At 43.1% G+C, this 71,833-nt stretch overlaps 3 protein-coding genes and 1 long non-coding RNA gene across 32 annotated transcripts; 2 read left to right on the top strand and 2 right to left on the bottom strand.

The window, feature by feature from the left end:
• Positions 1-17,038: 17,038 nt before the first annotated feature.
• On the top strand, positions 17,039-20,131 carry LOC136517973 (dehydration-responsive element-binding protein 2B-like). 3 transcript variants are annotated; one of them, XM_066511630.1, is made up of 4 exons: positions 17,039-17,232; positions 18,110-18,162; positions 18,276-18,360; positions 18,934-20,131. In XM_066511630.1, the coding sequence occupies exons 1-4, from the start codon at positions 17,174-17,176 to the stop codon at positions 19,859-19,861; spliced, it is 1,125 nt and encodes a 374-aa protein (XP_066367727.1). In that variant the 5' UTR covers positions 17,039-17,173; the 3' UTR covers positions 19,862-20,131. The 3 variants fall into 3 exon arrangements, with proteins under 3 accessions (XP_066367727.1, XP_066367725.1, XP_066367726.1); XM_066511629.1 differs by lacking the exon at positions 18,276-18,360 and having other exon boundaries at positions 17,153-17,232; positions 18,937-20,131; XM_066511628.1 differs by lacking the exons at positions 18,110-18,162; positions 18,276-18,360.
• A 164-nt stretch (positions 20,132-20,295) lies between these two features.
• LOC136517972 (sorting nexin 2B-like) lies at positions 20,296-33,597 on the bottom strand. Its single transcript, XM_066511627.1, has 5 exons — positions 32,510-33,597; positions 22,064-22,273; positions 21,704-21,964; positions 20,797-20,883; positions 20,296-20,625 (listed from the first exon to the last, which is right to left on the bottom strand). The coding sequence occupies exons 1-5, from the start codon at positions 33,491-33,493 to the stop codon at positions 20,527-20,529; spliced, it is 1,641 nt and encodes a 546-aa protein (XP_066367724.1). The 5' UTR covers positions 33,494-33,597; the 3' UTR covers positions 20,296-20,526.
• On the bottom strand, positions 23,338-25,465 carry LOC136518230 (uncharacterized). The gene is made up of 2 exons (XM_066511875.1): positions 23,862-25,465; positions 23,338-23,343 (listed from the first exon to the last, which is right to left on the bottom strand). The coding sequence occupies exons 1-2, from the start codon at positions 25,224-25,226 to the stop codon at positions 23,338-23,340; spliced, it is 1,371 nt and encodes a 456-aa protein (XP_066367972.1). The 5' UTR covers positions 25,227-25,465.
• A 423-nt stretch (positions 33,598-34,020) lies between the features above and the next one.
• LOC136517974 (uncharacterized) lies at positions 34,021-40,762 on the top strand. 27 transcript variants are annotated; one of them, XR_010774405.1, is made up of 5 exons: positions 34,024-34,156; positions 35,068-35,235; positions 35,474-35,639; positions 35,983-36,092; positions 36,633-40,762. It is a non-coding gene; the product is annotated as an uncharacterized lncRNA (long non-coding RNA). The 27 variants fall into 27 exon arrangements; XR_010774408.1 differs by having other exon boundaries at positions 35,474-36,092; positions 36,678-36,736; positions 36,824-40,762; XR_010774406.1 differs by having other exon boundaries at positions 35,474-36,092; positions 36,633-36,736; positions 36,824-40,762.
• The last annotated feature ends 31,071 nt before the right edge of the window (positions 40,763-71,833 follow it).

Genomic DNA, 71,833 nt, shown 5'->3' with positions numbered 1-71,833 from the left:
CGTTAAGCAAGAGTGGATCCAGGTTCTGAGCTTGGCCTTATGCGGCATGGTGCCGGTTAGCCACCTGATCACCTATGATTCTGTCGTGCGGCGGTGGGTGATTCTATTGCTCGTGCACATCCGGGTGTGTCATGCTCCGCTCGTGATGGAAATGCTGCTTGGGGTGGAGTTTTACTACTGGATCCAGGCTTCCCACGTGGTTGGCCTAGACAGGGTAGAAGCTGACGATGGGTGTTGACCCATTAGTGTGGAACACCACGTGGTTCCCCAAGAGGATGTAGCCAGTTGAGGCCATTCCTTTGGTAAGTTCGTCATGAGCCATAGGATTCCGGCCTCCCGGTGGAGGATTTGGCCATGTTTGGTGATGAGAGAGGGCACCGTCCCCCCTATGTAGGTGAACTCTAGGATGCTACCGCTAGGGTGTAACACCCCTAGTGTTATGAGCTTGTTTAGCACCACGATTTAGGCCTAAGAAAAAATTCCAAAACGATTTTCTCATATTTTTGAATTAAAACATACTTGATGTGATGAGTGAATCCTATGTGGACTCAAATAAACACCCAAGTTAAATTATTCAGTGCGTAAATATATTTAGCAATGTTGAACGATGATTCTAGCGAACGGTTTGTTCTATTAGATTAAGCAAGAAAAGCAACTTTTATAAATAAAATAAAATCCATTAATAAATAGAATGATATATATATATCCTTGGTCTAGTGACATGTTACGTATAGACTCATTTTAGTCCCTACAATAATTTGGTAACGTACCCTCGACAGCTGTCTGTCTGGCCACTTCATAAATTCAAGTGATGGAGTGAAAGCACGAATTGATGAGAGAGAGAGAGCGCATCAGTTCATTTATTTTCTTGGCGTGCAGCGTACTCACCTGGCATTGCAACTATGCATTGTCTTGTCTATGCCACTGTTGTCCTATGTCCGATGCCTTGTGAGAGCATCCTTGCTACTGCTACATAGCCGCTGTCTTTTGCCTATAAAGAAAGATGGCCGGCCTGCTGCTCGCATCGTCCCATCGATCTGCAAAGCTGCCGGAGCACACCACGCAGTCCTAGTGTTAGTGAAGTTGGTCGGGTCACTCATGTTGTTTTCTTCCTTCTTTTCTATTTCTGCTGCCTTGGTCTTGTCCTGCCTGGCTCTGCGGTCTATCCTTGCTTGTCCTTGTCGCCTCTGCTTCGCCAAGTCGTCCAGCTCCACTGCTCACTTCCTCTCTGCTGTCTGACCTTGCTTGTCTTGCCAGGCTTAGCTTGTCTCTACCTGTTGTGGCTTGTCTCAGTCTGTCCTTGCTTGTTTGGACTACCTCTGTGCTGAGCCAAGCACCCAATTTGATAGTGCCCCCATCACCATGGCCTACTCCCTGTACCCCTTCTTTTTCCTCTCCACTGTCTCTCCTGGGCCGTAGTAATCGCAGCGCTCGCCATGGCCAACCGCCGACGCTGCTACCCAGTGCCGCACGTGTAGGCACGCCCAAGCCCATGCACGGCTCCTCACCTACCTCTTGCGCACCCATGTTGCTTTCCCTCCCAACTCGCCTGGCTGTGCCATCGTGCTGCTCGCCCTCCTCACTTGCTCTCTCTCGCTCGGCTCCTCTCCGCTGCTTGCCTCGCGCCGCCGGTACCGGCCTTCCCCGCACACAAGCCCTAGTCTATTCTGGCCTACTACTTCATGGCACGCCGTGCCACAGTGCTGTTCCCCCTTCCCCGCTCTAGACTGCTGCCCTACAGCACCAACCAAGGCTGTGCCACCATCGCCCCTCCCTGTCTTCCCTGTCACGCTATCCTAGTCCATGCTGGACCACGCCCCTCAGTGTTTCTCCTCCCGTGCACCCATGCCACAGTCACCGCTGCTCCTCCCGTAGCGCCTTTTTTGTGGCCATGTGTCGCCCCATCCCTATTGTTGATGCCACTGTGAGGCTCACGCAGGGCCTAGCTAGGGTTGCGTCGGGTCTGCTCGGTGTTGTGGAACCCATCCTCACCTGCCGCCGCCTGCTGCCTGGTGTCGGCGAGGTAGCCACCACCATCATCCCATGACCATCTGTGTGTGCATGTGGCGGGTGCTCCTCAAGTCCCACCCGGCCACGCTGTTTCCATCCTCGGGTGCGACTAGAACCGCTAGCACATCCCCGCGCCGCCTCACTTCACTTCCGCCGCCGACGAGCCACCGATTAGGACGGTGGATTGTTCCCTGTCCGTGCTCTGCTCTAAGGGTTATAAAAAGATAGAAAAGGACTTAAGCATAAATAGCACCTTTTATCGTGTTCTTTTTACAAAAGCGCTAGACTCATAGGTTTATAAATAGGGTCTTAGTGGATTTAGAGTAAGTATAGGGGTCTTTTCACAATTTGGTGCCGCCGTCGCTAGGCTCTCCCCATCATGGGCCGGCCTAGTCACACCGGCTTTGGTCCGTTGCCGCCTGGGCCACGCATGCACCTGAGGACCGTGTCGCGATGGGATGGCCTATCACCACTCGCGCCCGCGCGCGTGCCCCACCAGCAACTGGGCCGACTGGTGGCCACCAACCACGCGCTGGGCCAGCTTGTGTCACCCATGTCTAGGCCGGTTGCCTATGCATCTGGGCCACCCTCATGGTTATCGCCGCTGCTAGAACAGTTTTGTTGCTGCCGGGCTTTTTGAATTGTAGAGCACTTTCTAATTTAGCTTGCAAGGTAAACTTGTAAAATTCGTAGTAAATCATAGAAAAAACATAAAAATGTCAAATCAATTTTGTTAGTCTCCTAAAATCATGTTCTACCAGTTAGTATATTTTGTTCACATATTTTGATGATATTCTTGGAAGCTATATAATTAATTTAAGGTACTCAATATTGTAAAAATATAAACTTGTAGGAATTTCCATGATAAATTGGTAATAGTGTTGGATCTAAAATTTCTACAGTAGGTTCCTAGCAGCATTAGGTACTCATTGTAATTGTTGTAGCTCCAGAATAATGAGTTTGCTAGATAGATAATGATGCCCTATTTCGAATAGGATTAAATTGATAGAATGGGATAAAGAAACAACTTGGGTTTATATAACTAAAATAATTGTTAGAAAATAACGCCTTTTTTGACAACATGGATATGTAGCCTAGGTACGGTTGTTGTTAGAACTAGCTTGTTAACTTGAGAGGTGTAAATCATATTTTACGAATCACGATTGTAGTTGATTAATTACATCTTCGCATTGCATCGCATTGCATATCATAATAGGGACATCGATGGATCATGGAGTCATCGGGAGTTGCCGAAGAATGGTGCCTTTGGAGATCGTGTCGCCATGATGGAATGCTAACTTTTGATTAAATCTGACCCATGCAAGCCCCGGTACATAACCCCTACTTTTCTGCAGTTTAAATTATATTTGTGCATTAAGTTTTAAGGAGTTGAATGAAACCCACTTGCATATATAAATCTTTATCCTATGAGTCTTACTAGTATTACAAGATCATGTAGAATGTTATGCTATAGGACTCTGGTAGAAGTCAAGTAATTGCATGTCACTCGCGAGAGATAGGAAATATATTACTGTATTATTATCACATGGAAAATATAAATGATGGAAAGGAAAAATGGTGATCAGGTAGGGATATGGTTTGGGTATTGGTGGGTGTAAGAGGTTGTGTCACCGTGGACGCGAGCCATAGCTTGGTTACACTACTTTCCCTATCCATATCGGTTAAGGATCAGTCGTTGTATAAGACTCTAGGTAAGTCACAGACTTATTATCCTAAGCACATACTTGGGTATGGGCGCTTGGAAGACTTGTTGCTCTCTTATCATGGATCTGGCTCTTTCTGGACCGACTGTTAGGGTGGTTTTTGGGTTAGGAAGTCCTTGCACCGCACTGAGTCCAGGACTCAGGGGTGGGGGCTTGGAGTCCTAGTTTGGATGGGGACCTAGACACCTAGGATAGGAGGGTGATGGGTTGATCCTGCTTGTGCCTTGGGTACAAGCAGGGCGTGTGTTTTTGGGGTACCCAGCTAGGGGCGTTGATTCGTGAATCGCTGGGCAATTCAATATGGCTTGTCTGCGGTCTAGCACCGTAGTAAGAACTGAAAGAGGAAAGATAGAATGGAAAAAGGAAATCTGATTGCTTACCACCTACTTGAAAGTAGCACAGGGGCTTACATAGAATGGTTGGTTAATGATCTAATGCGGCTGTTAATGAAAATCGAATATAAGGACACACTTTTAGTAATGCTCATACAGATATAATAAACCCACTAGCCAGATAGCCTTGTATATCCTTGGAGTCTTTTCTTTCCTTCTATCGGGTAAGTCTTGCTAAGTACAATTGAGTACTCAGGGTTTTATTCCCCATATTGCAGATGACAGGTGGAGGCTAGAGCTGACCTTTGTGTATGGATTCCTCCTAGTGGGCACAGAGAGGATTTTCTTTACACTGTGATCATAGTTTTTATTGATAACTCTCACTAAATGTTTTTATAAATGAAAGTTTTATAATATGTTGTCATAGTTTATATAACAATGCTTCATCATGACATGAATAGATATTTATTCCCTCTGTAATTCTGATAACATGTTTATATTCCGTTGTAACTTAAATTGTTCATAACTCTGATAATATGATTGCATTCCGCTATTATAACAATAAATATTATTACTCTGATGTTGTATTAAAAGTGATGTAAGAAATGGTTAAGAATGATGTAAGCTTTATTCTCTCATTTGTGATCCTGATGGAAAAATGTGGATTTTTTGGGTTCTCCCCTAGGGTGTGCCCGATGGAACCGAGTAATTTGGTGTTCTCCATTGAGTGCTTAGTGTCTAATGGAAGACAAGCACTCCTGAGAGGCATTAGATTAGGTGGTTCTACCACATAGGGGCAGTTCTGAGAGTGTGTCCATGGTGGGCCACGTATCCTAGATCTCCATGGCAGAGGTTTGGGCCATGGCCATAGGCAGATGCGAGCACTGACCCTTTAACACTGGTGTACTTGTAGTTTTCATGACAGATGTGGCCACTATGGGCCATTCCATGTGCGAGTCCACCAACGGTGTGAGGAGCCATCACTTCCTTCTCAACAAACAAGAGTGCACGACTGTCCCCTATATGGCGCGTCAACTGTCGGTGTTTCATAAATTGTACTAATAAACTTATACAATTGTCGTGCTACTCTAAGAAGATGATGGTAGTATCCAAAAGACATGAGGATTTATGCTGGTTTAGGCCGGAGCCCTATGCCTAGTCTCACAGATGATCGAGTGCGTGTTCCTCGCTTGAATGCTCTGAAGTTCTTACAATGGGGGGTGCAAGATTGGTGGAAGAGGTAGAAGAACCTAAGCAAGGATACGAGCAGCCCAAAGGGAAGCTTCTAGAGCCCTGCTATGATGGAGAATGAGTGAATGAATAGGGGACTCAGAATGTCTTGAAATGGTACCATTTCTGCCCTTATATAGAGTTCAGGGCTAGGGCGCATACAAAGCAGGAGGTTCTCTAGACCGAAGGGTCATGAACCTAAGGATAGGTCTAGCTAACTTGGCTTGCAAGCTATGTCATCTTGTGGATCACGCCCGGGCATGGCTGCCATCATTGTCTTGTGGCCACGTCGTGGCATGGTGGGGCGTGGTGCTTCTGCACTGGTCATGGTGGCACTATAGGCACGATGGTGATGCGCTAGCCATCCTATGCGACATGGTCCCCATCGTGGTCTTCATCATCATCTCCTGGTTTCCTAGGGCGTTGTATGAGAGTTGGCAGCCACCCTCATGTCATCGATCGCCTGGTTGTTTTGAGGAACTAAGGGCCATGATCCCGATCACTAGGATCGTGGTTCCCCACCGGTCTTGGACGGCCTTCAAGTCAAAGCCTTTGTCGTAGATCCCATCCCATAGTGGGTGACATCATACATGCGTCTTGTTGGCCCGTATCTAGCTAGTGGTCATCATACCTATTGTCATCGCTTTAGGGCAGTATCGTCTTGTCTGTGTGGTGTGGCACAGGAGTGGCGTCTGACCAGACCAAGGTGACTGATGTCCCCTTAGCCCTTGCAAGGTCAGTGCGACGTGCCTACCCATGTTAGAATAGGCATACTTGGCGGGGCTCAATCTCTCCCCATCCCTTCTAGGGGTCATGATGGGGGTGAGGTCGTGCGCCTCTTGAGCACCATGTGGCTAAGGCAGGAGGAAGAGGTCATGGCCGACCCTAGCCTTAATGTTCTACCTGGTCTGCTCAGCTCAACTAGGCCTTGGTCATTTGGGCCTTTGCTAGCTAATGTATTGTGGGCCGCATGGCCTGTTGGCTAGTCGATGCCTTGAGACACCCTAGGGTTATAACCCAAATAGATGGTTTCATCGTTCACAAGAAATAGGTTTACCTCATCTCTGCTTTTAGGTCATGTGAATACCATGATAATGATAATGCTAAATTGAGACTGAACAGGGCTTGTTGTTATGGGTTCTTGGGCAAACAGGTTCGCCTGGTCGTGCTCGTCCTGTCTGTGTTGATTGAGGACAGTTCATTGTAGGCTTGCTTGTTTGAGATCTTGTAGTGTTGGCCACATACTTCGGTAAGCCTGATATCTCGGCTATTCCATTATGTGAAAATACAACTACATACTGGGCATGGGAGATGGTGAGAGTAGTGTGTAGCCATCCTGTGAATCCACCAGGAGTGGCACAAGGAGGTGGAGTACCGTGCTCTGGGGTAGCGCAAACTGGTTCACGTTTTGGAGGATCTGAGAGAAGGTTGATATATGTAAGTCCGAAACCGGGATCTACATATGTCGTGTGGTAAGAAAACCCTAGCTAGACCTAATCAATTCGAATTGTCATGCTCCTCAGTTATGGAGACTCGATCAACTACCCTGCATTGTAGTTAATCAACGAAACATGGTACCGATGGTTACAAGATGAGGCAAAATGAGATGAGATGATTAATGAAGTGATTGAGATAGATTAGGTGCAAACTGGATACTACTAATGACTTAATACCTAGCTAAAACATTGAAAGTAAGGATCCACTCATAGTAAGCTTTTCTGCAAAAGTTACTTCTTGCTTCTATCTTGCCTTTAAGCCTGCATACCCTTGGAGTCTTTTCTTTTAGTCGGGTAAGACTTGTTGAATACCCTCAAGTACTTAGGGTTTGTTAACCCCTATTGTAGGTGCTGACTAGTGTTGTTAATCAAGGTCATGTCGGTGGGCTCGACATGGTCTGGCTGTCTCTTCTACCTTAGATGTTTCACCTAAGTCGCTTCCACAATTCTACTCACCTTTGGAAACTTAAGTTAAGTTTCACTTTAACATGTTTGTAACCTAATGTTATAAGTCTTCCGCACTCTAATGTAACTTATTTTTGTACCAAGTGTTGTAATATTATGGTAACTCCATGTTGATCATGTATGAGTTATAAAATTTGGATGATTTGGGGTTCCCCGAGGATACCCGACAGACTACCAGAGTTATCTGGCTCTCATGTGCAGCAGTTAGAGGTCTTTTAGGACAATGACAGGTGCACGTGGGCCATATAATTTAGGTGGTTTTGCCATAGCAGTGGTTAGTGATGGCTTGAGTCAGCTCTCGGATGGGTGCCTTTGGGCGGCGTGGGCCCTGTAACACCCTAGGTGTTTGTCACCAGTTAAGCAATGGGTTTGAGCTCAAACATGACATGTTAAGTGGTGATGAAGGTGTCAAGATCAAATCTACAAGAGTGAGCTCCAACTTAAACTTGGACAACACACCCTTACTTACATGTGTACCCTTGTTAAGATTATGCAAGAGTAATGTTAAACATGCTTATTTCATGTACATTACATCAACATGCATCCATCTTGACCAGTGGAAAAGTTTCATAAAGTTTGGAATCAAGAAGTCACATGAAATGATAAGTTATAATCTTTCTTGGATTGCTTTATTAAGTAAGTGGGAATATGAGATGTCGACCAAACCTTGCTACTATTCCCAAATGACTCTAATTAAACTCTACAACAAAAGTCATAAAGGGTTCATGTTGAGCAAAAGTAAAGAAAATGCCCCAATCGGTCTAAAACTGTAATTTAAGCTTTACCTGATGCTATTTTGAACTATGTTGACCAATCGCTTACAGTGCTTGCATGGAGTTGCACCTTAAATAAAAGTTGAAGTTTGAGTGGAGTACAACAAACTTTATTTTTGGACCATGACCTGATTCAACTTCTAAGTGTCTCATATAGTGGTCTCAAGTTTGAATGCAGTGCTGTTTTGACTCCTCTAAAATTTTTCGAAGTCCTCGATCAGTAGCAGCGTGATGGCAAGTTTGTGACATTTTATATTCCTATTGGCATGAAAACATGTCAATCGTGCCGGGCACATGAGCAAGCCAGAAGGGTCTACTCGATGGAGCTAGAGATCCGCCTGGCTTCAATGTAGGGATGATCAATCCTGTGTACTCCTCCCGAGACATGCCAGTCAATTTGACCCTACAATTAACAAGGAAAGAAAGTTTATTAGTAATTTAAGGTGGAATGTGCCGGTCTGTGCCCAAATAGTTCCAAGTGTGCCGCTTTGGGAGCAACCATACATGAAAAAGCGACTGAATAGCTGATCCGCACAGAAATCAGCTGTTACAGACTGTAAAGCTCGTGAGTAGCGATTGAATTTATGTTGATAGGTACAGTACACGTATATGTAAATAAGATCATTAGTTAGGTGGATGTTATCAATATGAATTATTGAGCCGATGAATCTGACAATAAAGGATATAGCACGCGAACAAATCGACTATCTAATATGAACGGATCTACAGATGCTCTGAATTCAATCTGTTACCATCAATAGTGAGATTCAACCAGATCGATGGTAGCTATGATGATAATAACAAACTAAAACTGAAGAATCCATAAAACCATCTACACTTCGATAGACTTTTCGAAAGACATGCTATACATGAAGGCTCGGCCAATTCAGGTGAAGAGAACTACAGCGTGTGAACAATCGACTGTTTCACGTAAACAAACCTATGGACTCCTCAGACTCAACCCGCTATCTCTAATAGTGGGGGTTCAACTGGATCGATGCAGCCATGAAAAAGATAACGAATCAAACCCTTAAAGTACATAGATCTACTCATGCTTAACAGAATCATGTAAATATGCTGTAGGCATTAACGCATAGGCGATCGGCTATTTAGCCGATGCAGACATAGCAAACAGCTAAGGTCACGCCTAACCAGGAACAAATCTACTAACTAGCATCCTCCAATCTGCAGTGCCATTAGTGGGGATCGACTGGATCGTTATAGCCATAATGGTGAACCATAAACTAGATTCAACTAGCTAGCAGACCTCTTCAAGATTATGCATGCCTTAACCATGTACTATACACGATCAAGATCAAAGTAAAACAGCCAATGAAATATAAACCATCGCTCAAGGTAGATAATATCGTGTTGTAACAAATGAACGGCAGATCTAAAGGATATGATGCTAATCTAATTCTATCTCGACCGGGCGAATTGATATTGCTATAAACTAATAACAATAAAAACATCAGCAAGATCAGTAACTTAATGAATCTATCCGAAGGATGCCACCCTTAAATAGAGCCGATAACTTAACCTTAATCTAGTTCGAGCAGTGGAGGTCGATCGGATCGATACAGCCATACTTGAACTAGACAAGAGTCGAAACTAGCTTATACCAGAGTCACAGTGGAGGTCGACCGGATCGATGCAACCGTATAAATAGAAGTATAAGCCATGACGGTACTTATAGACAAGCCGAAGGTCGATCGGACCGATGTAGCCCTGCTCGCCGAAGAACTCACCGAGATCTACTCTACTCCTACTCCTAAGAGGTGGCCGGAGCTGAAAAAGTAAGTAACTTATATTTGATTGATTGTGTGTTCTTTACAATAGCTAGGGTTCAATATTTATACCCAGAACCTATGCATGAATCCTACTTAAGCATGACTCATTACAATCTTTGGCATAAGAGAAAACATTCCTAATTTAAGATAACTTGGACCCTAACCTTTCCCTTTTTGTAGAGTCCAACATATTTTTCCTGACGCTAATGGCAGTTTTCATCGTTATCTGCTGGCGCTATCTGAAGAGAGCTAATTTTGATATTGTATTCGAATCAGCTGAAACCAACCTTTACGCGATCGATTCCTCGATGACACGATCTTAGGAGCTTTTGAGTTCCTGCAATTCTTCTTCCAAATTTTGGTGTAAACACTTCCAAATTTGTATGGCAGCTCAAGTGGGTTTCTTACTATGAGTTGAAGTACACTTTGTGAAGAAAACAACAAAATAAGTCTCATCACTTTTGGAGCACATTTGGACTTTCAAAAGTTATTGCAAGAACAGCAAAAAGTTTCTTGAATTCAGCCCTTAACAAAATTCAGTTTTTAGTTTCGTATATCTTACTTTGGAGGCTTGTTTCTTCGTAGCCATGTCAAACTAGCCCAAGATCCTTTAAGTAAAGTTAGAGATCTCGCATAGCTCCACAACTTTGGTTACTACAGCTTGTGCCAAAACTAAATGGTTTAGGAGTTGGAAGAGGGAGAAGAATGCCGTTTTAGTCGGCCTGAAACCAAAATTCAGAGTTCTGTTTTCGTGTATCCTCCTTTGAAGATCCGTATCTCCAAATCTAGGCTGAGTTAGCTCTAGATCCTTAAATCAATGTTGTTCACCTCATAAAGATCTACAACTTTGCCTCTTGCGCCGTGATCACAGGACAACCGGATCGGGAGATAGAGGATGGGAAAGTTGAAGTTTCAATCATATTTTCGTGGTGGTATTGGCTTGATCGTGTTTGAAGCACCTCATGTTCATGGCTGACCGCACGTAGGAGAAATGCATTGCGTGGCCTCGCGCTCACACACATGCATGCCATGGCGCCGCGCTCGCTCGTTTTGGACGCCCGAGTGCCCTCCTTTCTCTCTCGCTCTCTCATTCTCTCGCTCTAGCCCTGCTACACTTGCTCTGCCCGCTCCAGAGCGTGCGTCCGCCATGGACGGCCGGTAGAGCGCTATCACCGCTATTCTCGCTTCCCCGAGCACTCTCGCTCCTAGCCAGCACCACCACCACCTCCTCGTTGTTCCCTCGAACCCGTACCACCCATCCCTGCCCTCGCATGCCACCACCATGCAACTACCCGCTGTAGCTGCTGTGCGTGTGGTCGGGCCACCTCGGGCTAAGCCAAGCTGTTCCCTAGGTGCAAACGACTCCCCTAGTGCTTCCCTACCACTTCTTCTCCGCCGTCGTCGACCATCGCGTCGGAAATTGGCCGTTTCCCGGCGTCCTCTGCTCCAAATTCACGTCAAGGGCTTCGCGTAGGAATTCAAAGAAAGGAAAGGGTCGATCTGAAATCATAGACTCATATAAATAGTGCCTATAAGGACCTGTTCGTTGGAATCAGTATTAAAGCAAAGTCTAGGGTCCTCGATGCAGGTTTGCTTTTCTTTTATGGCTAAAACTTTGGAAATTCATAGTAAATTGTAGAAAAATTATAAAATAGCAAATGAGGACTTTTTGGAATACTCTGTAGACTCATATAAATAGTGCCTATAAGGACCTGTTTGTTGGAATCGATATTAAAGCAAAGTCTAGGGTCCTCGGTGCAAGTTTGCTTTTCTTTTATGGCTAAAACTTTGGAAATTCATAGTAAATTGTAGAAAAATCGTAAAATAGCAAATGAGGACTTTTTGGAATACTTGTGAGTATACACAGTAGATTCATAATATGATATGTGTTAGAAGAAAATTTCTTATGTTTCTATTTATTCTTATAAAGTGCGTTTAAAATGCTTTTAAGTTGGTTAGATGCATATCTTAAATTATGGAAGTCCAAAAATTGTGATTCTAGTTGTGTTAGTCTTGTGATGACACTCTCTAGCTAAGAAAAATATTAAACATGCTAGTTATGTATTATTTTTATCATGTTTTGATTTAATCTTGTTAAATAGGCAATTTTAGCTTGTTTTGCTTGTCATTTTCATATCCAAAGTTGTGGTACTCCAATTTCTGTGAATTTTTGATGGTAGGCTACTAATGCTATGTGTGTGTTGTAGTAAAACTTTCATGGTCATTAGATGTAGTATGAGTGAGTTATTGATTTATCTTTTTTTAGGGTTGGATAAATAGCTTTACATGGTTTTAAATAAGTTATAATTTTTATGATGAGGTAAAAATGGAAAATATTGTTCCATTACCTTGGTATGATGTTGTTGTGTCATGTTGATACATAATATGACCATGCATTTGTAGAAAATATTGAATTTCATATTTATTTTGCTCTCACATGATTTCTTGCAATTGCAATTTGTCCTTTTTGTAGTAATTAAATTACAAAACCTGAGCATGTGAAATTTGTACCGTTATCATGTTTGGTCATCATCTTCCTTTGATAAAAATATCAACCCCAAACTAGTTGTTCTCATATGGCACTAAAAATAATATATATATATGTCATATATATATATATATATATATATATATATATATATATATATATATATATATATATATATATATATATATATATATATATATATATGTCATTCTATGGAAGTTAATGAAAGTTAATAACAAATAGGCATATGCCTAAGCCATGAGATGCTACTTTAATTACACTAACTTTGTGAAATGTAGTTGATCTATATGGATGTTTGTTTGAGCCTTTGAATGATATATGTATGAAATCTCTGTTGGGGGAAACAAGTGAAAACACCAACATGCTACCTTCTAAAATTAGGTTGCATGTGTACTTTTTATGGTGCAATCATTTTTGAGATGATAATGATGTTTTCTATAAATGTGATGAATACAAAAGTCGTAGGTAACTTCATAATCTAGCTTGCGTTAAATTTTCATGGCTATAAGCCTAATGGTTTAGGAGCTATAGATTTTTTAATTTCATTGTCAGGTTTTGCATGCTCTCTGTGCAGATATCAATGATTGTGTTGTTTGACTTAGCTAAGCTTTGAATCATGTCTTTGTGATACTAGAAGAAGTGTAGTGCTTTTCATGATATTTCTAAATTGTTAAAGATCACACCTTTTGGTGGTCTAAATCTCCAGTTATGAGCTTGTGAATTGGAATGGCAGAATCTGTCCTAATCTAGACAGAGGTCTCTTCTTTGTGATGTTTGACCTAGTTAAATTTGGAATTAGCATGTGGTGTTTATAACAAAGTTGTGCATGGTTTTCTATGATTTCTAAAAAGTCTAGAACCACCTTGTTGTGAAAGCTAGAACTCAACTTATTGATGTCTGATGTTGCATGCCAAATTCAGTCCATATTTTGGACAGAATTGTTGCTTTGTGTGTTTAAGGCTAAATAACTATTGAATCACCTAAAGATGATAATAATAAAGTTGTATATAACTTAATAAGCTTTCTATAAAGTTAAGTATCATGCTTGTTGGATGATTAGAACTCTAGTTATATATTTCTGAAGTTTATGTCAGTTTTCTGTCCTTATCAGTACATACCTGAGATATTGGCATATTTGATTATGTTAACCTATGAATTAGCTTTTGTAAGGAATAACAAAGTTTTAGATAATTTTATTAGCTTTATAGAAAGTGTAGGGTCAACATTGTTGGATGCTTACATCTTAAGTTATGGTTAAAACAAGTGACTGTTGTGCTGTTGTCCAGATTTCTATACATGTGCTAGGTGATTGCTTTAGCTTGCTCTTGTTTTGGCTAAACATGTTGGTTAGTTCTTGATCGATGCATATGTGCAATATCTGAACTTAAGTTCACTTGTGTGCCATGCCTAATATGCTTGCTATCCCTCCATAATAGGTTGTGTGATATTTAGTTAAATAACTCTATGTGCCTATGTCTTGCATGATCTTATGTTTGCTTTTGCTATTATGTGATGCATCTAATATTACCATTCTTCATATTCATGCACTTGCATCTTGCATCTTATCTAGGTACGCTAGATGAACCAAGTGAAGGACGTGATGTTGGAGCCGAACCCGAAGACGGTGTATGGTGGACCTATCCCAAGGATAGAAGGACTAAGCAAGTGTCGAGATGGAAGATGCTCGCCAAGTGAGTGTCATCTAACAAACACTGACCTAGTGTTGGATCACAGGCAAACCCCGGAGCATTCTAAGCCTTCTATGTTTTTACAAATATCACTAGAGTCCTTTATGTTTGATGCTTTAGGTTATAAGAGTTGATTGGAACCACTTGATGCATAAAACTACCTTATCCAGAAATATACCTTGAACCCTATGTAGGTCTAGGATAGAATGTATGCTTAGCAATGCTTAGATCGGTAGAAGTCGAGTGATTTTCTGTCACCTGCGAGATATAGGTGGATACCAAAGCACGGTTGGCTATATTTGCTATCGTAGAAATAACCATGTGTTGATAAATAAAAATAGACTAGGCGGGATCGTGATAGAGAAGCAACAAGGCATAGAGGTCTTGGGTGCCTATCTATCCCTATCTGTGTCGATTAAAGACCGATTTATTGTACGCCCTCATGTCATGTTGAACGCATGCCTAGCACTTAGCTGGCCGGATCCAATGATACGACCGCGAAGCCGAGTAGCTCAATTCAGGCTAGGCCCCGATAAGTGAAAGTGCGCACACCGAAGGTAGTAAGGATGTGTGGAGAGCCAATGACGTAAGTCCAAGGGTGGGACCGGGTCCCGATCTTCCTAGCAGATTGGTAGAATCTATGAGGGTACGACGCCGATTAAACCCGCGAGTTAGTCCTGAATTATACCAAAGGTGACTTGAGGCTACCTTCACAGGGTGTGCCTCAGTTTGTGTTAGGAATAAATTCCCTAACTCGGTAGGAATCAATTTGAATCGCCGTCTCTCCCGGATAGTGAGAACTTGACTGAGCAGCGACAACGTAGAGTAACTTAATAGAAACTTGATGGTTATGATGATGATACTCATATTACTACACCGGCTATGGTTACTATTGCCTATTACTAAATGATATTCTACGTGTTTGGCACAGGTTAGTTGCTAATCTAGAGATGAATAGCTATAATTAACTTGGTTATCGAATTATAAAATGTATAGCTCAACTAGTGACTTTTATGCAAAATTTTGTCAAGCTAGCTCCACCTATAAAGCCTTGCATACTCCTTGGTGTCACTTTATTTTTGGTTTATAATGAATAAGTCTAGCTGAGCACATTCAAGTACTCAGGGTTTATTCCACCATGTTGCAGGTGAAGTTCGCGGTCTGCTAAAGATGGTGGCTAACCACCGGTGGGCTCGATGACTCTATATTTATTTCTCATCTATATGCTTTTATCAGAGGATGTCACTTATGCTAGCAATGTATTTGAAATTTATATTAATGTAATCATGGAAAGCTATGTTGTTTTCCCTTAATCGGTTTTGAAACCCAAACTTGTACTATTATTTATGAACCCATTTGTAATATTATTTCCGCTGCAACTCTGTATATGTGATGTGTATTTGCTTAATCACGCGATCTTGCTTGTGATGTTGATTTACCGAGGTTATTCGTGATACTCGGCGGACTACTGGGTTTATATAAGTGAAAGTATGCGCGTGTCAACGTGTTAGCGGGGACAACCGTACTTGATCTTATATAAATTGAGCGGTTCTGTCATAAGCCCGCGTGAGCATGGCACAGGAAGTGGACTGCAGGCGCGGACGTCCGAGCGCTAGCAGTGCCGTATTTTGATGTGGCCAAGCGTAGCCGGGTCGGCATGAGTCAAGTCCATGGTATTTTGTTGTTGTATGGATAAAACTTGATCTGGTTTGCTAGGATTTTAAGAACAAAAGGCTGGTCAATCTTAGCCGCAGGTAGCCAGAGGTTCTGTTTGGATGACTAGGGATTTTAGAAATCTAGATTATCTAGTGTGAAAGGGATTTTGAGATTTTGGGACTTTGAGTGATAAGACTATGAAAATCTGTCTTACTATCCTCCCGTTTGATGGTGTACAGATTTCATTTTTATCATAATAATTCTATAAAATCTTTAGCCTATTTAAACGGGTCTAAGCTAGGCTTCGGGTGTAAGGATGGCTTAACTAAGCCAGGCTCCAAAGATTCTCAATAGGGGTGGATTAGATAGGGATGGATATTGTTGTTCTTATATTTATTATATATTTTTTCGGATTCAGAGTCAAACACGGATAGTATTCGGTACAAATATGAATATGGATTATCTCAGTTACAAATACAAATAAGTGCGTATGTATGAGTTGGATATGAAAAATAATGTCAATCATAAATAACGTCTATATGATCGTAAGATTATTCTAGGAGCATATACCGCAACAATAAAATGTACATGATTTGTTGATGGGAATTGAGAACACAACACCTAACAATACAACCATTGAATCGAAGATATGCTCATTCCTATGTTTGCATAACAATATAAAATTGATGGTCCCGCGTCGCCCGAAAAGGCCTAGCGACCTATGCTCCACACTCCTCACGACAAGCAGAGGGCGGCATTGGGCGATGCAAGTGGGGAAGTGAAATGATAGGGTTCATCGTAGAGGCATTTATATCTTTTCATTCTCGAGTTGCTTTTAACTCAAATTAGCTTTTTTTTGCTAACTAGTGTTGTTAGTTAGGGTACCCCCAGATGCTTTACAATTAATTTTAGTTAATTTTTAGGTGGCTCACAATTAGTTATTGTTATAAAAAAATTAAATATAGATAGGATTTTTTAATACAAAATATAGATAGAGTTCAACGAGACTGGAAGCTTCAAAATTTTAGTACTAACATCAAAAGGACCACTATCGAAGGTAAGTGCAGCGAGGGGGCGACTGGCCTCCCCGAGCTTGCTTCGGCGCCAAGTCTCCAGATCCTTCGTCGCAAAGCCGCACCTGCGGTCCAGCGCACACCTTACGTCACCTCGCTCCCCCTCTGCTCAATGCACCACGTCCACGTGAACCTGTGCCAATGACACAAGGGACCCACGCGGCCGAACCCCGTGGACCTGCTGCGAGCCACCTAGAATCCGAGATATTTTCCCACGGAGTGGGGTCCACGGAGCACGTCCAGGCCAGCCTATAAATAGCCGGCGCACCGTCCCTCATCGGGCTTTGGTTTTCTCTCCTCCTTTCTCCCCCTCGCGACTTTTCTTCTCGAGAGTCGAGATCTCGCGATTCTTAACGACTCGAACAAGCACACTCCAGCCAGCGAGATAGCGTTCCCTAGGAACCCAGTGGCGATCTTTGGAGCGACCATGACGCTGGATCAGAACCAGGCCATGCCGATGCAGCCCCCGGCCCTGCAGCCCGGAAGGTGAGATCAACCTTCCAAAGACTTATTTCGATTTACTTGTGTGTTGGGGGAATAGGGTTTGGGGATGGTCAGTCTGGTGGGGAACGGGTATCTGTACAAAAAAAAAGGGGGGGCTTTTAGGATGGAAAATTTTGATGGGAACTAGTCGATTCGCTGTCGGAATTTCTAATTAGGGTTCTGGAAAGTCAAATTCCGTGGGTGCGTAAGCTGTTTTCGGTGCCTTGGTGAGGGTTGTGGGATTTCCTGGTCGGATTGTGGCATAGCAATTTCGGAATCAGGTTTCTGGTGGTGGTCCGTGTAATTGGGATTGGCCGGTGTGGGTATGGAATTTTGGTGGGTGGAGCGATGATTAAGGGATTTGTTATTGTTGTGGAATTGGGGTAAAAAGCTGTAATTGGGGATCATGGACCTCTTGGTAATTCTAATTGTTCACTGCAGTGGATGATTGCTAGTTCGGGTATGGTGGAAAGTTCATGCTATTGCTTGCTCGTCATGTTGAAATCTGGGTTTGTTTGTTGAACCTGGTGAAAACTTTGTTCTGGGTGTATCAACTATTGTAAGATGAGATTTTAGGAACGTATTTTGGGTATTTATTAGGTGTGTAGATATAAGCTTGAGCTTCAGAGCTGTGGGCATTGTTCATATTTTTTGGTATTTGGGAGCGTAGATGTTGGGTTATGAGCATTGTTCACATTGTGCTGAGTGACAGTATAGTGTGCATCATCCCCACAGAAACGTGTATACTATGAAGCCTGTAGAGCCTGTTCCCACTTGCTGCTGTATTTTGTCAAATTCTGTTGTTGTTAGCTTTCCTTATCTTAAACCAGTCTCTGATACGTATTATGTCTATTTGTCTTGTCTTGTCTGTAATTTATAGAACATATGGAGCAGAGGGCATTACTGTGGTGCATGGTTCCGTCAGAACAATAGGTATGACTGCTTTGATCACCTCTTGTGAAAAGGAAATATTGACTGGTATGAGTCCACACGATATCTGGCCCTATAAAACACAATCACGCAAATAACAATTTATGTTTCAGCAGGAGGCCGTGCTCTTGCCTCGAATGAGTACCAGATTTTGGTACAGCAGAAACCCCAGGGAGATGCGCCACTGCTGGCCTCTAATCTGTGGTGTGTTTTAACTGTTCTATATATCTGGCTGCTCTCTGTGCTAGAGCATCTGAGCTATCACTAGCAGTCTTTGACTGATAGTGTTGTGCGCTTGACCAGTGAGTTACACTTGCGCCAGATACTGAAGTGATATCTGTTTCTCTTAACATGGTTGTCTACTTTGTAGAAAAATTGTGCAATGTGTTCAAAATTAAATATTAGCAGGTTCATAATGACAGATACGGTATCTGTTATGCGAAGATGTTCTCCATGTGTAGGAACTTTTGATTAAAAGGCAACTAACAGCGTGTAGGGAGCAAAATAGTATCCGTTTCTGTGGAGATGATGATTGTCATGTTTGAACCTTTTGGTCTCCTGGGCACTAAGAAGAGTAGTAACCTGTTCTGTTTGAACATTTTGTTATTTTGCTTGTTCTCTGCTTGTTTGTGGCATGGTTGTTATTAGTTTTTTCCTATTGAGATAGTATTCCTGTTGGAGCATTTTTGTTATTTTTGCTTATGTACTTTATTTGCATGCTCGTTACAGTGTTTCATATGACGCTGAGTACTAAAGTTTACCTTCTCAATTCAGCAGGAAGAAGCGACCTCGCAGGTCACGCGATGGGCCTACGTCAGTGGCAGCTGTCATCCAGCGGTGGGCTGAGCACAACAAGCAGTTGGAGTATGCTCCTGAGGGGGCAAAGCGACCAAGAAAAGCACCTGCAAAGGGTTCGAAGAAGGGCTGTATGAAGGGAAAAGGAGGGCCTGACAATACACAGTGTGGGTACCGTGGAGTGAGGCAGCGCACTTGGGGGAAGTGGGTTGCTGAAATAAGAGAGCCAAATCGTGTCAACAGACTCTGGCTGGGTACCTTCCCAACTGCGGAGGATGCAGCTAGGGCCTATGATGAGGCAGCCAGAGCGATGTATGGAGACTTGGCATGTACTAACTTCCCCAGACAGCATGCAGCAACCTATGCCCAGGCTGCTCTAGCATCGACCTCTGTCCAGGCTGCTCCAACAGCTGTTGAACCTCTTCAGCCTGGCACATCATGCGAGTCAACAACAACATCAAACCACTCAGATATCGCATCCACCTTACACAAGCCTGAAGCCTCCAACATTTCGAGCTCCGTAAAGGCTGAATGGCCAGAAGCTTTGGAGGCTGGATCAAGTGGTATCCAAGCCGGCACACCCAGTGTAGCTGACAAGGTCTTCGGGATGCTGGAACCTATCACAAATCTGCCAGATGGTGGTGTCACAGATCTTCCAGATGGTGGTGATGATGATTTTGATATTGGTGAGATGCTGAGGATGATGGAAGCTGATCCCCATAATGAAGGTGGAGCCGACGCTGGCATGGGGCAGCCCTGGTGTCTTGATGGGTTGGATTCGAGCGTCCTGGAGAGCATGCTCCAGTCAGAGCCAGAGCCATTCCTGATGCCCGAAGAACCGGAGATGTTTCTTGTTGGCTTCGAAAGCCCATCAAGTTTCTTCGAGGGTCTGGAGCAGCTAAAATGAATTTCTGATGTTTGGCCGTTGATCCTCATTTCACTTCATGGCTGAGCTTGTGATGAAGTGGAAGGCAAACACTGCCAGAACTGATAAGAGGCTTGCTCTAGCAATTCTAGGCTTTTTATTCCTCCCTAATAGTTCTCTTATTAGGCATGGGAACTCGGTTTGCTTCACAATTTGGAGAACATGTTTTGTAAGACCAGACGTGGTGATGTAAATAGTTCCCTCCTTGTGGAAGGAAAAGAAAAAAAAAGAGCATTTGCTTTTCGTTTCTTATTTGCCTTTACGCTTCTTATTAGCCTTTTCCTATGGTTAAGCTCAAATTGTCTTTCCGTGGTCCGTTATACTGAACGGAATTCAACAGGGCTGGTGGTAATTTTGAAACGAAGTGTAAATCGTTCATATCCTGCTCTCGGACGAACGCATTCCGGGCTCGCATAAGTATAGAACAGGGGTAATGATCCATTTGTGAAATCCACAGAATAATGTATACTCTCAGCGAGTGGCATTCAGGACGTGAAATTGTGGCACCATGCCACTACGCCAGTGCCTTTATTTAATTAATGAAATAAATACAAACAAATCGAACCTGGTGCATCTTTCTATTTCCAAATCCATATATCCTAGATTACATTGTACAAACACTAGGCATCCAACCAAACGTGGGGAAGCTAAGAAGTAATGCTATCAGATCCTCGCGCTCGTGCATATCCGCTCGTCTCCTCTGCTACCGTCTCCCATCCATCCACGATTTTCTCCGCATAGGCCGCCTGCTTGTGGACATGCATACGATTTGCACAGGTCAAGGGCAAAAGAAATGTACTGTACTTGCAGCATCATAGACCAGCAGAGCAAGCACTAACTAATGATCACCCATCCAGCACAAATACCTGGGTTGGCCAGATACAGAACAGGCAAAACCAAATGGGTTGAAACAGTACCTGGCTTGCAACAAATCCTTTTAGCATCACCAGGAAATCTTGTTTTCTTTCGCTGTCTAGTCGGTGGAGTTCACTCCTGTTATTTTCCTGCATATCATACAGATTTCTATCAGATCTCAGTTGCATCACCAAAGTGAGATCTCATCAGAAGCGGCATGCAAAGCATATACAGAAAGCACTCTTACAGGTTACATTACAACAAGACATGCCAGAAGGAAGCATTTCTGTTTCTATTTATCTACTCGACTCGTGCTAGTCAAGTGCCCAGCATCAAGGAAATATGGTCCTTGCAATCAGGTCGATTAAAGTAAATATTTCAAATTATAACGTTTTGGTTTTTCTAGATACATTACTTTTACTGGCTTTTCTACATTGCTTTTACTATGTATCTAGACAGTGAATATCTAAGTGCATAGCAAGAGCTACGTATCTACAAAAGGAGGGTATTATTCACTTGGAATTGATAAGGAAGCATTCCTCAACATGAATGAATGAGCACACATAATATATCCAGTTAGTGATTGAATTTGAAGCCACCTAAATTACAGCCTCATGTTTGTACCCCCATCAAATGTTATCTTTACAATTTGGCCACTGGGCTACACTTACATGTGTAATATTTGAAAATAAACAAACAGAGAAATGTGATGGAGAATTAGTTCCTTGTGAATGTTAGATATCCAAACTTCTTTGATACTCTTGCAACAAAGGGAAAACAATGTACACACATTTCAAAGCTGACGGAACCGCTACTTGAAATTGATTTTGCCTAAGAAAAAGGATATGATGGTACTTAAAGTTACACGAGACTAGATGACTAATGGAGTAAGCAATCGATGTTTTGTCAGTCATCATTATTGTCCTTGTATAACCAGCAATAATTTTGGACAAAACGAGCAATCATTACCTTAATTCTCTCATACTCTCTTAAAGCACAGAACTTAGCCTCTTCAGTAGCCCTAATTGTTTCCCTTAGCTCTTCAACTTTGCGAGTCCTAGCTCTATCACCACCAAATATCTTCGAGGATGCAGCCTCGAGTTTCTCAATCCTGGACTGTAATGATGCCACATCTGACATGAGTGTTTGCACGGTCAATAATGCACTTGCCCGATCAGAAAATGCAGTGTGGACAGACAACATTATGCTTAAATGTTCATGCAGCGTATCCTGCCAAAATAGAAGGTAGAAAAAATAAGATCCATGAAAATGATCACTTCATAAGCAGTAGAGATATAGATAATGTAGTCCAAAGGTTAAAGATTCTACCAGATATTTGACAGTTTGCGCATTCAAATCTCGACATGCCCTGCTAGCTTTAACAGCGGCAGTGGCTACACGCCTGCTGTCAGCTGCTCTTATCCTCTGAGAGTCATACATTGCCTCCTCGGTCTCAAACTTTGTTAGTCTAACGAATGTCAATCCAAGTGCTCCCATTGTTTCAGCCATATCTTGCTGAGCCTTGACAAGTGTTTCTGCCTGTGGAGAAGACGGGAAACTTTAGCAATGGCTTCCTCCAAGACAGCTTAAGTAATTTTCTGCATAAATCCAGTTTTTTATACAAAAATCTCCCATCAACTGGTATTGCTCCGTGTTAGCAGAGACACAGCATCACAGCATGGCCCTCGTCCTATTGTGATTCTGTACATGACCAACATGACCATGGGTAGAATCCTCTCAGACTCGCATTGCCCTATTAACCTTTTGAGAACACTTTCTCTTTTTCTCCTATTTTGTAAGAATGTGTTGCCCATTACCCTAGTTGACCATACTATTGTTGTAAAACATATCATGTTACACAATGCACATGGGTTCTGCTCATGGTTTTTAAGGTGTCAAGTGGATGTCTAGGCACTAAAAAATCCTGGGATTCCCTGTCATCTAGCTAAAAAGAAGCAAGCAAACAGGATAGAGGGGGAAATGGAAGGGAAACCAACTAACAAGTCCCAGAAACTTCCACCACTGCCGTTTCCACTAGCTCTGGCGTCGGTGACTGGCACAGGACTTGCTCCTGTCAGTTGAGGCATGATATATCTCTAAGGGAGCAGCAGCTCAGTCGATCTGAGAGGGCACAGCTCAGTCGATCAGAGAGAGTGCAGCTCAGTGAGGGGCAGAGAAGCAGCACAGAGGAGTGAAGGAGTTGCAGGCAGCAGCAGGTGCAAGGACAAAAGCGAGCAAGCAGCAGCGCTGAGAGCGGATGTGACGGTACTGATATGAATCAGAATGGAGGAGTTCTGGGGGCCTATAGGAAAGTTAGGGGAGGGTTATATGGGCTGTCTAGTGGACTGGGCCATTGCCTTACGTCCCCTGCCCCCTTACTCCTTTTTTTCCATCCTTTTTCTTTTTCTTCCTCCTACATGCTTCTGCCTTGCCATTCTCGGATTGGTATGTGTCGGTGTTTCGAGTTACCGGCGAGTAAATTTATATTTGTGCGTCTGGCTCGGATAGTGTGCTCGGAAGACACAAGGGTTTTGTTAGAGGAGTCAAGGGCCTATTGAGCCTTAGCCCATTAGGGTTAATTAGTCGCTTGCTTAGGGGCCAAGTCAGACCTCTCCATATAATGGGAGATGTATCAATCTAATCAAGCAAGAGATTAGAAGGAAATCCCTTCTCTCTTGCCGGCCGCGGGGCTCCGCGGCCGGCCTCCCCCAGCGCCCTTTCAGCCCTAGCCGCCGCCCCGTGAACAGCACCCGCGGTACTGTAGCACCGTGGGTTCTGTAGCGCGTCAGCCGCCGTCGCTCCCTATGTGGCTGCTAGGATTGAGAGGAGAGAGTCGAGGGGAGCGACGGCGGCTGACGCGCTACAGAACCCACGGCGCTACAGTACCGCGGGTACTGTTCACTATGCGGCGGCTAGGGCTGCAAGGGCGCTGGGGGAGGCCGGCCGCGGGGCTTCGCCCGCGGCCGGCAAGAGAGAAGGGATTTCCTTCTAATCTCTTGCTTGATTAGATTGATACATCTCCTCCCATTATATAGAGAGGTCTGATTTGGCCCCTAAGCAAGCGACTAATTAACCCTAATGGGCTAAGGCCCAATAGGCTCTTGACTCCTCTAACACTACACCCCACCTGTACATGCAGCTCGTCCTCGAGCTGCAATCTAACGATGACACTAACGATGCCTCCACTAGACACAACCCTAACACCTAAAAATAAGCCTTTTACATATCGGCTTATTTTATTGACCTGAAGAAGACTATGACTCTTTATTTTTGACTCCTGAAGATACGGCGGGCACCCTCCGCTTGCTGGACCAGCACATGTGTAGCCACCTGGATCCCATGGAGACCATCGGAACGAGAGGGGTGCACGGGTATGGCCACCTAGAATTGGTGGCAACAGCAACCAGCGGAGACGTGCTCGTGGCGGACGGTGGCGGAATGCGATGGCGCTAGGCAGTGCGTCCCCGCCGGTGACAAGGAGGGAAGCTGCTCCCATATCGCCGGTGCCGCAGAGTTGGAGTTCGCCGCCCACGGAAAAAACACCATGCTTGCGCCTGAAGACAACAGCAGGTTGGCGCGGTTGCTGGTGGCCGTCCGACCAGGCGAGATCGACCGACCATGCTAGGTCGCGCTCCCCTATGCTGAGGTCGACCGCCGCCAAGGTCGCCTCGTGCATAGGTGAGCGCATCTTCTGCAGCCACCGGCGCGCTAGGAGGCCACGCGCCGCAGCCTGCAGCCGCACCGCCGCAAACACCTTGCAGGCACTTGCCCGCGCAATCGCCTTTCTCTCCGTGAGCTGCAAGGCTGCTGCTGTAGGGACGACTGGCCGCCGCCGCTTGAAGATGGGGTGTTGTCGTCCCTGCCGGCGCGCTAGGAGGCAATGCGCCACCGCCTGCAGCTGCGCCGCCGATGCCTGGATGCCATCCACGCCCCCGTAAAAGACGCCATCGCTGTCCTGCTGTGACGGCACGGGGCTGGGGGTGGTGAACGACGGGATCAGTGAAGGAGAGGTGGAAAGCAGCGCGGGACTGCTGCTCGGCACCGACACCGGCTGTGCTTCAATGTTATGGACGAGGGTCGCGAGGACGTCCATCTGGCGCTGCAGGTGGTCGAAGGTCGCCATCCACTCACCGAAGGCACCTGTGGAAGGTGCAGGCTGCTGCGCAGGCAAGGGCGCCACAGTGGCTGTGGCGGTGGTGAACACGGGCGGAGCTGCGGAGGACAGGGCCGGCGGTGCTGCGGAGAACAGGGCCAGCGCAGCCCAAGGATGTGTGCCGAGCGGCGTGGAGATGGGCATGGCGACGTAGGATCCGGCCGGCGGCGCTGCGGAGAACAGGGCTGGCGCAGCCCAGGGATGTGCGCCGAGCGGTGTGGAGAAGGGCACGGCGGCGTAGGATCCGGCCGGCGACGCTGCGGAGATCAGGGCTGGCGCAGCCCAGGGATGTGCGCCGAGCGGTGTGGAGAAGGGCACGGCGACGTAGGATCCGGCCATGGTCTCTGATACCAGATGTTATGTGGCTGCTAGGATTGAGAGGAGAGAGCCGAGGGGAGCGACGGCGGCTGACGCGCTACAGAACCCACGGCGCTACAGTACCGCAGGTACTGTTCACAGGGCGGCAGCTAGGGCTGCAAGGGCACTCGGGGAGGCCAGCCGCGGGGCTTCGCCCGCGGCCGGCAAGAGAGAAGGGATTTCCTTCTAATCTCTTGCTTGATTAGATTGATACATCTCCCATTATATAGAGAGGTCTGACTTGGCCCCTAAGCAAGCGACTAATTAACCCTAATGGGCTAAGGCCCAATAGGCCCTTGACTCCTCTAACAGGTTTATACTGGTTCGGACAGAACGTCACTACGTTCAGTTTGCTACAGCTCGTGTTACCGTCACTTAAAGTTTGTAGTAGGGGGTTCAAACAGGCGAGAGAGGGAAAGGATCCCAAGTCTCTGGTGGAAGGAGTGAACGGATGCTGAGAGCTCGATCACTGCTCAACCATGTGTTTGTGTGGTGTTCTTGTGTGTTTCTGGATCTGGATCGATCGGCCGATCTGATCTCCTCCCCTTCATAGGACGCCATGCTTTTCCTTTTATAGGCCAAGGGAAAGCACGGGTTACAGCGGAGGAAAAGAGAAGAACGAGAGAGAGAAGAAGACCTTCAGGATCGCCAGGTCCTTCTCCTTCATTCAGGTCCCGCCGATCATGTAGATGTCAACAGGGACAGCTCCACATCGCGGCCCTGTTCGTCATGGGCGCCATGCGCAGGCGTCATCTGCCGGTCATGGCGTTCCATCCCGTCCCTACAGACGTCGTGGTGAACTGACGCGCCTGTCATCGTTCGTACGAGGGTTAGGCAGAACAGCACCGGTACGCCCGACGCTGTTCTTAATGTGAATCATCAGGTATGGCCCATCATGGCCACGGGTTACTGTAACACCCCAGTGTTATGCCTGCATTTAGGCACTGCAAATCACGCATATCATGCATCATCAAGCATCCAAATCATACATGCTTAATCATGTGAATAACAATTGAAACATTGCTTTGAAACATCTAAAACATGCGTGAAACCTGAATGTTGCATACACCTGTCTAAGAATTGTTTTGCCCTGAATTTGTCTTGCTAGGTTAGTAAAACATGTTGGCTACTATTGTAAATCATCTAGCAATATTTAGTTTAATTTTTGGAGCAAGGTTTGTATTCAAATTAATTCAAAATTTGGCTTCAAAAATAAATTCCCCAAAATTAGGGTTTTGAGCTAAACGTGGACTTTGATCTTACAATTCAAAATCTAGAAATAATTTGGCTGTGGTCATAAAAGCAAAGTTGTAGAGAATTAAATTCTAGTCAACTTTCATTTTTGGTACATTTTCAAAAGAAGCCATTTTCTTGCTCAAAAGGGTATTTAAAAATTGATATTTGAAATTTCCTAAATCAGAAAATTTGGAAAATAATTGTTTTCGCCTTCGCGGGCCGCCGCCTCACTTTTGGCCCACGACCGAAGCCGGCCCAGCGCGCCAGCGAACCCGCCCGCGCGCGCCAGCCCACCTCGCGCGCCGGCCTACTCACGCCATCAAGCGCTGCGCTCGCCTCGGCCCAGCCCCGCGCCGTTCCCCTGCTCGCCGCTCGCGCACGCGCCGACCGCGGCAGAGAACTCCCGCCGCGTGGCGACCATGTGCCGGCGTCGCCCGCCGCGCGGCAGCCGTGGCCTGACCCCGCTCCCACGCGCCCGCTTTCATCTGCCGAAGCGCTGCGCTCCTCTCCACTCCATCCCGCTCGCTCTCTCGCTCTCCTGTGCTCGCCCCTCCTCCCGCGCGCAGCGAGCTCGTCACCGAGCGCCACCGCAGCCGCCGGGCGAATTCACCGCCGGTGCTCCACCACGGCCAGCAATCAAGCACCAGCAGCTCCGCCTCGCTCTCCGGCACCTGGTGCTTGTGGTTGTGCCGTCGTTTGAGCCGAGGTAGCGCTTTTTCCAAGCTTCGCCGCCGTCGGCCATGGCGCCACCGTGCTCGGCCGCCGTGGAACTTCCCCTTCTCCACCCTGCTTAGTTGCCTGCTCGCATTCGCCAATGCCTCGCGAACCTCCTGCGCTCGCTCGCTTGCCCTGGCCCGGCCGACAATGGCCGCCGGCCGAGCCGCGCCGCCGCGAAGTCTCGGCGTCGGCGTGTCCCCTTCGCTTTGGCCGAGCTGGGCCAAAGCGGCCGTGGGCCGAAGCCCCTACCAGGCCGCCGCGCTCCTCTTTCGCTCGGACCGCGCGGGCCAAAAGTGGCCATGGGCCAGCTGTTCCCCACGGGCCGGCCCAGTATCGTTTAAATGAATTGTTTTTCATTTATTCTTTATTATTTGAAATTTGAAATGGTTTGAAAAATGTTTGGGTACTCAAATTTGTTCCAAATTTGTTGAAACAAATTTTGCTAGGTTCCTTATCATCAGATCTATTTGGGAAAAATTGTGCATGTCATTTTTGAGATACTTTGCTGTAGAATTTTTTTTAATCATGAATATTGCTGATAACTTGAAAAATATGTAGAAAAATCTATAGTCTGCAGAAAAATATGATTCCAAGTTTGTTAATCTTCTTATGTCATGTACTTCCTAGGAAAAATATGTTTCATGCATGTGCTGTGGGAAAATTTTTAGGTGTAGTTCAAGTACCTTTAATGGCTGATTTTTGTTATTTTAGCTAGAGAGCAAATTTTGTATAAAACATGCATGTGACAATTTTTGTACAGTCATTATATGCTATGAAGAACCTAGGAAAAATATTACTTCTGTTGTTTGACACTTTTCACAGTTCAAAGTATTTTTATGTACAAAATCATGCCATAGCTTGTGATTTTTGTGTAGGCTAATCCACTCATTCAAATATCATGAAAATCTGATGGTAGTCTAATTAGAGTAGTACCATGCTACTGTAATTTTCTCAGATTTTTATAAGCACCAGAAATATAGATTGCTGTTGTAGCCCTAATTTAAAAGGAAATAAAATAATCCTCTTTAATACAAGATTAGTTAATAATAATAGCTTTGGTGTATCTTTGAAGCATTTGATAAGGTGTGTTGACTTAAACATATTAGTAGTAGAAGAGAATGCAGTAGATGACATGTGCTTGTAGTATATTTTCTTGGATGATGTTGACTACCTTGCATTTAAACATATCCATTGCATTCATCTCCTTCGATGCACCGTTTGCATAAGCACTTACGCGCATTGCATCATACAGGATCGCAAACCGAGAACCCAGTCATCAAACCCGAGGAGCCCGAGGAGCAGTTCGAGGTGCAGCCGTAGGAAGTGCCAGAAGCCGACGAGGAGGACGTTGAGGAACTTCCGGAGTGCCCCGATCACCGTCCGAGCTCCTTCGAGAGAGGCAAGCCCCGGAGCATTTTTCTCCCGGTTTGCAATTGTTAATTAAATGCTTTACTTTAATTGATGCATTACGTTCAGGAGTTGTTTGCAACCGTTGCTGCATTATACCTTGTTTACCTTTGTTATACTATATCCTTGTTACCCTGGTATCCGCAGTCGAGTCAATGCTTAGCTGGCTTAGACCGGTAGAAGTCAGGTGATTTCCTGTCACCTGCGAGCTATAGGTGGTTACCTGGATCTGCTTGGATGACTATGAAGTCATGGTATAACTAAGTGTTAAATGAAGTTGAGACCGGACGGAGACTTGTAGAGTTTTGGACTGTAGTGCTTTCCGTCTGTGTCGATTAAGGACCGACCGTTGTTGGGCCTCGAGTCATGTTGAACGCATGCCTTACATTTAGCTGGCCGGATAAAGTACCTTCCGACCACGAAGCTGGGAGATTTTTCGGGCCGAGTAGATTGCCCGCAACGCACTGTGCCGGAGCAGGTGTGGTAGGACACGGGGGCGGGATGATAAGACCAAAGTGCAGTCGGTCGGCCCCCGGATACATGTGGTTCCTGGCAAACTCGAGATTCCTGAAAAGTTGACTCGGTGATCAATATCTCACTTTAGCGGGTGAGTGAGGTTTGTGTAAGGAATAAATCACCAGCTGGTTAGGAATCGATTCGAATCGCCATCACTCCTGGATAGTGAGCACTTGACTTGAGTTACTTCATCGTAGTAAATGTTATGAAACACTTGGACAGTTATAATGAATATGACAGTATGGAAGTTGTTTAATGATCATTGGTTATCATTATCTGCTTAATCACATGTTTACTCTAGTATAGGTGCAAATCTAGTCGACAGGTTAATAATAATTAACTTGGCAATAATGCTTTTCGAAAAGTTCTTGAAATGCTAAAAATGCTTCTTTTTGCAAATAAGTCAGCTACCCTACTATAAAGCCCTTCATAATCCTTGGTGTCACTTATTTTCGGTTATGTCGGGTAAGTCTAGCTGAGTACCTTCTCGTACTCAGGGTTTTATTCCCACTTGTTGCAGATGGGCAGATGTATTACGGCTACTGTATCAACTGCCTTTATCCTGCGATGGGTGATGCTTAGTACCATGGGCATGGTCATTCCTTACGTCTCATCTGATGCTTTTGTTGGAGATAATCATTCGCTGGCACTATATTTAAACTCCGCGTGAGTGTGTGTGGTTTGAACAAATGACTTCCGCTACTTTTATTCGAACTGGTTTTGTAATAACTATGTTGAAACTCTGATGTATCTGAGATTGTGAACTTTTATGTAATATGTGATGGTGACCGCTAAACTTATTATGATCTTGGCTGGAATGGAAGTTGGTTTGAAATCCCTCGTGATTTCACGGACTACCGGGTTATACGGGCTTAAGTTTGCTAAATCGTCTGCTCTGGCGGATGATTTTCTTACTTAATTTCGTATAATTGGTCGGTTCTGTTACAGTTACATCGAGTCGTGCCAGTGTCTTCCCTGGTGTAGTTTTGACCCAGGCTCATACGCTTGGACCTGGAGTAGTTGACGGCGGTATAGGCCTCCGTCGGACGAGACAGAGCACAAACTTAAGGGTCGGGCGAGACAGAGCCCGCGGCCTCGGGGTCGGGAGAAGCGGAGCTCGCGGCCTCCGGGTCGAGAGAGGCGGAGCCCGCGGCCTTAGGGTCGGGCGAGACAGAGCCCGCCCCCAGAGGTCGGGTGAGGAGGAGCCCGCGGCCTCGGGGTCGGTCGAGACGGAGCCCGTGGCCTCGAGGTCGGGTGAGGCGGAGCCTGCCCCCAGAGGTCAGGCGAGGTCAGGCGAGGTGGAGCCTGCGCACCTAGGGTCGGTCAAGACGGAGCACAAACCCAAGGGTCGAGCGAGGCAGAGCCCGCGGCCTCGGGGTCAGACGAGATGGAGCCCCCAACACAGAGGTCGGGCGAGGCGGGGTCCCCGACCCAGAGGTCGGGCGAGGCAGAGCCCGCCCCCAGAGGTCGGGCGAGGCGGAGTCCGCGCACCTGAGGGTCAGTTGAAACTGTAGTCGTGCTCTTGACTGCTCAGATGAATCAATGTTGATGACCATTAGCTCCTCCTCTTCGGGTACCATAGTATTGGTCCCCGACAGTATGGGCCCCCCTAGGCGATTAGAAGGTGGTCTATCGCCATGCCTCACTTAACTGCCTTAAGAACCATGGTTATGGTTTAATGAACATGTGCATTATATGTACAATTGATGAGGATGCTATGTTAGAGAACAAAAAGAATATACGTAACTATCAAGAGAAAATGAATCCCAACAATAAGCCCTAGTCAAATAAGCCATTGATTTAGGGCTCCCTCTATCTTTTGTCCCTCCACTGTACAGGACAAACAAAGCATGTGCAGGACAATTCATAACCCATAACTCCTGTCGAGACTACCAACATAGAAACAAAATTTAGCTTAGTGAGTGAAGGGGAAAATCAGGACAGTGGAACAATTAATGTGGTATCATGATACAAATATAATAATTGAATTGCGTATTCTACTGCATATGGTGCAAACAGACGAAGGGCGGGTCTGGTGCAAGCGGTAGAGTCTTACCGCCTGTGACCGGAAGGTCCCAGGTTCGAGTCGCGGTCTCCTCGCATTGCACAGGCGAGGGTAAGGCTTGCCATTGACACCCTTTCCCAGACCCCGCACAGAGCGGGAGCTCTCTGCACTGGGTATGCCCTTTATGGTGCAAACAGACACTTTCACTCCCAAAGCTCTCCCTATATCACCCCTTGTCCACAAATAAAACCTATCAACTCAATTGTTTTTAACTACTTACTGGTTTCAAGATGCCTTAATAATATGTTTCCTCTTTGTAATTTGACCAGCTTTTCATGTAATAGAAGGCCTTTTTCCTCTCTCAAACCTTCCTTATCACCAAGCACTACTAACTAAATGCCAATCTACTACGTAAAAATAGTACTACAAAATGTCCTCAAGGTTCATGCTATATTAAGGCCTTAAGGGCCACTTCCTTTGTTACTCCCTCCATTTATTTTGCTAAGGCATATTAGGATTTTAGGAAGTCTATAATTTGACCCTTAATATCTCTTATACTATATTGTCAATTACCACAAAACCAATATCCTACTAAAAGACATATGAAAAATACAAATCTATTGATGCATCATTTGTGCATTAAACATACATATATTTCAACAAATTGATGGTCAAATACAATGTTTGACTTTTCTGAATCCTAACGTGCCCTACATCTTGAAATGGAGATACATTGCAAGCTATTCGAATTCTGGATAGAAGAAATCAAAATGAATGGTAAAAATTGTCAAACTACTAGAATTAAGATGCCATGTTATAGAAGCACCATTAGCTACAATTGCAGTGTTGCAATTAAATAGAACTTATGGAGGAACTTAGTGTAAAAAAAGGAAAGATGCATGATACTGAAGGAGATTCATGGAACATACTCATATGTCATGAATCCAATGTGTTTAAAGTTTTTTTTTCAATTTTAGACGGGGAGGTTGGGGGGTTAAGTTTAATCTTCAAAGAGACAATGAATCACTGTTAAACACTCTACTAGTTATTACTCTTCCCCAGAAATGAAATTCTCACTTTCTGAAATTTGACATGATATTTATGATGTGCAATAAGTATCATTAAATTAATCATGGAATATATTTTCATAAACCTATTTGGAGATCCAAATGTTGATACTATTTTCTATAAACTTAGTCAAACTTAAATCAAATTTGGCTTCGTTCAAATCTAGGATTACATTCTTTTTTGGATGGAGGTAGTAATTAGTAGTAGAAGAGAAGAAATACATTGCCTCACCACTTCCATGGTTATAACAATTAACTATGAGACACATATTACATGGACGTTTTGGGCTTTTGGCATCTGAGGGAGAAGAGATCACCTGTTGTGACGCGCTGGTGAGCTGCTGCTCCCACTCCTGCAGCTTATCTTTCTTCTCCAGGAACTCCCTATCCTCCTCTAACAGGGGTGGCTTGACACCGGCCCAGTCAGTTACCACCGACTGCTTGAGCTCCTTGAATATCCTCAGCAGGTCCCTGCCGCCCCTGGCAGGCTGCACGACTTCCTGCGGCGCGGCGACGGCATCCTCCCCAGCAATGAGCTGCCGCGGCAGCCTTGCCGCACCATCGAGCATCCGTGACGCCATATCAGTGCTCCCGGGCAGCGGCATCTTTCCCTCGGCCTGCAGAAAGACGCGCAGCTCGTCGCTGGGGCCGATGGCCGGGTGCTCGGCGAGTCGCCAGAGGTACCGCTCGAGCGCAGCACGGCGCTGCGCCACGAACTCGTCCCTCTGCATGACCTGGCTCTCGACGGTGTTCTTGTCCGGGCGCGGCGGCACGAAGTGGCCCCGGAAGGCCTCGGCGAGGCGGTCGGCGAGCGTGACGAAGTCGCGGAAGCGGCGGCGCACCGAATGGCGGCGCTGGTCGGGGTCCCGGCGGTGGACGCTGGTGACGAGGTAGGAAACGTAGGTGGGCGCGGATCCGGGGACGAGCGAGGTGGCGGCAGGCTCGGCCTCGGTCTCCGGATCGGAGACGGCGAGGAGGGAGTACTCGGAGGCCGCCAAGCGCGCGGATCTCGGCGACGCGGAGGAGGGCGAGGAGGCGGAGCGCGGGGAGGAGGAGCCGGCGCCGGCGCCGGTGGCGTCGGCGTAGGAGGGCGGGTCAACAAAGGAGGAGGAGAAGGTCGGGGAGAGGGTGAAGGCGGCGGCGCGCGTGGGAGGGGAGCGGGGCGAGGCGGCGGTGGCGGAGGTGGAGGAGAGGAGGGGGTCGAAGGTGGAGGCGACGGAGGCGGCGGCAAGGGGGAGGGACTCCATATCGTCGTCGCCGCCGGCGGTGGCCGGCTCCGACGGCGGCGCCGAGGACATCATGACGCGGAGGAGTGGGGGGGAAGGGAAACCAGGAGAGCAGACGGGTGTGGTGAGCGGAGACTACGGGTGTGGTACTGAGCGGAGAATAGTACGAGCGCAAGGCTCCGGCGGTTTGTTCCAGTGCGGTCACCGCGCGGTTGCCGGTTGGCATAAGGACACGCTCACGTGGCGCCACGTGGGACGGTGGGAGCCTAGGATATATCGTGTATTTTCTTCTCGCCTACAATACCCTTGAGCTTCCGCCCAGAACAACCAGCCATGTCACCCCAATTTTTCTCCTCCGTCAGATCTTCCATCGTGTGGCCCAGATCTCTCGAAGCGGATTCCTCTAGGAACGGCTTCCCGGTCTTCTCATTCACTTCTCCGGATTCTCTTCTGCTTCTCTTTCGCTTCGCTAGCTTCTCCTCCGAATCTGAGCAAACAAATATATACCGCCGCTTCCGCTTCTCCTTCCTGAAACTTCTGCTTCCCACCCTTCTCCTCGTCGCTCTCTCTCGGTCTCTCCCCGACACGGGCAGCGGCGACGGCGCCCCGCCGGTGGCCCCCGCCGTGGCTCCCCCCTGCGCTGCCTCCTCCGGTCCATCCGCATGCGCTTGACGAAACCCTAGCTGCGTCTTCCTCGTCGTCGTCGGCGGCGGCTCAGCTCAGCGGCTGTATCTGCCGGTACGTCGCCATCTTCTTCCCCTAATTCCTCTCATGGCTCCTCTCCCAGATCCCCTCTCCCTCCAAGATCCCCTCTCCCAGATCCTCTCCATTACAATTTTCAATAACCTGTGTGTCACTGTCCTCCATGTGTAAGTGATCTGTTCAAAACGAATACCTATTCATAGTGTATGTTCTCTACAAATAAGATAGATTTAGATTACATTGGTTCTGAAGACTTAGATGGTACCGTACGAATGCAGCTGCAGCAACAGTTCTACCATATTGCCACTATGCAGCTACCGAAATCTCAATCGGCTTTATATCTTACTGATGATGTTGTTGCCATTAGTTTTACCTCCTATAATTATTAATTTTGCCTACAGCTTCATCCGCAAAATTTAGTATTTCATGTTTGTGATTTGCGGATGAAGCTGTAGGCAATAATTTATTAATTCATCTCTGTATCTGCCGGTTCTAGCATTAGATTTAGATTACATTAGTTCTGAAGACTTAGATGGTACCGTACGAATGCAGCTGCAGCAACAGTTCTACCATATTGCCACTATGCAGCTACCGAAATCTCAATCGGCTTTATATCTTACTGATGATGTTGTTGCCATTAGTTTTACCTCCTATAATTATTAATTTTGCCTACAGCTTCATCCGCAAAATTTAGTATTTCATGTTTGTGATTTGCAGATGAAGCTGTAGGCAATAATTTATTAATTCATCTCTGTATCTGCCGGTTCTAGCATAATTATTAATTTTGCCTACAGCTTCATACCTGCTGAGTCCATGTACATCCAGAGCAAATATTTATTTGAGAATTTTCATTTAAATATAGAAACTTAAGCTTTCAAAAAGGGAACTTTAGACTTGGTAGGTTGCGTGTTTGTCACCTAAATTTTACATCGTTAAGTCTGCTGCAGCCCCCCACCCCCCGCCCAGGCCCCTGTATGCACAGCGACGGTACCAGTTATGAGGTATAGGCCACCGGTCTCTGCTTGCTGCAACAGATAGCAGCCCAGGCCTCTCTCTGGCAACAGAACATAGGTCCTCCATGAAAATCTGCCTCCACAACTCCATTGTCTGCGAAGGTACATGCTCACCCATATTTATTACGAAACAACTTATACCTCCACTAATCATGCTGCTTATACTTAAAAAAAAATGAAATACTCATGGTTAGAACCCTACATCCATTTGTAAAGGCGAGCAAACTATTTTGCATCGAGACATTGCTGCAATAAATTGATTCTTCGTTTGGAAAAGATTCAGGTACCTATTTCAGATATCTACTAATTCATCTCTTTTTAAATCCTTTGGGTAATGCAGCACACTAATCGTAATTTATAGCCACATGATTCTCGTTGCTCTGCATCTCCTTGGAAATTGGATGGAATGCATCGCGTTGACGATAACACCTGGATTACGACTCTGATGCCAAGCCTTCTTGCTGACAAATAAAAAAAGGAATAACATTATTTGAAAGAGTAGCAAGGTCAGTGTTTTTTTCCCTTGTTTGATTCATGCCAGTTATGACTTAGTTCAATAGCTCAAATTCACATTACAAGGTCAGTGCTTCACATTGTTTGCTTTTTTTAATTAGTGTTCAATAGCCTCATATAGTGCCGCTTGTTGTTAGATTTTGGAAGAACTAATTCATGGATACTTTTCCTAACGTGTCTGTCATGTTTCTCAGTGGCATATTATTCTTCAAGATTCAGACATATATATACTATGGAGAGCGACCCTCAAATTAGTGTAGCCTCGGTGCAGCTACAACCTATGTGTGTCCACAGTTTCAAATTTGGATCTTGTCTAAATATTTTTCTGTTTTGCAGCTCATCCAATGCCTACAATGACTGCGTCCCCCAACATGGCTTGCAACGGCCCATCGCTCCTCACTACTCTCTCCACCAGCATGTTGTGCTAACCAGCTCCAGAATTGCAAGTAAGCAATGGTTCAGTCCAATATTGATGGAATATATTTCATGAGTTTACATTTATATTTAGGTACATAGCAATTTAAGATGCTATGAGCCGGGTAATGATTACCTTTTACTCTAATTATATGTTTTTCTCTTCCTTCTTTTGGTCAATTTCGATTTGGCGGTTTGCCTTGTGTCTGATAGTTTACTCAGTGTGTTACTAAAGTCCCAAAAGATCCGCTCTACACTTTAGTAACCTGCCCTGATCTTATTAGTTAGCTGTTTTCTACGACTGCTAGCTTGGCAGCCTGCATTCCTACATTGCAATTTTATTTTCAGTTCTCACTATTCACAAATTGCCTACCTGGTTTACCAATGTACGTGCTTAGTGTTTTAAAACAAGCATTTATAGGCATACATGAATGGCGATGGTTTCCTACTTAGAGTTCTTGCTTGGCAGCTTCTATTCCTCGAATGCGACTTTATTTTCGTTGCTCACCATTCATAAATTGCCTTGTTGGTTTGCCAATTAGGTGCTCAGCGTTTCCAAAAAAAAATTGTAGGCATACATGGATGGCAAGCAACACAACAAAATAAATTTTTTGTAGGCACTCATGGATGACAAGCAACATGAACAAAAAAAAAAAGTGACGAGGATTTCAACCAGGTTGAACTAAGAGTTAACCTTCGCTTGCTTCTGCAGAGATTAGATAACCGGTAATGTCACCTATTTTCTTTTCTTTGGATTTTGCAGGCCATGAGATAAGGCAACGAACTTTCTCCCAACGTGATTACTCGGAATTTAAATGATCGGTTCATTGCTATATCATCCTGAACTTGACACAGCAATGGTGAAATTTTATAATCAATGGTCCACTAATTCTCAGGCAACAGATGATGTGAGACCCGCTCCCTCCCTCTTTCTCTCTCTCTGCACACAGTGCCAAAAGTTTCTTCTATCCAGGTCGAAAAAATGGAGTTGTTATACTGCCAGCTATTCTTTTAGATTCCTATTACCTTTTGCCGTCCACAAATTTTACAGAATTTTCCTGTAATTGGATTGTCTTATACTCATTCCTATCGTCATTCTACCACAAGCTGAAGCTGTCGGGGGAGCAGCATAATAACAGTGGGGATCCCAGCGCAAAAACCAGACGGGATTCACACACCAACAACTGCCAAAACAAAAGAAAATTTCACCACAAAGTTTTGTGGGTCCCGTACTATAGATCGATACTTGCTTTTACAAACCATGAATTGTTTATTTGTTTTTCTGTAATGTTAAGATGCCTGCACCGGATGCGCGGAATGGTGCGGTGATGTACGATAAATAGTTTCGTTGTGTAAATAGTTGTTCGTCTTACTTCATTGATCTACTTCCATATAGGCTATTATTCCGTGCTCTACTGTTTAAAGAACGTTCTACAAGCATCTGTACTTGATTAGATTGTTTATTTGTTCCATGTCACAGATTTCATGGTACGACCAAATGCCTTGTTCAGGGGACAGTGAGCAGCATCCAAAGGTGCAGACTTAATATCATGTAAAATAGACATACCTCTTTGTTCCAAGGGAGTCCCTTCTTTTTGTTACATTGTTTCAGATGGGAAAGCTGAGGTGACACATTAAAAAATATTTCAGCTTTAGGGAAATGAAATTGGGGGTGCATCCTGGAGCTCGGGTTCCCTGTGTTTTTAGCTGTATGCTGATTCTGAGAAATCTACTGCATGCAGCCCTTGTTTTTACCGATCCTCTTTATAGGCTTAAGCAGCAGTAGTCCAACTCAATGTAAGCAAGCCTCTTCCTGATCTGGTCTCTGCATTCTGATGTTTCATTTCATCTTACTGATTTTTTACAGCTATGTTGCTTGGGCTTCATCAATTGAGCAGGATTAATCGCTCCACTATTTTTTCCTTTTGATAACCCAGTCAATACCTACTACTTTTAGGTACTTCTTTGGATTAATCTCCTCATCCTCTTCTTCAAGGTACATTAGGTTGCTCCTCTCATTTAAGTTGATTTTTTCCCATGGAAGTTGTTTTTGCCATAGATGCAATTGACAGCTGGCTAGCCACAGGACCAAGGTATGTTCATCCATTTTTTCCTTGTTTCTTTCTGGTATCTATTTATGGGGTATAAATATGACCTGTTTCTTTTTCTTCACCTTCCATTGATCAGTGATGTTTCAGAGGTTACATATCTTTCTATTACAACAATTATTTCTTAGCTTACAAAATAATGGCCTTCATATCATGTGTGTGTTTGATTCTGAGAATAGAACAAAGCCCGATGAAACTTAATAGTTTGGTTTGTTCATACACGGTTGGCCCCGAGCAGTGCTTGCTAGAATAGTGTCAATGCAAAAATAGGACTATACATATTTTCGGTAATACAGATATCAGGATATTGCATTACCAAGGATAGAACATTTGAGTGCATACGAATTACACAATGCCTATTTGCAGAAGTAATAATAATCAATAGCAGCTCTATGAATAAAAACAGTTGCCTTTGTTTTCTCTGCTACCTTATATTTATATTTCAAATGAAGAAGTATGCCAGTGCTTAGGACCAAGCCTTCCATCAGGAGGCTTCAGCTTGACTGCCTAAGCAAGTAAGCCTACTAAATAAGGAAGTAACTACCTCATGGTTTAAAAAAACGTTCATAAAACAGACTTTCCCTGTCATGATTCCACTGCTCCAGGTTAGTAATAGGGTACTTAAATTTGTTCTACGAAAAGCAACTATGCCGCTGCTATTATTTTCCACCGCAAACATCTAAATTCACTGGCAAGTTAGCATTTGTAATTGTAACTTATGCTTCTGCGAAATTGTACTGCCAAACCCATAGCAAAAATATATGTGGACCCATAGCAAAAATATATTTGTCCACATAGCAAAATTCTAAGTTTTTCTGGTTATGCTTCAGTACCAAATTGTAGAATGTATTAGGCTCCTATATTCTTCATAGCCACAGAATATATCAGGCTCCAATATTTTAGACTTATGATTTGTTCTTCTTCACTGATGATTTGTTCCCGGTTACTTTCCTCAAAGTAGCCTACCTAGAAACTAAATTCCATTCATTATTTCTGCTAATGCAGTCATGTCACTGGTGAGTCACTGTAAAGTAATTCAGCTTTGAATACCAAAATGTCTGAAACCATTTAGAGCTCCACTTATATACATGGGCCTTCTATATTGCCTTCCATGCTGCCCACACATCTATAAGGCAATTTTCAGATTTCCTTGTTCACTGCAGCATTTTCAGCGAGAGCCCATACTATATCAATCAGAAATTATTTGCCAATTATTTACCGTTTACATGTACTTGCCAACCATAGCTCTGGAGTTGGTAATTCATGTCCCATGCTATATTACATTAACTGAATGTGGGGCTACACAGCTTATTACCTTTGAAGCCCCATTGTTATATTGCTAATTCAACAGCTATCTTCATTCACGCACCATCTGACAGCTGTTTCTCAATATCTCATTCCATCATTTGTTTTAATACAAGGTTATCCCACACTTTCTTATATTGATTTAAACTACTATTTCTGATGGGAAAATAGTTTCAGTGTGGCCTCACTGTTCTGCATTTTGCCTTAGGTTCATGGGAAATGCTCTTTTAATTCCAGTGACTGAGCTATGCATGAGTTTGAGCTCTAGCTCTGATAACCTGTCTATGGCAATTAATAGCTCCACCTTCCTGCCTATTTCTCTTCTGGTAAACAAGATGCGGGTTGTTACACACCTTCATCACCCTTTTAAGCGGTTGGTGTTCATGCTGGATACTTGATGATCAAACGATTTGAAAATCAACCTTTTAGCCATAAATCTTCAGCTTCTACTATCTACTTTGCGTCTGAAGTCACACAGCGCAGTTCATACCTGCCAGCATTTCTTGTGAACTATAGTGTGTGTTGATAAGCCATTAAAATTCCTTGTTGCACATAAGCGATTTTATTGTTCAGAACAGTAGTCCTTTCAACATTATATCACAATACTCATAGATAGGGATATTGTTGTAAATGGTATGATATAAAATATGTTTCCTCTTCTTTTGCTTTACATAATCTTTGACACTAAGATGCCAATAAGCTTAAATTCTTGGCGCCAATTGCTGCATTTTTTATACATTTTTTAAGATTATTATTGATATGTCAGATAGTCCTAGGGAAGAAGATATTAGGAAAGTTTTAAACTTATTTATATGGAACGCTAAAAGATACAGCAACCTCATGAATAGGTAAGGCATCATATAGTAAGAAAAGATTGGTGATATGTGTCTACAGGATTCGGTCACAGAACTACGTATTCTTTTACTCTATTTCCCAATAGAACCCATAATTATTCGTTATTGTTGCTAGGATACCTATCTGTTGTATGTGTGCCCCCAAATTTACCTCATGTCTGCATTGTATCAGACCAGTGTGCTGTATGAGTTTATCCTCCTCTGCTTCCATTCTGCAGGTTGACTCCCTCTTCTTTCTGCCACTGGATTATCTCTCTCTTTTGATTTGGATTTCCATGGATTAGTTCCTGTCTGCTGCACGATCCCATCTAATGTACCATACAAACTATCTGCACATGTAATATATCTCTATGCATGTAATGTATATGTATGCTTCATCCTCGACTCTTTGCAGACTTCAAGCATGTGTAATATATACATTCTATATATACTATATACTTTGTTAGTCGCCGCACTTCTCCACATTCAATATTTTACGTATGGCTACTCCGCATTCAAAATTTTTAAATGACTCATTTTTGTTTATTGTGTGTATATTCAGTCTGCTCCTTCAATTAGCATCCTGCATGTTCCAACTTATTACATCCCCGAAGACAGCATATTATATACGGCATGAGAATTGTACATTCAAAAACCTGAGCTTATCCCCTTACCGGCGCGCACAAAGGTGTGCGGCCTTCACTAGTTCAAGCAACAACGATGGGAGACCTCACGCTGATCAGATCCACACGTTTGGTAGAAGTTCGTTCAATTGTGACAAAAACAGTTCGTGGCTTAGAGTAGAGTGGAGGAAAAAATATTCGGTAAAGCAGTTTGAGATTTACCCGCGTTTTAGATGGCATTGCCCATCTTAAGACACCCCGTTGTGCGTCTCCCCGACGAGTCTTTCTTGGAGGCGTTATTGGGTTTTTTGAACGAAGAACGAGCGTCTTATCGCCCTCGTTGACCTGTTGGCCGACCTCGCCATTTAGACCTCCTTGCACTACTTACTTAGGAAGTGTTGCGATCTCTAATGATCTAGCCTCTTGCCGGTGTGTTGGCCGAATTTGGTATCAACAAACCTCTTTTCACACTTTGTGTGCCATCTCAAAATCATTTATACTCTCTGTAAGTGCATCTAGCCCTTTAGTGAGTTTTGTTAAATTTAATGATAACACAATTAAAGATCTAACAAGTTGAGTGTTGAACAGAAAATTGAGTTATTGCATACACTTGTGGATTGTATAATGAGAAGTGTATCCAAGGTTCAATAAGAAGGCAAACTTAATGGTATTCCACGTAGTGTTGAAATGAAGGCCAAATTATGTATTGTTGTTTTGGAAGATTATGAAAACAATTTAGTTCAAGCAGAAGACAACAATGCAAATGGAATCGACGAAATGGCCTCTATGTTGTGGGATATCATAGCATCATTTGAAAGCAAGCATATTTGGTAAATAACAAATGAGACATGAGTAGATGATTTTGGTTGGTCTCAATAATGGCTTGCTTTGCATGAACAAGAAGAAATTGATAGTTGACTTATTGATCAAGTTGGAAGCATGAAGATGCAAACTATCAAGAATAATGGTACTGAAGAGGACCGTGACACCTAAGAGGGGGGTGAATTAGGCAACTTAAAATTCTACTTCTCCAAACTCTAAACTATGGCCTCTTTTTCTAACCTTAGCAAAACCTATACAAAAGATAAACTATCTAATGTGCAACTACGGTTTTGCTAGTGTGTTGCTATCTCAACCGCAAAAGGAGTAATGTATACAATATAAATGCGGAAGCTAAAGAGTAAGGTAGAGATATGCAAACTCCCGTCGACGACTTCGGTATTTTTACCGAGGTATCGAGAAGCGCGCAAGCTTCCCCCTAGTCCTCGTTGGAGCCCCTCGCAAGGAATCCCTCGCAAGGGCCAAGCTCCCGGTCGGGTACTCTGTGGATAGCTCTAGGTCTTTCCCACGCGCAAGTGGGTCTCCGGTTAAGCCACTCGTGGCAAGCCTCTCCCGGACCGCTCCCCGCCGTCTTCACTATCAAGCTTCCGGCCGAACCGCCAGTGGCCTTGTTCCCTTCGGTATACGATGGCGGCCACACCACAAACGCGATTGGTATGATCTCGTAAGACTACAAGCCCCCTCGATGTACAACAATGGTGCGCGCAAGCACCGAGTGGTAAGAGGTATGCAAACATCACTAAACACTAGGCCTAAACCTAGAGCAAGCGCATAAGCGGTGATCTAATGAACCTAAGCACTTCACAAAGCACCTACGCTAATCACCTAATGAATCACTAAGCACTATGCATGTGGAGATCACTAAAATGGTGTACTAGCACCCTTGATATGTTTCCTCAGCTCCACTCTACTCAAATGGCCGGTTGGGGGTCTATTTATAAGCCCCATTGAGAAAGTAGCTGTTGGGGACGAAATCCTATTTTTCTGCTACTCACCGGACGCTGCTTTTGTCTAGACCGGCGGTCGTCCCGACCGTTAGAGCGCGATCAACTGATCGGACGCTGATGGCGTCCGGTCACATGCCACTGGATGCGTCCGGTCACAATTTCGTCATTCGGGAACCTCTCTGTACTTGATCGAACGCTGCAGTTCCTGTGTCCGGTCGATTAGCCGCCAGCATCCGGTTAGTGCTAAGTCTGTTGCCAGGATGATGAACAGTGTCATCGGTGCGTTCAGTCACTTTCAGTCCTCAGCGTTCGGTCACTGCTGCTAATGCCTGTTGCTGCCTAGCCTCTTGATCAGAGCGTTCGGTCGCTGTAAGAGTTGCATCCAATGCCACGTCTGGTCACCTCTGTGAGCTTGTTTCTTTATGATCTTACGTCCGGCTTGGTTCCTATCTTCGTGCTTGGACTTTACTTTATATCTTTGGTCTTCTCTTGTGCTTCTAGGATCTTGCTTATGGTGTTGATTGTCGGATCATCACGTCGCCTTTGTCCAAGTCATATCTTGCACCCTATTGGACTACAAAACAATCACTTGCAAATTCATTAGTCCAATTTGGTTGTGTTAGTCATCAAACACTAAAATTCAAAGTAAATGGGCCTAGGGCCCATTTTCCTTACAATCTCCCCCTTTTTGATGATTGATGACAACATGACCAAAGCAAGCAAATAATAAAAAATTTGAAATTTAAAAACTATCTACTTGCTAGGATGCAATGCAAAGGGCAAGGTTATATGATACTAAAAAGATACCACTTGTAAGACTAAAAGATACCAATTGAAGATATCAATTATAAAGCTAAAAGGTACCACATGTAAACATCTTTGAAAGCTTATCTTGCCCTTGCAAATGTCCCTATGTGGCATTATGGATTTAAGCCTTGCTTTTTGGTCCTATAAATTCTCCCCATTACATAGACTAATCCATAATCCACTATCCTCCCTTTCTCAGACCATTACCACTTGTAAATTATTATGATCTTGCTTTTGGTCCTACAAATTAATGCTTGCTTTTGGTCCTCTAAATTCTCCCCCTTTGGAATCAAACACCGAAAAGGAAGACATTAGTAGCACAAGGGAGGGTCAAACTTTGTGATCCTTTGTATGTTGAGTGGAATAGGTCACAAAATTTGACTATCACATTACATAGACTAAGCTCGCCCTAAATATATGCATACATATGATGGAGAATGTAGTTTATGCATAATTGGCAAATTAATGCTCAAAGGAGTTTAATCTATATAATGCATGGAGAAAGTATATAAATACCAAAGTGAAATCAACATGATGATATCGGTTTACAAATACCACATGTGGAAAATAATTTGATTTCTACCACTTGCAATAGGTGGTGGATATTTGAAGTATGATGCTTAACTCCGGAGACTCCATTTTCCTTGCAATGAGACTACTACACACATGATAAGCTTGAAAAGATGTTAGTCTCAAAGCATCTAACTTGTAGAGTAACCCCCCCTAAATTTATGCACACAAGTATGGAATACTTGTAGGAGACATGCACATTGATTTTAGAATAAAAAATACCGCTTGAAAGATGACATCACATGAATGTGAGAATCATTTTCGAAGGTGATATTTGGGAGAAATTATCTACAATTTAGACTTTGGCACATATTAGATGAACAATTATAAAACAAGCTATGTGTCGTACTCCTAAACTAATTTAAACCATGTAGGTTTGCTCCAAGGGTCAAGAGTGAAACCGAGCAAGCCTACCATATGATATAGCTAGTGTATGCTTGACAAAAGATATAAGCATGCAAATGCAAACCTAGGCATGAAAAGTAACTATATGGTAAAAGATACCAATTTGTAAGAAATACCACTTGTAGGAAATACAAATTGAAAGAAATTACATCTAGTTACCTAACATGGGAAGGGGAATTTGGGTCCATAGTATTCACTAACCCACTTGGCAATGACTTTGTCCATAATGATGCACCCCATGAAATACACCTATACTTTGCCAAGTCTCCAAATTCCCGAACTCCATCGGACTTCTCACTTCCCTTTTGGGATCCAAACATTCTTGGTGCTCTTCATATTTGAAATGATTTCCTTTGGCACCCAAAAGCGTTTGACCCCATTGTTGGCTTGCTTGTTCACCTTGATGGCCACCTACCTTGTCATTTTTTTCTTCTTTCAACAAGTATGGTGTGGAGGCCTTTTGTCCACCTTGTTGGTGTAGGTGTTGCAGAGCTTGCTTGTTTGCTTTTTCTCTTTCTTTTTTGCTCCTCCCCCATTCTTCACCTTGCACTCATAGGATTTTGTGACCTTCCTTATGGCACACGTAGCAAACCATGGTTTGTCCTTCATCAAGCTTCTTCACTCCCTTGACGGTGTTATCTTGATGAAATTGGGCTTGCTTCGTCTTGCCTTTCACTTGAGTCAAGTCCTTGGTGAGGCGAGCCACTTCTTGCTTGAGTTGCTCATTCTCCATTGCAACCTCTTGTGTGCATGTATCTACAACAAATTTCTCAACACAAACTTGGTTGCACAAGGGTGAGCCTAAACATAAATCATTACAAGAAGTAGAAGCATCCTTTTTAGGCATGTTAAAGATAGAACTTTTGTTTTTAGATGCCTTGGTGGGGGTTGTACCGACGGCTTCAAGATTAGCAACTTTATTAGTTAGCTCATCACAATGTTTGCACATGGTTTCCATTTTAGCAAGCAAACTTTTATAAGCATTTTGTGAGCTAGCTAACTTTTTTTTAATTTTTCATTTTTCTTTACAAGTTGCTCATCATTGATTGTGCATGCATTTGTTGTTGCACTAGCCTCAAGTTGCTCAATTTTAGTAGATAGTTCACTATTGAGATTAGCAAATGTCTCATATTGTTTAAGCAAGGTTTTATATGCTTCTTGTGAGCTATCTAGCTTTTCTTGCAATATTTTTAGCTTATTTTGTTGACTAGTGCAAACTTTAGCATAGTTAAGATGTTGTTGCACAAGTTTATTAAGAGAAGGCATTTCATCATCACTATCACTCTCACTAGAGGATGAGCTTTCATTACCTCATGCCATAAGGCACATACATGAAGTGCTTGATGATGAGTGCTTGTACCCTCACCTCTTGTGATGGTATTCTTCTTCACTTGAAGAATCATCCCATGACCTTATTGATGTGAGGGTTTTGTCCTTGCACGCCTTCTTCTTTGTCTTGGGTGTGGGCTTGTTTGGACAAACTTCCACAAAAGTGCCCCAACTTACCGCATCCATAGCATCCTTTCTTTCTTTGCTCATTTCTTTGATTGGTAAAAATAAGATCTTGAATTTGGATGGGCACACCCTTGACATTGAGCCTTTGGATCATCTTCTCCACCTTGTGGATAAGTTTGATTGATTCTTCATCAAGGTCGGAGGTGGAGAAGGAAGATTGATCATCATCACTTGAATCTTCATCATCATCCTCATCTTCTTCTTCATCTTCACTTGAGGAGCTTGAGGTTGAGCTTGTCTCAACTCTCTTGCCCTTCATCTTCTTTTTCTCACTACATGTGAGAGCTTTGCCTTTGCTTGATGAAGATGCTTCTTCTTGACTCATCTTGCGTGACATTTCAAATAGCGTCGGCTCAACAGCGGTTAAGCCAAAGGTCCAAATTGAGCCAACCGGCTTTGATACCACTTGAAGGGGACCGTGACGCCTAAGAGGGGGGTGAATTAGGCAACTTAAAATTCTACTTCTCCAACTCTAAATTATGGCCTCTTTTTCTAACCTTAGCAAAGCATATGCAAAAGATAAACTATCTAATGTGCAACTATGGTTTTGCTAGAGTGTTGCTATCTCAACCGCAAAAGGAGTAATGTATACAATGTAAATGTGGAAGCTAAAAAGCAAGATAGAGATATGCATACTCCTATCAATGACTCCGGTATTTTTACTGAGGTATCGAGAAGCGCGCAAGCTTTCCCCTAGTCCTTGTTGGAGCCCCTCGCAAGGAATCCCTCGCAAGGGCTAAGCTCCTAGTCGGGTAACTCTGTGGATAGCTCTAGGCCTTCCCCACGCACAAGTGGGTCTTCGGTTAAGCCACTCGTGGAAAAGCCTCTCCCGGACCGCTCCGATGTACAACAATGGTGCGCGCAAGCATCGAGTGGTAAGAGGTATACAAACCTCACTAAACACTAGGCCTAAACTTAGAGCAAGTGCATATGCAGTGGTCCAATCAACCTAAGCACTTCGCAAAGCACCTACGCTAATCACCTAATGAATCACTAAGGACTATGCACGTGGAGATCACTAAAATAGTGTACTAGCACCATTGATATTGATGAGGACATGACACCCATGCATATGACCATGTTTGGCACATGGTATGGAGGGGTAGGAGGCCAGCAAGGGTGTCCAAGTCAAGAAGGAGGTCCGAGGCTAATTCGGTTCGAGTCCTCGAGGTGGAGGCCCAAAGCAACTCAAGTTCGAGTCTGTCTCGGGTTTTAGGACCAGTCTGCCTTGAAACTGGTCACCCATGATGCATCCGGACTCTGTTTTCAACGATCCACATATGGTTCGAAAGCTAATTTGATAAGGAAGCCAATCCAAGTGGTTTCACGTCAAAAGACCTTTGGAATCAACGGGAATCATCGAAACAAGTCAGCATCCAGAATCTGTCAGGGCGCTGCGACACCGTCTTTTGGTCCGTTGGACCGTGTATCGTGTTTGGGCCCATTAGAGGGCGCGTCCAGGGGGTGGCGCCCAAGACTCTATATATACCAGCCGTCGCTCAACTTAGGGTTTGGGTTTTTTTTAGTTCTTGATTTTCTCATGAAATAGACATCGTTTTGCTGCAACTGTGCCGCCAAGGCTGCTTGATGTGAACCAGGGCCCCAGTTCTTGATCTTGTTCGCCTGTGGTGATTAGTCCTTTCGAATAAAGACTTGAACTCCTTCTTGATTTCATAAGCCTCATATTTATTTGTAATTTCAGATTGCGTTCATCCCGTTCTTGCTTGTGTTCTTGATTCGCTTGCAGGAAAGCCTTCTCGGCGAGGTCAATCGCGTTCGCGTGGTTGATAACCAACGAAGCAGTGGTGTAACGGTTGCGGGGGTCTGAATCAAACTTGGTTCGAAGCCTAGATCATGAACGTCGAGTCTCCACCAATCGATGCTACCATACCTTTTGGAAGATCGGGCCTTGTCTACATCAAGTGGTATCAGAGACCTTGTTGCCCGTTAGGTATAACTTTGTTTCCCCCTTTAGATTGTTACTGTTTTTGCATTACCTATAGTCCACAAAAAGCAAAAAAAAATATACACCACCACATATTTCCTGTCCTATAGCCTCATTGTGCCGTGCAATTTCATCTCTGTTTCACGTTGTTGAGTTTGTGCCCTAGGTCAAGTTCTGGTTGCTGGTTTTAGATCATTTTTAGTCCAATTTGTATTTTTCCTTTGTTTTTCATCATAATCCGTGAACACCTTCAAGTCTTACTGTGATTCCTTTGTATTCATCAAACCCTTGTCCACGCCATCTTATTTGTTACACTTGTCTTCACTGTTTCCATCAAATCCTTGCTGACGTGACCAATTTTGCGTGCATTGTTCCCGTTTTGTCCTCTAATTCAGAGTGTGTTCGTAAAATTGGTCTAGTTTTCGCTCGTAAAATTGGTCTAGTTTTCGCATACGAACTTGGATTTCGACGTTCCATATATCAAAATCGATCAGAAAATTTTTTAGATCCATCCATCCCCCACTTTGTTAGGGTCAGAGATTTTTATTTTGGTCAAAAAGTGGTCACAAGATCCTCTTTTCGTGATCACAAGGTTTTTGTCGATTTCTAGCACATCTTCTGGAAATTCCACAGGCCACGTCTTTCACCTGTTTAAGCTCACATTTTCCGTGGTTACTTCTTTTGTGCTCCTAAGTGAAGAAAAAATATCAAAAAAAACAAAAAGTCAAAATTTCTCAAAAAACAACGACTAGCCCCAAAAATAGAAAAAAGAGGGGCAAAAGAGGAATAATATCTAGAGGAGCACATAGAGAGCACCATTTGAGCTGTGTTTGCATGTGCTGATTTCTACCTTGTTCCTAATCATATTCTTGCTATTCACATCACTTAATACATCTAGTACTTGGAACGTGAGTAGGCCAGCAACTAAGACAAGTACTTGGGATACTTATTCAGCTTTGTTATTCAGTTGTGAATTTTACTATTCCTTGCTACTATATTGTGCCTGTCTAAGCTCCTCTTTCTTCTAACCAAGTATAGGTTCGCCTTGCAACTGTTACACTCAAGCTACAACGGTATCACAGTCACCAACCGATTGCACCGCCTATTGCTTTGGTAAGAACACTTGTAAGACCGTGGTAAGACGAATGAGAGTTGAGTGCCTTGATTTTTCCTTGTCCACAACCTAAGTAGTTGATAGGGATAATACTTTTGTGTTGTCTTTTGATGTCTTCTAACAATGACAGATTGTTCGTATCCACCGACTTATAATGGTATAGGTGTTGATGAGTACATGGAGTGGGAAATTGCCATAGATAACATATTTGCTACTCGCTTTATGTGTCCAAGGAGGAAGGTAACAAATGCAGCTAGTATTTTATGACATTCTGCTTTATCTTGGTGGGAGTCTTTAGATCCTTCTGATAAACCTCAAACTTGGAATGATATGAAACTTCTTATGCGAGAAACCTTTGTTAATCCACCTCCTGTTTTGACTTCATATGCTGAGGTGCACCATTTAGAGGATGAATCTGTTGTTATTCCTCTTGCTATGACTAACCTTCTGCAGGATAATGTACATAAGTGAGAGGATGACATGGAAGAAAATGAGGAACTCACAACCTCATATGCAAATTCAGAACCATCACTTCACAATGCACCTATTACTCCTGCTGAGAACACAGGTAATGCCCATGGTGCTACACTCACGGAAGGTGAGAATAGTTTTAATGTACTAAATTCTTCCACAAACCATGCTATCATAGAGCAATTGTTAGTGGAACCCTCTCTTGATTTATCTCCATCCCATGATATTTTGCTTGAAGTTCCTTATGATAAAGATGAATTGGTTGATGATGCCTCAGTTTTACATGTTTTGGAACCAGTCACTTGTGCTGAAAATAAACATGATATTCATATTGCTTCTAAAACTGATGAGTTCAAACTGTTGTCTTCTTTACATACTTTGGGTTACATTGAATTTGATGTTTTGTGTAACCTAGATTGTTTGGAGGAGAGCCCATTTAAATATATTGATTTTCCTTGGTTTTCTAAACATACATATCATGTTATTGACAAATATAACAACAAGGGACAATATATGATACATCGAGTATACATTTATAGTAATATGAATTCTTCCATTTGTTGTACAAGATTATGATCGTTTAGAGGGCAGCCATAATAATACAAACATTTTCTCATGTTCCTCAAAGAAACAAGTTCACTTCCAAGAAGGGGAGCATTGTTGGTTGCTACCTATGTCTGCTAGATCATCTATTCCTGTATTGTCTTTGGTTAGTTCTAATCTTTTGCAGGATAGTGTTGACATACATCGTGTGCATTTGGATCATGGAATATTCATGCTTGCTGAAATTTCTATGCGAGATGACATGCTACAAACTTGGAAACATGGTCATGTTCCTTCTCACTAATTATTTCAGTTTCCTTTGTTTTTGCAATCCCAGTTCTCCTTTATGTTGTGCAGGATCAGTTTCAAGCACAATCGACGCCGAGGACTGGCTTTTCGTCAAGAAGGGGAGGATGATGAGGACATGACACCCATGCATATGACCATGTTTGGCACATGGTATGGAGGGGTAGGAGGCCAGCAAGGGTGTCCAAGTCAAGGAGGTCCTGAGGCTAATTCGGTTCGAGTCCCCGAGGTGGAGGCCCAAAGCAACTCAAGTTCGAGTCTGTCTTGGGTTTCAGGACCAGTCTGCCTTAAACTAGTCACCTAGGACGCATCCAACTCTGTTTTCAACAATCCACATATGGTTGGAAAGCTAATTTTATAAGGAAGCCAATCCAAGTGGTTTCACTGTCAAAAGACCTTTGGAATTAACGGGAATCAGTCAAAACAAGTGAACATCCAGAATCTGCCAGGGTGCTGCGACACCGTCTTTTGGTCCGTTGGACCATGTATCGTGTTTGGGCCTATTAGGGGGCGCGTCCAGGGGGGTGACGCCCTAAGACTCTATAAATACCAGCCATCGCTCTCCTTAGGGTTTGAGTTTTGTTTAGTTCTTGATTTCCTCATAAAATAGACATCAGTTTTGCTGCAACTGTGCCGCCAAGGCTGCTTGCTGTGAACCAGGGCCCCAGTTCTTGATCTTGTTCGCCTATGGCGATTAGTCCTTTCGAATAAAGACTTGAACTCCATCTTGATTTCATAAGCCTCATATTTATTTGCAATTTAGATTGCGTTCATCCCGTTCTTGCTTGTGTTCTCGATTCGCTTGTAGGAAAGCCTTCTCGGCGAGGTCAATCATGTTCGCGTGGTTGATAACCAACGGAGCAGTGGTGTAACAGATTGTGGGGGTCTGAATCAAACTTGGTTTGAAGCCTAGATCATGAACATCGAGTCTCCACCAATCGACGCTACCATACCTTTCGGAAGATCAGGGCCTTGTCTACATCAGATATGTTTCCTTAGCTCCACTATACTCAAATGGCCGGTTGGAGGATCTATTTATAAGCCCCATTGAGAAAGTAGCCACTGGGAATGAAATCTTGTTTTTCTGCTACTGACTGGATGCTGCTTTCGTCCTGACCTGACGCATCCGGTCATCCCGACCGTTAGAGCGCGATCAACTAATCGGACGCTAATGGCGTCTGGTCACATGCCACCAGACGCGTCCGGTCGCAATTTCACCTCTCGGGAACCTCTCTGATGAGGACATCGCTCCTTCAGATATATCCGCTGATCCTCCAACCATCATGCAAGGTCCAATGACCCGAGCTCGAATGCGTCAACTCAATTTAGAGGTGAGCTCGTTCTTAAGCGATCCTTTTCATACTTTTGAGAATAGACTACTACCTAATGAATGTTATCTTGCTTATGAACATTGGAGAAGGTCATGAGGGACTTAGAGGAAGAGGTTGAGGCAATGATGACCAGCAAGGACTGTCCAACAGAAACCAGAGGCCCGGTCCAATATGATTTCGAGTCTGCCTCGGCCTCCTAGAACCAGTCTGCCTTAAACTGGTCACCCAGGATGCATCCGGACTCTGTTTTCAATGATCCATATATGGTTGGAAAGATAATTTGATGAGGAAGCCAATGCAAGTGGTATCACATAAAAAGCTCTTTGGAATCTATGGAAATTTTTGAAACAAGTCAACATCCAGAATCTGTCTAGGTGTTGCGTCATCCGTATTTGGTCCCTTGGGCCATGTATCGTCTTTGAGTCCGTTAGGAGGGGGCGTGTCTAGGGTAGGTGATGACCCTAAGACCTTTATAATCATATGCTACCGCCATCATTAGGTTTTGGGGTTTTGCTTAAATTAATCTGTCAAGAATAGTTTCGTTGTTCATCGGTTTGTGAAACCCCAACTTCGTGAGATTAATCATTCATCTGCAATTTGGTTGTTTTCTCTTCTTGTTCTTGCTTGTGTTCTTCAGTTACGTAGGCAGGGATTAGCCTTCTTGGTGAGGTCAACTGGATCCGTGTCTTAGTTGATAACCAGAGGAGTTATGGTGCTAAGATTGTAGGGTTCGATCTTTCGATCTGATGCCGGATCGGTGTGTCATTCTCCGCCACAACGATAGTTACCACTACCTGACGGAAGATTGGGATCCCCGTTCCCATTAAGTGGTAATCAGAGCTAAGGTATACCGTTAGGTTCACATTTATCCCCTAGTTTTGAGTGTTTCGCATTTGTCCCATAGTCTAGTGCCATACTTGTTTTTTCTGTCCTAGAACCTTCTACGCCATATCCTTTGTATATTTCAGTTTCAGAGTCCGTCGTGTTGAGTTTGTGTCCTGGTCGAGGTCTTGTTGCTAGTTAGGTCATGTTAGAGTCTAGTTTGTGTTTTTCCCCCTATCATTTCCATCAAATCCTTGCTGCCGTGACCAATTTTACACGTATTGTTCCCGTTTTGTCCTATAATTCAGAGTTAGTTCGTAAAACTAGGTCAAGTTTTCAGCATTACGAACTCGGATTTCGACGTTCCATATATCAAAATCGATCAGAATTTTTTTTGGATCCGCTCGTCCCCACATTATCGGAGTCAGAAAATTTTATTTTGGCCAAAAACTGGTCAGAAGCTTTTTGTCAATTTTGAGCACGTTTTCTAAATTTTCCACAGGCCACACATTTCACTTGTTTAAGCTCATATTTTCTGTGGTTACTTCTTTTGTGCTCCTAAGTGAAAAAATATCAAAAAATAAAAAGAAAAAGTCGAAGTTTCCCAAAAAACAACGACAGCCCAAAAAAATAGAAAAAAGAGGGGCAAAAGAGGAATAATATCTAGAGGAGCACATAGAGAAGGCCAAAGTGAGCTGTGTTAGCATGTGTTGTCTGGTTCCTTGTTTGTGTTGCTCTTGCTATCCACCATACTTATTTTTCATATACCTAGCACCTTGCTATCCACCATACTTGTTTGTCACACACCTAGCACTTGGAACATTTTAGACCAGCAACGAGAACAAAGTACTTTGAACTATAATTCAAGCATTACTTTCTATTACTGACTTGTGTGCCAAATATACATATTCTTCTTTGTGTGCCTTCCAAGCTCTACAAACTCTTCATATTAGTATAGAAAAAGGCCCTTGTAATCTCGGTACCACTGCCTCATAGGTATCACGAACCAGTCCGCCGGTTGTACCGCCCACTGCTTGTGTTGGTAAGAACTTTGTAAGAGCTTGGTAAGACACTTCCACTTGCATGTGAAAAGTGACACCACTGCAACCATATAGTCATTTGGTAGGGATAACTTTCACCGTTTGTTCCTGTTTTTGTGTTTACAATGGTAGGAGGTGATCAGATTAGAGATAACAGTCCCAAGGATTTCAACGAGTGTGTTAGCCAAGAGCAACTGCAAGCTACTATAGATAATGCACAAAAAAGGATGAATGAGGCCATCAGGAAGGACATCACTGATGTACTCATTGAACTCAACATTGGCAACAACATGAAGAGATTGGACAAACGAATTTCCACACTAACCGACAAGGTTACTGAGTTGGAAACCTTGGTGGCGGTCAACAACGACGTCTCCGATAGCAACACTTGATGGTCTCTTGCCAGAAGACACGGCGTATGATGCCAATGGGAACATAGATCATGCAGGCTTTCGACAAGCAAGATTACGATGATGTCTTCGCCATAACACGATAGGTATGGGTGGTGTCCACCACCATCAAGGTAATAATCATCATGTGCCCGATGATCCTTATGTTAAGATTAAGTTCACAATACCATCTTTTTCAGGTCATTATGATGCTAGGGATATCTTGATTGGGAGATGATGGATAGAATAAAAGTTTAGTACCCACCTTGTGCCTGAGCATCATAGAGATCGACAAGCTACTAGTGAGTTTAAGGATTTTGCCATTATTTGGTGGAATGAGCTAGTTGCGCAGGATGCTTTACCTGGTATGTGGGAACAACTTAAGATAGCTATGCGTGATCATTTTGTTCCACCTTCCTATCATAGAGACTTGCGTAAGAAATTGATGCGTTTAGAATAAGGAGAGAAATATGTATAGGATTACTATGGTGAGCTCCAATAGGGATTGATGCGTTGTAGTGTTGTGGAGGGGAATGAAGATTCCATTTGTCATTTTTATTTGGGTTTTAGGTGTGAGATTCAAGACATTTTTGATTATAAAGAATTTAACACTGTCAACTAGTTATTTTAGTTCGCTATGCTTGCAGAAAAGGAATTGCAGGGGCATGAATAGTAGAGCTAGGTCAGCACCACATACACGCCATGCTTCGGCACCATATTTGGGTCTGACCAAGCCAACCACTTTTCGGGCAACTCCACCAACTGAGCAAGCGACCAGTAGCCTGTAGAGTTACCGCTACACCTAAGGCACCTCCCGCACGATCTTCAGATTCAGGTAAAAATTCTTTGTAGGTGCCTACCAAGAGTGCCTCATCCGTTGCATCGACAGGACGCACTTCAGGCATTTAGTGCCACTGCTGCCATGGCATTGGCCATATGTAGAAGGACTACCCAAGTCAGTGGGCATACATTGCTACAGAAGATGGTTACATCATCACCTCTGACATTGAAGATGAAGAAGGCCAAGATACAGATGAGGAGGATGGCGAAGTCCTTGGTGACGAGGCTACTGACGGCCTATAGGAGCATCATTGTATAGTGGGTGCTCAGCTCACAAGTACAGCAACCTGAGAAGCTACAACACCATAACTTGTTCCAAATTTTCTTCATCATCAGCAACCGTCGAGCACGTGTCATTATTGATGGAGGTAGCTAGTAATAATTTGGTGAGTTCTGATTTGGTCAAGAAGCTTGGCTTGACCACACACCCGCACCCACGTCTATACCATATTCAGTGGCTAAATGATTCTGGAAAAAGCAAAGGTAACACAAACTTGTAGAGTTTCAATTTCCATTGGTTCTTTGCTGATTCTGTTGATTGTGATGTGGTACCTATACAAGCATGTTCACTCTTATTGGGTCATCCTTGGGAACATGACAATGATGCTACACACCATGGTAGAAGTAATAAATACACTTTTGTGCATAAAGGAAAGAAAATTACTTTGGTACCTTTGACCCCTGCTCAAATTATACAAGGTGATAGAGAACGCGCTGCTAGTTTAAATGATGTTCAATCTAAAAATTCAGCAAGTTGCTAATTCTATTCTCCCACCTAAAAATGATAAGTCTACATCTATTTCTAAGGCCGAGGGGATTAAATTGAAGGGTGGTGTTATGCTTGCAACAAAATGTGACTTTGCTGAAATTTCTGATGATGATATTTACTATGCTTTGGTATACAAACGAGCTATGTTTTTGCTTAATGATATTGTTAGCTCGGTGCCTCCTGTTGTCACTAACCTTTTGTAGGAGTATGAGGAAATTTTTCCTAGCTGAGATACCCTAGGGCTGCCACCTATGAGAGGGATAGAGCATCAAATCGATTTGATTTCGGGAGCAACCTTGCCCAACCGTGCTGCCTATCGAACCAATCCTGAGGAGACTAAGGAAATTTCAGCAGGCAAGTCCAAGATCTTTTGGACCATGGGTATGTACATGAAAGCCTTAGTCCTTGTGCTGTTCCTGTACTTTTGGTTCCTAAGAAAGATGGAACTTGGCGTATGTGTGTTGACTTGTAGAGCCATCAATAATATTACTATTTGGTATCAGTCATCCTATTCCTAGGCTAGACGACATGCTTGATGAGTTGTGTGGTTCTATAATTTTCACCAAGATTGACTTGCTGAAGTGGCTACCACCAAATTAGAATGAAACTTGGAGATGAATGGAAAACCGTGTTTAAAACCAAATTCGGGTTGTATGAGTGGTTAGTAATGACTTTTGGTTTGACAAATGCACCTAGCACTTTCATGCGCTTAATGAATGAGGTTTTAAGAGCTTTTATTGGTTGTTTTGTGGTAGTTTACTTTGATGATATATTGATTTACAATAAGTCTTTTGTTGAGCATATGGATCACTTACGTGCTATTTTTAATGCTTTACGTGATGCACGATTATTTGGTAACCTTGAGAAGTGCATCTTTTGCACTGGATTGAGTTTCTTTTCTTAGCTATGTTGTAACTCCACAGGGAAATTGAGGTGGACTGAGATGAAAATTGAAGCCATAAAGAGCTAGCCGGTTCCCCAAACCGTCACACAGGTGAGGAGTTTTCTTGGTCTTGTAGGATTCTACCACCGCTTTGTCAAAGATTTCAGCACCATTGCTGCCCCATTGCATGAGTTGATGAAGAAAGGGGTGGTGTTTCATTAGGAAAAGGCACATGAGGAGTCCTTTGACACTTTGAAGGACAAGCTCACACACGCACCATTGCTTGTAACTTCCAAACTTTGGTAAGACTTTTGAGCTAGAATGTGATGCTAGTGGAGTTGGCATTGGGGGTGTTTTGATGCAAGATGGTAAAACCATTGCTTACTTTAGTGAAAAATTGCATGGCCCTGTTCTGAATTATTCCACATATGATAAGGAATTGTATGCACTTGTCCGTTCTTTAGAGACAGTGGCATCATTATTTGTGGCCTAAAGAATTTGTTATTTATTCTGATCATGAATCGCTTAAGTATCTTCGCTCTCAATATAATCTGAATCGTAGGCATGCTAAATGGGTTCAATTTATTAAATCTTTTCCTTATATTATCAAACACAAGAAAGGGAAGGATAATGTGATTGCTGATGCTTATCTAGACGATATACATTGTTGTCCCAACTTGATTGTCGGATTTTTGGGCTTGAATCAATAAAAGAACAATATACGATTGATCCTAATTTTAAGGACGTGTTGCTGAATTGTAGAGAGGGACGTACATGGAACAAGTTTATGATCAATGATGGGTTTTTGTTTAGTGCTAACCGCCTATGCATTCCAGTTGGTTCCATTCGCCTTTTGTTGTTGCAGGAGGCACATGGAGGCGGATTGATGGGATATTTTGGTGCCAAAAAGACGGAGGACATGCTGTCCACACATTTCTTTTGGCCAAGGATGAGGCAAGATGTAGAACGGTACATGGCTCGGTGCGCCACATGTCAAAAAGCTAAGTCACGGTTGAACCTACATGGTTTGTATATGCCTCTTCCTATTCCTTCTACTCCTTAGGCTGATATATCTATGGATTTTGTATTGTGTTTGCCAAGGACTAAGAGGGGAGATAGTATTTTTGTGGTGGTTGATCGTTTTTCTAAGATGGCACATTTTATTCCTTGTCATAAGAGCGACAATGCTGTTCATATTGCCTAACCTTTTCTTTCAAGAAATCGTTCGCTTGCATGGTATGCCTTCTACTATTGTTCCAGATCACAGATGCAAATTTCTTGAGTCATTTTTAGAGCACTTTGTGAAATAAATTGGGGACCAAGCTGCTGTTTTCTACAACCTATCATCCCCAAACTGATGGGCAAACTGAGGTAGTGAATCGAACATTGTCCACCATGTTGAGAGCAATTTTGAAGCACAATTTGAAGATGTGAGAAGAGTGTTTACCACATGTGGAGTTTGCATATAATAGGGCAGAACATTCCACTACCAAGGTAAGTCCTTTTTAGGTAGTGTATGGTTTTAACCCCCATGCTCCTATTGATCTTTTACCTTTACCTACCACTGAGAGAACACATAGTGATGCTAGAGAGAGTACTAATTTCATTCATAAGTTGCACTGAAACAACTAAAGCAAATACTTAAAGAATGAATGAAAAGTATAGAATTGCTGATAATAAAGGTAGAAAAGAAATTAAACCTAAACTGGATGATTTGGTTTGGTTACATTTGAGAAAAGATAGATTTCCTGAGCTGCGTAAGTCTAAATTAATGCCAAGAGTAGCTAGTCCTTATAAGAAAATTGAGAAAATCAATGATAATGCCTACAAACTTGAATTGACACCCGAGTTCGGGGTTAGTCCCACCTTTAATGTTGCAGATTTGAAGCCTTATTTGGGAGAAGAAGATGAGCTTGAGTCGAGGACGACTCAGTTTCAAGAGGGGGAAGATGATGAGGACATCACTCCTTCAGATGTACCTGCTGATCCTCCAACTGTCATGCAAGGTCCAATGACCCAAGCTTGAATGCTGTCAACTCAATTTAGAGGTGAGCTCGTTCTTAAGCGATCCTTTTCATACTTTTGAGAATAGACTACTACCTAATGATGTTATATTGCTTAGAAATATTGGAGAGGGTCATGAGGGACTTAGAGGAAGAGGTGGAGGTGATGATGACTAGCAAGGACGTCCAACAGAAACCGAAGGCTCGGTCCAACATGATTTCGAGTCTACCTCGGCCTCCAGGACCTAGTCTACCTTATACTGGTCACCCAGGACACATCCAGACTCCATTTTTTAACGATACACCTATGGCTGGAAAGCTAATTTGATAAGGAAGCCAATGCAAGTGGTCTCACATCAAAAGCTCTTCGAAATCCATAGGAATTGTCAAAACAAGTCAGCATCCAGAATCTATCTAGGTGCTGCATCACCGTATTTGGTCCCATGGGCCATGTATCGTCTTTGAGCCTATTAGGGGGGCACGTCAAGGGTAGGCGATGACCCTAAGACCTTTATAATCATACGCTGCCACCGTCATTAGGTTTTGGAGTTTTGCTTAGATTAATCTATCAAGAACAATTTTGCCAGTTCATCAGGTTTGTGAGACCCCAACTTAGTGTGATTAATCATTCATATGCAATTTGGTTGTTTTCTTTCTTATTCTTGCTTATGTTCTTCGTTGCATAGGTAGGGATTAGCCTTCTTAGTGAGATCAACCAGATCCATGTCTCGATTGATAACCAGAGGAGTTGTGGTGCTTAGATTGCAGGGTTCGATCTGATGCCAGATCGGTGTGTCATTCTCCGCCACAACGATAGTTACCACTACTTGACGGAAGATCAGGATCCCCATTCCCATTACTCTCTGTACTTGATCGAACGCTGCAGTTCCTACATCTAGTTGATTAGCCGCCAGCATCTGGTCATTACTGAGTCTATTGCCGAGATGATAAACAGTGCCATCGATGTGTCTGGTCACTTTTAGTCCTCAACGTCTAGTCACTTTTGCTGACACCTGCTGCTGCCTGAGTCTCTTGATTGGAGCATCAGATAGCTGTAAGAGTTGCGTCTGGTGCTATGTTCGGTCACCTCTGTGAGCTCATTTCTTCATGATCTTGCATCTGGCTTGGTTCCTATCTTCATGCTTGGACTTTGCTTGTTATCTTGGGTCTTCTCTTATGCTTCTAGGGTCTTGCTTATGGTGTTGATCATCGGATCATCACGTCGCCTTCGTCCAAGTCACGTCTTACACCCTATTGGACTACAAAACAATCACTTGCACATTCATTAGTCCAATTTGGTTGTCTTGGTCATCAAACACCAAAATCCAAAGTAAATGAGCCTAGGGTCCATTTTCCTTATAGGTACTATGAAGTAATGGCAATCCAAGATGCAAAGGTATAAAGAGATATAGTCTTATGCATATCTATGTCTCATTGTTTTGGATTGAGTTCACATCATAAAGATAGACATTGCGACGAATATTATAGGTGTCAAGCCAAAATGAAGAGAATATAAAGAATCATGAATTGGCTTGACCATATTGATGTTGATTCATATGTGTCAATCTAAGTGAATCAAACTGAAGCTTGATTGATCTCAACATTCATATTTAGAAGATAATCAAGCAAGCATCACAATATTAAAGAAATAGGTTTTTCAATGGATGCTTGATATGATGTGACTTGAGTATGTCTCAATAGGGTGAAGATAGCAAGAAAAGGGCTTCGAGGGACTAAGCGATGGTAAAGGGCAAGCGACGACTTGAGGACTGAGGTACATGGCTAAGGTGAAGAAGAGAGTACTTGCATTTAGTCGAGGAACTAATCGAGCCATGAGGAGTCATATTGTGTTGAGGATTAAATCATCAATAAAAGTGACTTGAAGCCATGAGGTGAACTCATATGTGTGAAAATGGTTCAAGTCACATGCTCAAGGTGTGTTTGTTCGAAGGGATGAAGTGATATTGAGAAGAAACGGCATATGAAGACATTGAAGACTCAAGTGGTTTAAATGGTTATATTATCTCGATCTTGAGTATAGGTATGTTGTACTATCAAGAGGAATGCAATATGAATCACATACAAGTCTCAAGTGCTCAAACTAATAGAACCTCGAGTCAAGTCCTAACATGAGAGAAACACATAGAACAACATTCGCACTTGTTGATCTTTGGGCTCATTCTTGGTTGGGCTAGATAGCCCTCGAACAACCTTTCTGGAAAGTCCAAGACTACTGAATCAGGAGTTCAGAGTAAAAAGTTATGGCATTATCTGTAAGGTGACCTATGTCATTTCTGAGAGCTGTGTTAGTGCCACACCTGTACAGACCATAATGACTAGTTTTTGAGCTCTAATGGCTAGTTTTGGGTGTGGGGCTATATATACCCACCCCATGGCCCCTAGAGCTACTGCTGGTGCCCCAAACATTCCAAACCCTCCCCAAGCCTTGTTTGAGCTCTCTCTAACCCCTCTCTTTGTTAGAGTGAGTAATTAGTGTAATTAAGAGTTAGAGAGCAAAAGGGAGCAAACCAAACCTTGAGCACTTGTTGAGCTTCGTCAATCTTCATTGCACATTTGTTAGTCTTGGAGGTGAAGCCTCTCAAATGGCTAGACGTTGTCCAGTGAGCTCCCGTGCTTATGGTGAGCCATGAGAAAGTTTGTATTACCTAGACATCCTAGTGGAACCCTCAAGCACAACCTTGGTGTTGAACTTGAGAAGATGATAGGGTTGGAAGAGACCCAAAGCCTTTGTGGCTTCCTCAACAACGTAGGACATAGGCAAGCCTTGGTGGTGGCTAAACCATGGGATAACTCGTGTGTTCTCTCTTATGCTTTGAATTGCATTATTTGTGTTGCACTCAATCTACTTGGTTGTGCATGTTTGTGAGTGCAGATACTTAGCGGACTTGATACTGGACATCTCCAAGCACTTCTAATAGTTTGGTTTAAGTTTGTCTCATAGGCGTAGCTATTGCTGAACTCTCTATGCCTGAGTGGCAGTGCTGCTTAGGTTTCTAATAGCAGTTTGAGTTTTATTTTAAGCAGGCCTATTCACCCCCTCTAGGCAACATCAAGGTCCTTTCAATTTGTATCAGAGCTAGTGTGGTGGAACCGCCCTGAAATAATGCACTTATGGATGCGCTTGTCTTCCACTAACACTAAGCACCCTAAGAGCGAGCTACATCGATCGGGTTCTGTCAGGGCACCCCCCAAGGGAGAGACCAAAAGATCCACATTTTTTCTATAGGATCCAATAATAAGAATGAGTTACAATACTTAGTCCATTTCATACATCCAGAGTTCTTCAAATATATATTATTACAGTACCAAATTCAGAGTGCGGAATATTAAACAGCGGAATAAAAATAAAACTCGAATAACATATATCGATAATAAGCAAGGATCTGTCTGAGCCCACCAGAAGAATCCTTCACACAATGGCTACTCCTCAAGTAGTACCTGCAATAGGGGTAAATAAACCCTAAGTACACAATGTACTCGTAAGACTTATCCGACTAGTGGGAATAATTTCCCAACTCCAAGGAATATGATAAGCTTTATAGTTTGCTGGTTTCCTTTTTGCAGAAAGCAATACTAAAAGTAAATCCTTATTTATGTTATTATTAGCAGTCATGATTGATTCTTTATCTAGCCATTCTATATAAGCACCTATTCTACTTTCAAGCAAGAGTTGAGCAACAGTTCTATTTCTTCACCTTTCATCTTTCAGTTCTTACTATGGTGCTAGAGTTTAGACAAGCCGTACTAGATTGCCCGGCAATTCATGAATCAATGCCCCTAGCTGAGTACCCAGAAAACACACTCCCCACTTGTACCCCAGGCACAAGTAGGACCAACTCATCACTCTCCTGTCATAGGGTCCTAGGTCCCTGTCCAAACTTGGACTCCAAGCGCCCTCTCCTGAGTCCTAGACTCAGTGCGGTGCAAGGACCTCCACCATCCCTACCTCCAATCAGTCGGTCCAAAAAGAGCCAAAATCCATGACAAGTGAGAAACAAGTCTTCTCTGCGCCCATACCCAAGTATGTGCTCGGGATAATAAGTTTGTGACTTGCCTAGCGTCTAATGCAACGGTCGGGCCGTAACCGACATAAACAGGGAAAAAGTGTAACCAAGCTATGCCCTATTGGCCGCAGGACACAACCTCTTACACCTACTAATACCCCCAAATCATATTCCCTGCCCTGTCACTATTTTTCCTTTCCACCACTTTATCATTAGTGATCATAATTATCACCTATTATGAGTAACGGTAGGTTACTCACGCTACTGAAATCTTGAGCATAGCAGCTACTCGACCTATACTAGTAGAACTCATAGATAGATATATTTATGCATGTAGTTTCCATAAAATGCCTATACGTAAATGCACATCATATATATTTAGTGACCATTCAAAATAAGGGTTATGCACCAGGGCTTGCCTTGGGCAGGTGGTGTGTCAACAAAGTCAGCAACGAACGGCTCTAGGGTTCCCTCCTGTACGAGAACCTCCTCCTTGTACTCCTCAATAATCTCCTCATAGTTCCTTTTCGTTCACAGGCACGAACTCTATCAACTCGTGATCTATATGCATGAAATGACGATGCAACACTTAGTAATACAGCAACAGTAACTCTTAAATTAAAAATACATCTGTCAAGCTACTAAACTAGCTCTACCAACTAAGACACTATGTTACTTATCATTTCCACTAAACAGGTATGAGACATTTCATACATTAACTTAGCAACTAAAGGAATCCATGTTCTTAATATCGATTTACTCTATATATGATAAAACAGGGAGTACTAGCTATTCTATTTATCAACCTACTCTAGGGCTATAAAAATTACAATGAGCACATAATAATCTAATGACCCTACTGTAAAAATTTCATGGCTAAAGCTATCACTGATTTGCCACAAAAATTCCTACAAATATTAAGCTAACTAATACTAAGCTTTCTAAATTGAATTTATTAATCTATCATTATTACAGCTAACTGTAAACTAACTACACCAACATATAGATAGCATTTTTGTGAACCTGATAAATTTTCTTTCACTATTTTTGACACCTACAAAATTTACTATAATTTTACCAAGATCAGCTCAAAACTAAATTGAATAAACATCTGTAAATTCACTGGAAAAAGGAAACTAAAATTCAATGCGCGGCCCACTACTCACGGCTCGGCCCATGCTCACACAGCGCGCGCAAACGCGAGCCACCGGTGTGGCCCAAGCGCTCGGTGCATGGACGTGGCCCACGCTACATGGCCCACGGCGGAGCCCGCGCGTGAGCTGACTCGAAACATCGAATTTGATTTCCAAGCTATTCGATACGCGAGCTAGTTAATTCCTTTCACGATCGTAGGTATTTCATCGTTACCTACGAAGTTTGTATTACAAACTTTATTAAAGTTTCGTATATGCATTCTATAACATTTTCGTTCAATAATAAATTTGTTTTAAACCCTAAGTGATATAACGTGACATGAAATATAACATTCATTTCGCGTTTCCGATGAACGTTTTGAGTCACAGAAATTGATTTACACACTATATTTCCTACACTCACACATGAATATGATGCTCATGAAGTGTCTTAGCAAAAGACTATACAATATAACACCGAGGGTGTTGCAAATCTACCCCCCTAAAACAAAATCTCGACCCAAGATTCCATGTGTCTAGTGTGGGAAAAGAGATAAAAATACATTTCAATGTAAACAACTACCTATCTGAACTAGAGAGAAGGTGGGGGTAATGTTTCAATATATCACTCTCTTGTTCCCATGTGGCTTCATCCTCTAAGTGGTTTTGCCACTGCACCTTGTAGAACTTTAGCACATTGTTCCTTGTCACTCTTTCCTTTTTGTCCAGGATTTTGATAGGGTGCTCAATATAAGTTAAATCAGGTTGGAGGGGAATTCCTTCAATTTCCATAGGTTCATCAGGTACCTGCAAACATTTCTTCAACTGAGCTATGTGGAACACATCATGTACCACTGATAAAATATCTAGAAGTTGGAGACAATAAGCAACTGGGCTACACTGCTTCAAAATTTTGTAAGGACCCACATACCGAGGAGCTAACTTGCCATGGACACCAAACTGATGTACCCCTCTCATAGGAGACACCCTGAGGTACATATAATCCCCAACTATAAACTGCAAAGGCCATCTTCACTTGTTCACATAAGCTTTTTGTCGGCTCTGAGCTGCCTTCAGATGACTCAAAATAATGCTGAATTGTTCTCGAGCTTCTTTGATGAAGTTAGGCCCAAAGTATCCATGGTCTCCCACTTCAATCTAGTTGAGTGGTGTCCTACATTTCTTTTTGTATAGAGCTTCAAATGGTGCCATACGAATGCTTTCTTGGTAGCTATTATTGTAAGAAAACTCAGTTAACTTCAGGCATTCGTCCCACTTCTTAGGAAAAGAAATGACACAAGCTCTCAACATATCCTCGAGTACCTGGTTCACCCTTTTTGTTTGGCCATTAGTTTGTGGATGATAAGCTGAGCTTCTGAGGAGACGGGTATCTAGACATTGCTGAAGTTGCTCCCAGAAATGAGAGACAAAAACTAACCCTCTATCAGAGATGATAGTAAGGGGAGTTCCATGCAGGGTCATAATCCGATCAAAATATATCTGAGCATACTTTTTAGCTATATATCTAGTGTCCACCAGGATAAAATGAGCAGACTTAGTGAGACGGTCCACAATGACCTAAATAGAATCATAGCCCTTGGATGTGTGGGGCAAAACCACCACAAAGTCCATGGAGATATCTTCCCATTTTCAAACAGGAATGGGCAAGGGTTGCAAATATCCTGAGGTACGCATATGAGCTGCTTTAACTCTTCCATAAGTGTCACTCCATGACGTACTGGGTGATGTCCTGCTTCATGTTGGACCCACCAGTACAAGTGGCGCAAATCATGGTACATCTTGTTGTTGCACAGATGAATAGACAATTTTGAAAGATGAGCTTCATTCAAAATCTTCCTTCTCAGCTCCTCATTTGATGGAACCACAAATCTATCTTTGTACCTCACTACTCCTTGCTCATCAATACTAAACTAAGGACCATGCCCTTCATTAATCAATTTCTTGATGTGAGGAATTTCTAAAGTGTCTTGCCTTTGCTCCAAAATAATCTGCTCAAGTAATTCTAAAACTAAGGCAATGTGAGCCAGCACCTCTGCATGGTTGAGAGACAAAGGTGTTTCTTCAACCTAATGTGACTTTTGGCTCAAGGCATCAGCTACCACATTGGCCTTTCTAGGGTGATAATGTACCTCCAAGTTATAATCCTTGATCAATTCCAACCATCTCCTTTGCCTCATATTTAACTTAGGCTAAGTAAAAATATATTTGAGGCTCTTATGATCTATAAAAATATGTACTTTGTTGCCCAATAAGTAATGCCTCCAAATCTTTAGAGCATGGACCACAATAGCTAGCTCTAAATCATGAGTGGGGTAATTCACATCGTGCTTTTTCAGTTGGTGCAGAGCATAAGCTTTCACACGCCCATCCTGCATAAGCACACATCCCAACTCCATCTTCGAGGCATCACAATATACATCAAAAGGTCTGTCAATATCTGGTTGGGCCAAGACAGGAGCAGTGGTCAGAAATTTCTTCAAAGCCTAGAAGGCTTCTTAACAAGCCGGGCTCCAATCAAACTTGGCTTCTTTTTGGAGTAGCTTGGTCATCGGCTAAGCTATCTTGGAGAAGTCAGGAATGAAACACTGATAGTATCTAGCTAGACTAAGGAACTGACGAATCTGGTGCACTCACTTAGGAGACTTCTAATTTAGCACATCTTGCACCTTGCTAGGGTCAGTAGAGATACCATCAGGTGTCGTAGAACCGACCAATTTATAAGAGCACAAGTACAACGGTAGCCCGCAAGTGATCGTACTATCATACTTGAGCCCATATAAACCCGGTAGTCTATCGAGTATCATGACGGGTCTCAATAAATGATCCACAAACAACCAAGATTGTATATGATTCAACATACATATCACATATTACATAAAGTTCGTAGATACATTTCCATCATCAGAGTATGAAATAAAGTTATTACAAACCAAGTTTGATAGATAATAGCGGAAACAAATTAAGTTCGAAAGTAGCATTTGCCAACATAGTTTAATACAGTGCCAACATACGATCACAGTCCACAAAAGCATATAGAGAGATTGGTAAAGAAGCCTGCCCAAGGCTTACTCCTCATCCATAGCGGGATAGATGCAACTCTTGCAATATCCATGATATACTGTGCCATCTGCAACAATGGGAATAAAACCCCGAGTACGAGAAGGTACTCAGCTAAACTTACCCATCATAAACTAGAAATAAATTGACTCCAAGGATTATGCAAGGCTGTATAAGTGAAGGTATCTTGACAACATTTTGCATAAAAAGCGATTAACTCAGTTATACAATTATAGTTCTATCATCAAGTTAATTATAACTATCCATCTCTAGATTAGCAACTATCACGTGCCAACCATGTGATATATCATTTTAAGAGCATACAATAGTATCCATAGCAGGTATAGAAATTCCATGTTTATCCGAACCATCATATTCCATAATACAATTACTATGATGTTGGTACTAGCCAAGTTTCTCACTATCAGGGAGAGATGGTTATTTGAATCGATTTCAACCAGCTAGGAATTTATTCCTAACACAAACCTAGACATACCAGATCAATGGTCACCTTAGTTCACCTTTGGTACAACTCAAGTACACATTTCGTGGGTTCGCCCAGCGTCGAACAATCAGGGACAACCAACTGCCAGGACGTTCAGGCCTAGCCTACCCTTGGGCTCATGTCTGGCTCCCCGCATATCCTTATATCATCTAGAGTGCACACTCTTATAGAGTGGGGCCCAGCTTGAGTTGAGCTACTCGGTTTCGTGGTCGGAATGAGTTATCTGGCCAGCTAAGTGATAGACATGTGTTCAATCTTGTCAAACAGCGCCAACAACAGTACGGTCCTTAATCGGTAGATGGAATCACATGAGTCAACCCGCACATAGACTCCGCCTGGCCTTCATTTACTTTTACCCCATGGTTCTTTTCCATGATAGCAAATATAGCCAACTGTGCCTCGGTATCCACCTATATCTCGAAGGTGATAGGAAATCACCCGACTTCTACCGGTCTAAGCAAGGCTAAGCATATATTCGATCCTGGACCTACACAGGGTTAAAGATGTATATATCTAGGCAAGGTAGTTCCATGCATCAAGGGTTTCTAGACAACTATTATAACCTAATGCATCAATCATAAAGGACTCAAGTAGTATTTCGTAAAACACTGGGAGACTTAGAATGCTCTAGGGCTTCCCTTTCAGAAAGGAAGTGGGGCGGTAGTCAGGGCACTCTAGAAGCTCCTCTAGGGTTTGCTCCTCTTCTTCGGGAGCTGTGGCTTGAGGAATCTCCTATTGGTCTCGTTCCTCTCCTTCGTTGAATTCTAGCAACGTTATTTCCTTTGTCGATCCTATATGCATGAATATGGCATAAGACATTGTGAATGCATACATGCTGACAAGTATAGTATGATGACATATGATGAATGCATTCTTGTAAGTATTCTTAACAGAATGGTGTTAAAGTAATAATAAGTGCATCACATTTTACTGAGTAGGTGCATATCTCTTCTTGATTACTTAATCAAACACCTCTACCATTTATTTATTACACCACAAAACAACAACTACTTGTTTTACTCATAACTGGAGTTACATACATTAAAATCTTATGGTTCTAGATATTCTAGAAAGATTAAGAAATTGTCTACAACTTGCTTTTAATACCCTTACTGTGATTCAATAGTTATATAGGGCAAACAAATCATTCAATCAAATCTATCTAAAAAGTAAACCTTTTGGATAGCAAACTTGTAACAGCTACCACTCTTAAACCTTAAGGCCTATGACTGTGCAAATTTAACACAAGGTAGATCAGTAAGTTATCTACAACTTTGTTATTAACAAGTTTTACAACAAAGATCATTACCCACATAAAAGCATCCACACACTCAAAACTATACATGCAGCCATCTATTTGAATTACAAAGTAATAATTAATTAATTGCATACAACCAATGGTTTATAAACCTTACTATGAACATCATAGTTACTATGCATCACAAGAATCATAGAAAACATCATGGTAAATCCCAATTTAATTACTTAAATGCCTTTATTAATTTAATTAATTAATTAGGGTAAATAAAAACATACACCAAAGCGGCACAATAAATTCTCATAAAATTATAGTGGACTCCTAATGCTAAAAATAGGCTACTATGAAAATTTTGTACCATTTACACTTGTATAACATCCTATGCAAAAATGATAAGCTAGCAAGGGTTAATTTAGTGAAACTAGTAAACCCTATAGAAAAGTGCCAAGCAATAGATTATATATTTTTCCTAGCTTCATATTAGTACCATACTACTGTACAAAAATTTACATAGCAATATATTACATATTTTTACCCCTACAAATTTCCTTACAAAATGCCATTTATTAATAAATAAATAGAAAGACCATATTTAAATCAAGTTTACAGCAAGCTAAATATTTTTACTAGCTAGAGCATGTCAATACAAAACCAATAAAATTGGAATGACAATTTTAGGAGTTTTCTAGCTCAAGATATCTATTTTATAAGATTATTAATATTCAAAAACATTTATCTAAATACATTTAAATCCCCAACAAAAATATTAGAAACTATACATATCATATTTTTATAAAATACTACACATCCTAAGGAACACAACAAAATTTGTTTCACCAAAAATGGACATCTAGAACTCAACTTATCATTTTTCAAAGTTTACATCAAATCTGAAAATAAATGAACTATCCTTTGAAACTGTGTCGCTGACAGCCGGGGTCCACGCCTCAGACGGACCCACATGTTAGCGGTCAAAAACAGAGCACGTCGGACGTCCGATGATATCTCACCGACGGTAAGGTCTCCGGCCAAATCAATTGCACCGACATGATCTACGTACCAACCCGCATCTAGTGACCTAGGTGGTGGCAGCGCAGGTGCAGCGGAGCATGCTCACCGCCAGCCATGACGGCACGGCGGCGCTGCTCTATGGTGCACCGGCCATTGTAGGCCATAGCGGGGCCAGGCGAGGAGTGCACAAGCATCATGGTGACCATACGGATCTATCTTGGTGACCTAGGCGACTCGAGGTGCTCTGACGTGCTCTGGCCACGTGCACGGTGGCTGTGGAGGTGAGAGGCGCGGTGGCACGGGTCATCGTGTTCCGCGCCAGCGAGGCGACCAAATGCAAAAACATCATGCAACCAACTACACTACACCCTATACAGCTCTAACACAAATAATCAGAAGCAATGCACGTGTGAGCCAAGCAGTGGTGAGGTTCGTCGTGGAGGCGGCCATGGCGGCCGAGATCTCCGGCGAGGAAGAAAATGGCGAATACGCCCTCACCAAAGCTCGTCAGCTGCGGCAATCAAATCGAGGAGGTAGAGGGGATGTGGTGCAGTTGTGGGCGAGGTGGAGATGACAACAGTGCAGTGGGTGTGATGCTAGGCGGTGGCAGAGCTACGTGTGCTTGGTGCGCTGCTCTGGTTCTATAGCGAGAGTGAAAGCAAGCGATGGAGAGTGAGTGAGCGAGCGCGGGTGCGTGGAAATGGAGGCGCGGGGCATGTAGATAATGAGCGCCAGCTCGTGGCATCAAGGGCCCATTGTCGGCCAGCGTTGGCCATGTGGCAGCCATGCTCTATGGCTGGTCGGCCACGTCCCGGCGTGGCACGGCATTTGTCAGTGCACGATCAAGCGTCTGACAGCACGATTTCAAGCGATTCAATCTCCTAATCCAAATCGAATTTGTGCATGTCGGTAAAACAAAAAGTGTAGACCTATGTACTAGCTACAAAAGTTCTTAAGAAACCTTCTCCTAATTCACAATAGGTGGGGAGTAAAATCCACCCAAAGTTGAGCTCGTCACACTGTCAGTGAAACATGACTTAGAAAAAATTCAAAGTGTTGAAAACAGTGCAAAGCTGATTTTTGTGAGCCCATTTCAAGCATGTTAGGAGCTGAACTAGCTTATGACCCAAAAATAAAATTTGTTCCTCTCATCAAATACTACAACTTTACTTTAGTGACCACATCCATGCAATGTTTCTATCACATAGTTCAAACTAGGCCAAACATGCTACATTCAAATGATGGTATACACATAAACTATGACCTAGTGACCAAATTAGCCCTAGCTATGAATACCAAAGTTGTTCATAAAGACATCCTAAACATGCTTAAGCTATTACTAAGGTCGCACAAGCATACCCTATATTGGTTATACAATTTACTTTCTAGGTCAACATACATAGCATTACTTAAGAGCTTAATCATGCAAAGTGATCTTCATGAACAATGTTCCATTAGTCATCCTAAGTGTAGCTAAGATGTTTTAGTGACTCACATCAACCATTTACATGTATTCACTCATGATCATATGCGTATATACCAAGAAACATAAAATAACAAGTATGTTTCATATGTTTCAATCACATGTTTCAATTGTAAAAGCTTATATATGAATGCTCGATGCTCATGCTCATGCAATGCAAGTCAAATTATGCAAGCCTAACACCTAGGGTGTTATAGCCCCTCCCCCTTATAAAAATCTCGTCCTGAGATTTGCAAGACCTACCATTCTTGGAAAAAGGTGGGATAAATCTCTCGTAGATAATCCTCTCGTTCCCATGTGTCATCTTGTTCACTATGATTGTTCCACACCACCTTATAGAACTTAATGATCTTACTCCGTGTTACTCTTTCCATCTCTTCTAACACTTGGATTGGTTTCTTTTCATAGGTCAAATCTGATTGAAGCTTTATGTTGGTGGGTGCAATAGCTTCCTCGGGTACACGAAGACATCTCTTCAACTGAGAAACATGAAATACATCGAATATTGTACTCATCTCTAGTGGAAGGTGTAACTTATAAGCGACATTCTCTTTCCGTTCCATAATCTTGTATGGCCCTAAATATATCTAGGCGCAAGCTTCCTTTTCACTTCAAATCTCTATACTCCCTTCATGGGTGACACTTTCAAGTATACATAGTCTCCTACTTCAAAAGTCAGTGGTCTTCTTCTTTTATCAGTATAACTCTTTTGTCTAGACTGAGCGGCTTTCATATGTTGTTGAATAATACGCACTTGTTCTTTAGCTTTAGTGACAAAGTCAATACCAAAGTATCTCCTTTCATTGGGCTCAATCCAATTCAACAGAGTTCTACATTTTCTGCCGTACAAGGCTTCAAAAGAAGCCATCTT

This window comes from Miscanthus floridulus, chromosome 17 (genome assembly GCF_019320115.1).
Source record: "Miscanthus floridulus cultivar M001 chromosome 17, ASM1932011v1, whole genome shotgun sequence".
Classification (NCBI taxonomy): Eukaryota; Viridiplantae; Streptophyta; class Magnoliopsida; order Poales; family Poaceae; genus Miscanthus; species Miscanthus floridulus.
This window is presented reverse-complemented; position numbering and strand designations above follow the sequence as displayed.

What these genes read in the sequence shown, in the direction of transcription:
- LOC136517973 (XM_066511630.1), top strand. Translation starts at nt 17,174, where the DNA reads ATGACGCTGGATCAGAACCAGGCCATGCCGATGCAGCCCCCGGCCCTG. An exon ending in CCGGCCCTGCAGCCCGGAAG is followed by an intron (nt 17,233 to 18,109) that starts GTGAGATCAACC and finishes TGTAATTTATAG; the next exon opens with AACATATGGAGCAGAGGGCA. An exon ending in CCACTGCTGGCCTCTAATCT is followed by an intron (nt 18,361 to 18,933) that starts GTGGTGTGTTTT and finishes TTCTCAATTCAG; the next exon opens with CAGGAAGAAGCGACCTCGCA.
- LOC136518230 (XM_066511875.1), bottom strand. Translation starts at nt 25,226, where the DNA reads ATGGCCGGATCCTACGTCGCCGTGCCCTTCTCCACACCGCTCGGCGCA.
- LOC136517972 (XM_066511627.1), bottom strand. Translation starts at nt 33,493, where the DNA reads ATGATGTCCTCGGCGCCGCCGTCGGAGCCGGCCACCGCCGGCGGCGAC. An exon ending in TCACCAGCGCGTCACAACAG is followed by an intron (nt 22,274 to 32,509) that starts GTGATCTCTTCT and finishes TCTTCTCCACAG; the next exon opens with GCAGAAACACTTGTCAAGGC. An exon ending in GAGAGTATGAGAGAATTAAG is followed by an intron (nt 20,884 to 21,703) that starts GTAATGATTGCT and finishes TATGATATGCAG; the next exon opens with GAAAATAACAGGAGTGAACT.